At 45.7% G+C, this 71,871-nt stretch overlaps 3 protein-coding genes across 5 annotated transcripts in view; 2 read left to right on the top strand and 1 right to left on the bottom strand.

Moving 5' to 3' along the window:
* Nucleotides 1-1,291: 1,291 nt before the first annotated feature.
* On the top strand, nt 1,292-56,173 carry LOC144124890 (metallo-beta-lactamase domain-containing protein 1-like). 3 transcript variants are annotated; one of them, XM_077657830.1, is made up of 6 exons: nt 1,292-1,311; nt 30,950-31,112; nt 31,618-31,780; nt 40,087-40,250; nt 44,530-44,644; nt 52,262-56,173. In XM_077657830.1, the coding sequence occupies exons 2-6, from the start codon at nt 30,969-30,971 to the stop codon at nt 52,483-52,485; spliced, it is 810 nt and encodes a 269-aa protein (XP_077513956.1). In that variant the 5' UTR covers nt 1,292-1,311; nt 30,950-30,968; the 3' UTR covers nt 52,486-56,173. The 3 variants fall into 3 exon arrangements, with proteins under 3 accessions (XP_077513956.1, XP_077513954.1, XP_077513955.1); XM_077657828.1 differs by lacking the exon at nt 1,292-1,311 and adding an exon at nt 30,289-30,535; XM_077657829.1 differs by lacking the exon at nt 1,292-1,311 and adding an exon at nt 30,360-30,676.
* On the bottom strand, nt 22,497-30,133 carry ND-MWFE (NADH dehydrogenase (ubiquinone) MWFE subunit). Its single transcript, XM_077657827.1, has 3 exons — nt 29,914-30,133; nt 27,440-27,526; nt 22,497-22,622 (listed from the first exon to the last, which is right to left on the bottom strand). Exons 1-3 carry the CDS (start codon nt 30,010-30,012, stop codon nt 22,584-22,586), a joined length of 225 nt encoding a protein of 74 aa, XP_077513953.1. The 5' UTR covers nt 30,013-30,133; the 3' UTR covers nt 22,497-22,583.
* Nucleotides 56,174-70,531: 14,358 nt separating the features above from the next.
* The window catches only part of LOC144124107 (nuclear receptor subfamily 2 group E member 1-like), an 18,465-nt gene continuing 17,125 nt past the window's right edge, over nt 70,532-71,871 (top strand). The window contains exon 1 of the mRNA XM_077656769.1: nt 70,532-70,595. Coding sequence (XP_077512895.1) covers nt 70,532-70,595 — 64 coding nt within the window. The remainder of the gene's footprint in view (nt 70,596-71,871) is intronic.

Here is a 71,871-nt window from a genome sequence, read left to right on the forward strand (position 1 = left end):
GCAGCTGGCAAGGCTGCTGGCCAGATTTTGTTGCCTAACTTCCCACGCTCGAAGTTGAAATGCTGTCAACCGGCAGACGTTACAAAAAGTAAAAACAGGCCTTAAACGTGCTGTGCATTGCCAGTTCTGTCGAAGTAAGCGGCGAGATTACATGAACAGTTTACATGTTTCTTCACTTTTCAACGAGTGGCATATATCTTTGTACCAGGCACGTAGCCCGGATTCTTTTCTTTTGTTTTAGGGAAGGCCCCTATGTATACTATCGCCTACCAGTGGGTATGGAGTTGGGGGTCTTGAATCCGTGCCTGCTTCGTACGCTTTCGCCAATTTGAACGCTGCACTTAGAGTATACGATTCAATGCTGTCACCATCTCATATGTTCTGTTCGCCTGTTTTGTACGTTTCTTTATTTCCTCCCACACTGTATATGAGAGCGAAACGAACTGCTTCGCAGCTGGACTATTCAAAATACATTTATGCTCGTTACAAGTAACATAAAGGAAATTCACCCGCTGTCGCGGAACGCTCCTATAGCAAGGCGAAAGAGAAAAAAAGAACAGCAGCATAATTAATTATGCACAATTACAACAGCGCGGTCTGTGACGCAATTACACCTCCGCGACTCGCCATCCTACCACTGCTTCTAGCCAGCGTGGAATCCCCGCTGATCAGAGCAGTAACGGTCTAACGGACGTGACGACGGTGATTCGAAGCACGAAAGCTAGAAAGGGCTGAAAAAAAAAAAAACTTAATCGCGATGAAGAAAGATAACCACGACCAACGTTCCCAGAACGGAAACCCCCGTGCGGGAAAAAAAAACAAAAAAAAACCCTGCGTACACAGCTTCGACAGAAGTGAGGGGTGGTCGTTGGCATCCCATCCTCGCGTTTTCCATTATTTACGTCGACGACAAAAGCAAGCGTAGCAACGCCGCACGACAGCGGGCAGCTTTCCAAGATGCTCGACGCTTTTACCAACACCCTCTCAAAGAAAGTATTTAGAGGGTGTTGCTTTTACCCAGCGTGCGCATTCCAGCAATAAATATATACCCAGAAACGCGCACCTATAATGAGCGACTGCACCGATTACCCGCTCAGACTTTTTGCCCCCGGGACTCCGTTCACTTCTGTACGCATGCCACCCCACAGCGCCGGCCGCATAATTATACCCCCCCCCCCCCAGCGATGACGTCACGCAAACACCAATGGCGTCAGCCATGACGTCGACGCCGGTGGTGGCCACTCCGAAGAAGACCGGTCGACGACGGCGCTCCAAGGTGCGATCGGGGGTCTTCGCGGACACCGCCGTCCCGTGAGTGGAAGAACGCGTCGTTGGTTCCATGCAGCGAATGTTGCGTCCGAGCGAGTAGGTTACGTAGGCTCCAGACGTTCCACGTCACTATAAGCGACTTTGCAACCTTGAAAAACCAGCGCGCGGATTGCGCATAACGCGTGGAAAATAGAGAAGAAAGAAAAGATATTAAAAAAACCGGCGTGGCGTGAACTGAAAGAAGAAACCGGGCCTCGCCCTCATTAAACTTGGGCGTCTTGGGCGTCTCAGATGCGCAAACGCTTTATCTCCGCACCACAGCAAGCGTTGAAGTGATAAACATGCCTGCTCCCGAAAGCGCTTTAAAGAAATAATTCCCACATAGTATGTCGGGGTCCTTTTATTTGCGCTGTATGACAAGCGGGTGACATCAAACGCCGTCCCCGTGCGGTTGCACTCATAGTGCACTTGCCTATGCCTACTCGCCAGAATTGACACAAAATACCCATCCATGTGATAACAGCCTTTCGTTATCACACTGGCGTGGCTTTGTTATGAGCACTACAGTGGTGGGTGGCCATCGTGGTGATAAGGAGGCCCAGAAATAAAATATCCAAGGAACTGGAGTTCATACATTTGTCTTGAAGCTTTACTAGTTTAATTGACTGTGCAAACGGCTGATCCTCGATGAAGCGCGCAGATGGTGCAGGTCACGCTTTTGACTTGGCTTTTGCAGCTAGAAACTAATGATATGCTAGAGGAGTCAAGCTTACTTACTCCTCAAGCCACATGCTATATTTCTCTTTCTTTCTTTTCCGTGCTGTGCTCCTGTAGTCGTACAGCTTGCAAATCGCAATGCATGTTTCAAAATGTGTAGGCAAATTGTGTCGGTCATGGTTTTTATTTTCTACAAGTCAATAATAATAATAATAATTGGTTTTTGGGGGAAAGGAAATGGCGCAGTATCTGTCTCATATATCGTTGGACACCTGAACCGCGCCGTTAGGGAAGGGATAAGGGAGGGAGTGAAAGAAGAAAGGAAGAAGGAGGTGCCGTAGTGGAGGGCTACGGAATAATTTCGACCACCTGGGGATCTTTAACGTGCACTGACATCGCACAGCACACGGGCGCCTTAGCGTTTTTCCTCCATAAAAACGCCGCCGCCGCGGTCGGGTTCGAACCCGGGAACTCCGGATCAGTAGTCGAGCGCCCTAACCACTGAGCCACCGCGGCGGGTTACAAGTCAATCGAAAATCGAAAAAACGGCATATAGGACGTTCGCTTTTCTCGGCATATAGTCGTTCACGCTTCTGGCGTATATCCAGAATAAACACCCATACAGAGTGTTTCACTGAAGACTGTCAGTAATTGTCAAGAATAGGTTTTCTTGAGTTGTAGAAGACCGCTCTTTTCGGCATAGCATTGCCAGCGGTGCAGTGCATCAGAATGCAGCTGAGACGTGCAACTACCATATTTTCTAACTATTACTGTTCGGTTTCTTATTTATCGACAGTCTTGTAGCCCGCAACAAGTTTCGAAAATGCCATTTTCGTCGCCACTGACAACAGCGCAAGGAATTTCGGGGTCGCACACGGGCGAAAGCGAAACTGTGAGGCTAGAAAGAGCGCGACACTCTGAATAGAAAGGAGTGAAAAGAAAATAGTCCTTTAGAGCATTCCCTTTTATAAAGGGGAATGCGTTAGAGGACAACTCACTTTGACTCCCATGTTCGTGTTTTTTTATTTTGCTCCATTAAGCCTGGACTCCATGTACGCGAAAACTCACGCGAACGCGAAGGCGACGGCGGCGGCGACGGCTGGCGTTCGCTCCGTCGCTTGTGGGCAACCTCCATGCAAGCGAAGGCGGCAGGCGACGCGAACCCGCGACGTGCGCAGCGGACTCCGTGCTTTGCGCACTCAAGCTTAGAAACACGCCCGTAACCTGTTCTCTCTCTTAAAATTTTGTGAGTGTGCCTCATGGTCAGGGCCAAAGGAATATTTCCTCTACGGCAGCGGTGTAGCGGCAGTGGAGATAGCCAAAGGCGTGCTTGCGGAGACGAAGTCACATCACGGGTTCACGGGGGAGGTGTGCTTTCGTTCGGTGCCTGTGCACTCCGGCTTAGTAAAAACACTCCCATAAACTGTCACCGCAACCTGATTGTAAGTGAGCAAACTAGAATATACCAGTGAGAATGCGCGCCGCGAGTGTTTCTGCACAGTTGGAGCGCAGCGGCACGGTGGATCGAGCGCCGGTACCCGCGGCTCGACACGCATCTCTCCCTGCAGTAAGCGCGCTCGCGTAGCCCGCTCCAAATGCTGTTAGCCCTCCGCACCCAACAAGTAGATTGTTTTAATTATTTAAATCGTGCGGGTCTGCCTCTCAGCTACAAAACCAAATATTTTCTCGACGGTGGCGATGACCAAGACGACGGGCTGGTTTCGTGAGATGTGCCCGTGAGAAACCGTGGACAAACCGGAAACGGCTTTGGGGGGCTCTGATTGGCCAGTCGCGTGGGGGACTTCCGGGCGACGAGCGAAATTTTCTGTGGGTGCAGATCCGAGCGACACGGCAAGCGACACATGCATTTTGCTTCGCGCGACGGCGTCGCTCGTCGCTTGCCGCCGTCGCCTTCGCGTTCGCGTGAGTTTTCGCGTACATGGAGTCCAGGCTTGATTTGTGCTGCAGCCACGACTACGAGCGCGCATCACCATTTGAGGAGGTTATGGCATCACACAGCGGTGCAGGTGTCACGTGCTTCTTTCGCGCCGCCAGACTGGGAGCGGAGAGTGGATAGAGTTCACGTGACCCGTGACGTGTGACCCGCGCTCGGAAGCTGGCTAGCGCTCTTGATGGTCGCGCGGTTTAGGCCATGCGCAGCCTTTCAAAAATTGCTCGCGCTGTAGAGCTGACGAGAATGGCAATTCCGAAAGACTAAAAACTGATACTGTACAAGCTTGGGCAAGTTGGTGTAACATGATTTTTCAGCAGCGCAGGGGACAAAGGACGTGACAAGTGCACAGACACGGCGCTGATCTGTTGTAAGTTCAGCGCTGTGTCTGTGCACTTGTCACGTCCTTTGTCCCATGCGCTGCTGAAAAATCAAAAACTAAAAACTGATATGGGTATTACTCATGGTAATCTGTATGCAGACCTCTCAATAAATAGGGAGTTTTCAAAAATAACATTAAAAACTTAACTAGGCGAGATTAGTTAACTAGCCTGCTAGTTAGCATGGCTTCGCTGTATTTTGATGCACTCCACCACTGACAATGCTACATGGGGAAAAAAGCGCTATTCGGGCTAAATAAAATCTTTAAAAATTGCTGACACTCTTAGCAGAAAATCCTGTATATTAATTAAAGAAAGTAAAAAATCGCGTAAATTGAGCAGCAAAAAAAAAAAGTGGGATCTGTCCAAATGACATAACTATGCCCGAAGCCGGTGTGATAAGAGAGCGATGGTTTAGAACAGGGCACCGCTACTGTCCGCATTATTTTTTCTCGGCAGAGAGGCTCACGCATATGGATGAAATACGTGAGCTCACGTATGAGCGTGCGATACAATTTACGCTAAATTTTTCCGTCACAGTTTATCATTACTGCAGCTTGTGCTGTTTACTCGGTGCACACATTTTGCCAATACTTTTTAAAATTCGTCGTTGCTTCCAGAACATAATTTCGTATTTTGGTCGGCGCCACTTTATTTCTTAGTCATGTATTTTCCTCACCTGGCGGGCTTCCGTCAAACTCTTGATTTCAAGCCAAACATAACGCACTGGAAACATGAGTGAACCACAAACAAGCGCCCAACTTGTGCACAGCTGATAAGCAGGACTCCAGAGCAACACGCGGAACTCAAGGAACGGTCAACGAGCTGGAGAAAGCAGCACGCTGTGAGCCCTTTTTTCGCCTCAGACGTGTTCCTATACCATCACTTTTGGCGTATCAACAATGTAACACAGACGACCGGAAGCAGTTGAACATCGTTCGTTCGCTGCGCACATCTTTAACCCTTGGCATGCACTGACCCTGTCAGTCCGATTAATCAGAAGGGGATCGAGTCAGGCGCTTACTTCCACAGGCACCTGCACTGCCGTGACCCTTTCGACGAGGCCGAGGTTGCCCGTGGGGTCGCTGTTATTCTCAGCATTCAATGTCACGGTAATGACAACACGACTAAAAGTGGAATGCACCCTGACACAGCCACCCCTGTTCACCGAACTTAGCACAGATTCTTGTTTTTCAGCGAGGATCTTGAGTAGAGCTATACTAAATTCCGTTTGTGCGGCGCAGTCTACGCCCGTATACTATACATGAGGGAGACGGGATTGCCGAGAGTCCGTGCCTAAAATAAATCACGCTTAAGCGGACATTTAAGTGCTTTGACACTTTCGTCACAGTGAGAGAGCACTTGATGACGGCAGCGGCATGAATTACTATATAATCGGTTTATAATTGGTTTTTGGGGAAAGGAAATGGCGCAGTATCTGTCTCACATACCGGCGGACACCTGAACCGCGCCGTAAGGGAAGGGATAAAGGAGGGAGTGAAAGCAGAAAGGAAGAGAGAGGTGCCGTAGTGGAGTGCTCCGGAATAATTTCGACCACCTGGGGATCTTTAACGTGCACTGACATCGCACAGCACACGGGCGCCTTGGCGTTTCTCCTCCATAAAAACGCAGCCGCCGTGGTCGGGTTCGAGCCCGGGAACTCCGGATCAGTAGTCGAGCGCCCTAACCACTGAGCCACCGCGGCGGGTGCATGAATTACTACCAAGGACAAAAGCCGCCAGAAGGAACAAACATCATCGAGATGCACTGCGTTTTATATAGTTATGCGCCAGCAGCCAGAGAGAAGGTCCTGTCTTTCGCGAACAACCCAGTTCAAGAGCGGTAAGAACAAAACAAAATGCGGAAAGCATCATTTGGGGCAACACTCCACTTTACTGCGACCTCGGGCGGGCCATCTCAGCTTTAAAGAACTTTGTGTGCGCAGTGGCTGTCGAGCCCTCGACCAACCAAACTGGCGAACTCACTCGTGACCACCTCAGTTCCTCAGCCGCGGCGCAGCTTTTGCCCTGAATTGCACGGCAGTGCCAAAGCAAATAGCTGTATCAGTTCCAGGCATGTCAGGCAGATGTCACAAGTGAAATTTCTGGCTATCGTTGGATGCAGACTTTCGATTTAGGTTTGGTTATGGATTTTAACGTTCCAGAGCGACAATCAGGCTATGAGGGACACCGTAGTGGAGGGGCTCTGGATAATTTCGACCACCTGGGGTTCTTTAACGTGCACTGACATTGCACAGCCCGTCTCAATCGAAATGCGACCGCCACGACCGCGATCGAACCTGCGTGTGATCCGACCGTATGTCCACTGATTACCGCGGCGGCCAGTTTCGATTTAGAAGCAATTTTACTTCATTTTATAAATGCACCCAAAAAGGTAGTTTAACAAAAGGTAGTTTAACAAGTGGGGCAAGATGGTGCATAGCTGTTGTAAGTAATAATAGCGCGAAAAAAAATGACTTTCTCGGCCTTTTCATGCGTTTTTTTTGTTTTGCAATTTCTTCCAAAAGAACCCGAAAACGAAGCAGAATTTCGAATTTTCATTTCACGAATGTCGTAGCTGCCCAACGAACGCAGATATAACAATTTTACAAAACTACTCCTGCTTCAGCGTTTAAAACGGATAATCATAATAATAATACTTTATTGCGCCAAATATTAAAGGAAATGTACAAAAATCCGGCCTGCTAAAACCTCATAGGGCTGGAGTGACAGAGCCACATATTATATTCCGTATACGTGTGCAGATCAGTGCGCTACGGCGGTTACGTGACATCTGCAGAAGTCTTACAAACAAAGTAATTAAAAAGCGAAAAACTATTTTTAGAGGATAATTTCGCTCGCTTTAAGCGACCCAATACGCAGCTTCACTTTGGTGGTATCTGAAGCTACAAAACTGCAGACTTGGAACGAAGAGGTTTAGAAATGCTACCACTTCCATCTTCTTTATTTTTTTTTCTCATTCGAACTGGAAGCGTGTTCGAGTTGTTTTGAAAACAATACAAAAATAGGTAGCATGTACCTCCCTCTTCTCACATATTCCGAAGTGGGCAAACAGTGGATCCACAGAACTGGCCAAGTGAGGCATTTAGATTCACTCTCTTCCTGTTATGTTTTTCCAAATTGGATCTTTACAGAAGATGGTCCGATACCGACAATATCACACAAGAAAAACATACAATTACCTCGCGTACAGGAAGAACGAGCAGGGGAGCTGGAAATCAAGAGATCGAATCATATATTGTGACGTACAGAAAGCAGGAAATGCGTCCCGAAAGCGAAGGTAGGGGACGATAGAACAACTTGGCCGCCGCCATCTCCGCAACCCCCCAGCCCCCCCCCCCCCCCCCCCCTCTTTAGATGTCCTAAACATTAGCCCGCTCTCGAAGCAATCGGCCATAAGCGCCCGACACCAACCAACGCTGCATACGATGCCGCCACTGACTCAGGTCGGTAAAACCATAAAGCGGCATATCTTGGACGATCTCAAGCAGGGATGGAATCTCTGGCTCGCCGCCCCAGTCACGGCGTGCATGTGGACTCCGGGGAAACAGTGGCGTGTAGTACGTATGCTGCGCACACGTCCATCTACGTCAGTCGCCGCCACAGCATGGAATGCCCTTCCTTCCTCGTCTGGGCCTTGACTCCGCTACGGTGAGGCGCGGTCAACGCGCCGCCGTATGTTGCAGCCGGTTCTCAACAACACAAACGGACATGCATTTTTTCGCGCGGCAGGAGCTGCGTCTTATTTTTGCCGCTTTGAATTATTCAAGCAGCGGCATCACACAATAAATTGTTTTTTTTTTAATTTCTTACATGCCGTATACTTACATCACTATAGGTATGTCTGCACCCGAATGAGGAGTTCAAGAGGAGTCGACTTCATTCCGAGTCAGCATACATACATGCGGTGAGGAATCCCTTCTCGTTTTTTTTTCTGCTTGTTTGAATTTCCTTCAGAAATCGCGAATGTGGCGAGGTTAGTTTAGGTGCGGGACTACCTCACCACCTTCACCAGCGAGCAGGCTTAAGTCCAACGCCGTACAAAAGCCTCTACCTTGCGATCAGAACGGCGCCCCTTATACCAGCAAGTTTTCCAACCTCAACACACCCCCTGACCACCTGCCGCCTCCGACTAAGTAGGGATGCATCAAGGTTGCGTAAACGCGGCGTGTCAGTCATCAAATGATGATGATGCTTTGCTTTTTAACAGCACAAGAACAGCTTAGCCAGGGAGCGCCCTTAGGCTATACTCTGTTCAGCTTGCACGAGCTGGGTTTAAAGAACCCTTTTCCCAGATATTTCTCCCCTAAGAAGCCGAGCACCAGAAAAGGAAAGCTTGCGCCCAATAACACCCGGCGGCACTGTGAGTGGAAACCCGCAGTTTCCACATTTGAGCAAAGCAGTGCTTTAGCTTTTTGAAGGGGCTGTGAACCGGATTCTTCAGTCGCTGGCATTTATTTCACGGTTACCAGGGCCGGCGTTTGTGAGGTTGCGAGAGTGTTTCTTTCTGGGGGTTGTCGCTTCGCCCTTCGCTCATATCAAGCTGCAAGGCTTCTGCGGATCACTACGTGGCTAGGCAAATTAATTAATGTGTGGTCGGGCACTCACGGGAGCCCAAAACCCGCGGTCTCACTCTCGCACAGGAGTTCTGCCGTTTCGTGCCCATGCTGTTAAGAAAAAACAGCGACACTCCCGCAGCCTCCTCCCTCCGTCTCTTCCCACAACTCACTCGCCGCGAATCGGCTTGCATTAGGCAAGCGCAAAGTAATTCTTTATTAACGCGATAGCGTTAGGGAGCTCGTCTCGCTGAAAATCCGACGTCGTTGGCCGTGAGCGACAAATCCCCGAACAATCCTCAGAGAATCAACCTAGGAGGTAGGTGGGCCAGCTAGGTCACGTGACCTGTGGCATCATCATCATCACAATCTGCCCCTGGACTGTGAGCAAATTGCCCACCTTAGCAGGTGGCAGTTAAATTAAAGATTGTTCCTGAGACGTTGCTGGGATGAGCAACCTGGGCCACACAAGCCCCACCACTGGGAGCACCTGCCATCGCAGGGCAGTGGCACATCGCCTAGCCGCCGCACCACTGCGCCAGGAGTGGTATGAGGACTCCCAGCAATCTATGAATATTAAGTAGAGGACGCCCAATTCCGCATATATGGGCATTAACACATTAGCTGTCGCGCCATACCCTTAAGACGGAGCTTAAATACGACTTCGCCGATCTTTTTCTGAAACCAGCTTGACCTTGAAAACCGAGCCTCGAACCAATGCTGAAATGATAACTCCCCAACCACGCCAAATCGTCCGCCGTTTTCTTGGTTTTTCACTTTCCGGAGCCATGGTATGCGTAAAACGTGATTACCAGTATATTATTTTTAAATAAAACCAACATCGTGTTTTGAGACGTGTTCAATGACCCCTATTGCTTCCTGTCTTGAGGACACAACAAATGCACGCGTGGTTGTTAAGGGTTAGCAATACAGCCTGACCTGAAATATGCCACGGCCCCACTCGTTTCCCTTAGTGTTGTTATAATAAAGTGTAATAGACGCCAAAATTGATTCGTTGCGTCGATTCTCTCTATATCTGCAGATGCCACAAACAGAGAAGGCATTATGTGCTTGCTATATGATTGTCCGGCGACTGAACTAAACCACCAGTTGTTCTCGCTTGCCTTGCATGAAGCAAAAAACGTATTTCATTGCTGAAACATAAAAGATGGCGATAAAAATCTGTTTACTTAGTGTTCGTCATGGCTGAATGCCTAACTGGCGAAGGCTCCGCTCAACACTGATGACAGAAGCATTGATCGAAGTCGCTACGCTAGAGAACTTCCCGTGTTTTTCCTACGCTACAGGAAAGTCACTTTTCGCAACACAGTCGACTAGCGGCACCTAGTGTGCGCCAGGCGCACAAGGCGCCTTATCTTAATTGGCGGTCGTACTTGAAAAGACACTGATTTCCTAACGTCGGGTGCATGACTATGGTTGTGAAACCAGTCATATCTATTTCGCGAACATATATAATTTTTTTTTTTCAGAATACCGCAGGAGACCATGCATTCATCAAGTTCTGCATCGCAGAGACGTGTGGTACCCAAACTGCGAGATCCTGTTTGTCGATCCTTTATTGAGCTCCAATAAGTTTGCTCCCTCTCAGTATCTATCCTAAGTGAAACAGTGGACAAGGGACGACATTCGGCAACTAACTTACAGCGCGTCGGAATTAACTTGTCAGATTCGCACTATCCAACGTCACATAAGCATCGTGCACAGAGCAAACTACAAACAACTAACAGGACTCGTGGTGAACGACGTATAAAGGCACCTTATTATTCGTTGCAGCCTGCGTCGTCATGGCCTTAATGAAGCATCAACCAGCATGCGCAGACCGTTCCAGCGAGAAAGACAGATCGTGCTCCAAGCAACGAACGACGTTCTGAAAAGCTACGTTAGCAAGAACGCGCAGAGCAGCGTCCAGATTTCGGTCTGGCGTACCCATTTCCCACACGACACAGCTGTATTGCAGCGAAGTTAGGTTTCGGTCTGCAGTGCCCATTTTACATATATGAGAGTACTGCGTTGCAGCGAAGGCAACCTAGCTGACGTCTGGTCAGCTGCAGCGCCGTGTCCAAGCCAAGAGAAATCTCACAACACTGCCGAAGCCGTCTCCCCCTGCCCTGCACGGCTGCACGGGTACACCAGACGAACAAATCTTCCTTGCCTCACTGCTCTGCACATTTTTGTAAACGGACATGCGACGTTCAAGGCGGAAGAGATAAGGTACGATGCTGGAAAAGATAGAGCTGAAAAATAAGTGAGTGCTGTTGAGTTCGGGGACTTTTGGCCTACGAAAAATCCCACGCGCCGTTTCGCTGGCGTGAGACGATCGAGTTAACAAAGGCCGGGCGGCGCGGCGCTGACTGTTCATACGCAGCGGCTCCTACAGTGCCGTTTCCCTTTTGTTCATGGGAAGTGGAGCCGCATTACCCACATCGCCGACGGGAAACTACGGCGAGGCGACACAACACGTGACTGGGCCAGGCGGTCGCGCCGGTAGGGGTCAAACAGAGGAGGTATCTGAAATCATTTTGCTAGCGCTTAGTGAACACACACGAGACAAAGAACACAAATACGCAGGACTTCTTTGTATCGTGTGTTCACTAAGCGCTAGCAAAATGATTTCAAACGCTTTCCAATTAGCCCAAGTTTCCACCTTAATAAGAGGAGGCATCCACTCAGTGCCATGGCGTAGCTTGGCGTAGCTCAGGTCACGCAGTCTACAATACTCGGCGGTGTGAAAAAAACTAGTGAGAACCCTATGGCATACACACAAGACACTGCTGTCATGTACTGAAATAGCTAACTTGAACAGGTACTCGCGCCGTAATCATTGGCACGTGCCCTCTTTCACAGCAGCCTGCATCGACCCTTCTCTGTCATCAATGACATTAATCCTCAAAGATACATTTTTAATAGGGTGCACAGGTGGGCGTGTGGAATGCTCCAACACACAACAGCGACATGCTAGAAATGCTAGCTAGGTTGTCCTCTGTCTACACGGTGGGAAGTAAGCCTGTTCGCATGCGACAGTTGTGTTCAAGATCACCTACAGTTGTAACGAAGCAAATGCTATAATGAAGAAATCGCGGATCCCCTCCAACTTCGTTATAGCGAGGTTCTAACTGCAAACGAAAAATATGCCCGCTGCTACTTAACCGCAGGATGCGTATCTTTCGTTATAACGAAAATATGTAAGCTATCACTGCGCAGGGACAATAACTGATAGAGCGTGAGGATACGCGCTCTAATTGAAGAAAAACGGCCTGCCAGTATGCGGGAAGCTCGGATCGATGTGAATTTTTCACTGAGCAGTCCGCAATACATTGCAATGGCACGGTGTATTAGAACGTGGAAATCCAAGCTATAGCCTACCAAATGGATTGTAAGCCGTTGCTTCGCCTCCCCTAGAGGCCACGCGGGCGGGGACGGGTGCCCGTGCCACTGCGTGAACACAGTAGCAGCCCGGCAGGTCAGGGCAAGCACTTCATGCTGCGCATGCCGAGTACAACATAATTAAAAGGACGTATTTCACTCTCTGAATGTCTACGAATGGTGAAGTTGTGCGCATGTACTCAGACGCATAGAATACCCAAGTTCGAAATCCTTCTACCAGGTTGCTATGCATCGTTAGGGTTCGCTCTTGAAGTGCGCTTCCAGCAAGCCTCCTGTTTTGCTGGCAGCTGGAACTTTGACTTCACTCTGATAATAATGCTAACAAATGCTGCTTGTACAATAGCTGCCAGGGATTTATAAACTTCTGCAAGCATAAACGAAAACTATAATCATCTTGCACCACCTGCATGCACTCTTCTAAAATACCTGCAGAACTGCCACGGGTGGAAGGAACTCATTAGACACAGCTATAAATAAGCAACTGAGGGGCGCAAGAAAGACGGGAGATCGTGCGGCCGTGACAGTGCGATACACTAGTAGTTATACAAAACGCTGAAGCAACAGCGCTGGTTGACAAGCACACACACGTCGGCTTGGTTCATCAGATACCAAGTCTTCAGCGTCATGATCGACAGATCGTGCGATCCCTAATAAACGTGCGAACAAGGGAAATATTTTTTACAACAACGCTAGCCTCGTCCGGCATCTCGCAGACAGAAGGGGTTATTGGACAGCATAGTGAGATGTCACACCCGTGGCACTCTACGTTCGAGGTGTAAATACCCCAGTCTGACGTCAGGGGCGTGTCAACCGAAGGAACGTTCAATCGCAACAAGCAGCGCTGTAGCCAGTGCACGTGCGAGACGATCGCACACGCAAACAGAACAAGCTAATTGTACGAGGGTGACCGTGCAGCAAAATGAGCAGATCAATGTATTTTCATTACTGCATCAGCCACAGCTGCGGGTTTGACAGTGCGTTCAGTGGAACCGCAACACCACAGATGTCTCGTCCAGATCTCCGGACATGGCGCACCTCCACAGCACAACATACGGTGGAATTGCGCTGTGGATCGAAGGCATCAGAAAGTGGACAGACAATATAACGGCACAGTAACGTTGTCTGCTTTCTGTTGTCCTTGTCATTTAGCGCAGTTTCACCATAATTGCCACGCACTCGCCCATCCGCATTGTAATTTGTAATTCATTTGTGTCGTGCACTCTGGTGCCCAGCACAACACACGTCACAAGATAATGTGCTGGACAAATTGATCCCGTTTCATGAAAAGTACACAAAACAGAAAGAGCGATTCATAACACAATCATGACTTCACATAGAAAATATTTGCTTCGATCTGCGTTGGCTGTGAAAGTACCCGCGGTTTCCGACGCCTTGGTTGCTTTGAATTCCAGTGAAAAGTGACAGAAATGAGGGTCCAGCTTCTCAACACCATATTTAAGACATACTCATTTACTCATATAAGTTCAAATGCTAAAGCAACATTTCCTGTGATGACATAATAGGAAACCTCATATTCTCAGCTGTTCTTGACTTGGCGTCCTCAGTGCACTAAGGCAACTCGGGAGTAGGAGAGCCGTCTCCACTAGATGGGCAATTCAGCATGGCATATAACGAATGCTCTCAACTATTCAAACACTTCACATGAGAAGTCTCCCGCCATAAGCTATTCAGCAACTAGCATGTTGGCCAGCAAATAGAATATGTGGGAATTGAGACAAACAAACCAGTTTCAGTTCTAATGTGACATCCTGTCAACAGCCACAGCTGGGTTCACCAAGACTGGAAATTATATACCTTGGCTTGCACCGAAGTCAATGAGTAAATTTTTTTGATTAATGCAAGGCGTTTCCAGAGCTGCATACTCGAATGATTCAACCCTACCACCATGCTCACAAAGCAACATTCACACATTACATATTACGTACATTAAGTTAAAAGAAGTCTTGCACCTATCTGTGGTCTCATTGTTCTAATGAGGCAGATCACAAATGTTTTAGATATTTTCCTGCAACTCCCAAGCAGCTCAATAGGCATCATTACTAGGGAAAATGTTTTTACCTTTCAAACTTCCTTCAAGGAAGGTAGGAAAGTCTGAAATCGTAGTAAAAATAATAAGGCAGATGCATGAGGTAACAGCTCCAAGCCAGCTCCACTAACCACTTGCAGGAAAAACATTATATGTAATGATCTGACGCATGTCGTCCCCTCCTAAAGCTTTTCAAGCTACTCACTTGAACATTCAGCCACACGAGCATAAATAACTTCACAGGCATTATGCAGAAGTGCTGGCCTTCCCGGGAGAAAAGATATATGTTCCCATCTTAGCTCCTTTTCATGCAGGCACAGCATTTTCCAGCCAGCTCTTACAGTTGACTGCCAGTCTCGCTAGACATAAATCTCTACAAGTATTTTCTATAATTCGGAAAATAAAAATAGCACTAATGTTTTTCAGTAGAGAGCACCTCCTGTGGAATAAATGTGGCACGCACTTCAGAAGTGGAATTCACTTCCTACCCATTGTGTGACAGTGCAAGCTCGAATCCCCTCATAAAATTATGTTTCTGACAAGCTCATAGAAACTAATGCACTAAGCATCAGTGCGCAGAAATGATGATTCCATCCTCCCTTTATAGTCGTCTTGTGCATGGCACTAATGCGCACTCACAATTTCATACTTGAGCATTGAAAACATATTCTCCTGTTGGTACATACATCTTCAGTTAAGCCATTTGTCCCATCTCTGCTCAAACTCAATTCAATACACAAAACCAAACAATGCAGCATCCAGTTGCATATCTTTGCAAAACTAAATTAACCAATCTGGAACAGCATAATGAACTTTTCCTGTTAGCTACACTGAGATTCTGTACATAACTTTGTTGGCTTAGTAATAGAGCACTTTGTAACCTGCATACACAACACAAAGAAAGCACTCTAGAAATCACAACAGTTTTCAGACACTTCAGAACTCTACCTGAATGCGCACAGTCGCAAGTCCTGCATTTACATGCATTAAGAAGCTTCTCACACAGTGCAAACTAGCCAGAAACTGGCAGCAGGCCAGCCAGTTATGAAACATTACTGACTGCATGAATAAATAGGTTGGCACACTGAATGAAACAGCACACTACTTCGTGCTGCAATCTCTGGAGCTACCTGCGCTGTAAAATAAACCACTCTATGTTTGAGCAAATGAGCCAAGCTAATTTAGCTTCTTCTTACAGCTGGATGCAAAGTTTTGATCTCACTGTCTACCGCCCACATACACTAGATGCCTGGGGCGATTAGTACTTAAGCTTTGCGTCGGAAAATTTTTTCCTTCAGTGAACAAGGCTTCCGTGTAGAAGTCGAAAAGTCTCCATCATCTTGACTACACCTTTTTTCACCGGCACTTCTTCATTTATTTTTCACATGTATTCACCCTACCGGACGAGATCTCGTCAAACCTTTTTTTGATCAGCGCTTCATTTATTTTCCACCTATATTTATCTCACCGTGACCAAGAAGGCTAACATCGTTGAACAGCTTCAGAAATCAGCGGCACAGGGTAGACCAGATACTTTTCACATTTTGAGGCACCTTTAAGACCCATTTTCTCAGAGTATCAGCTGGCTCCTTTGAGTTTGTTTTATTCCCATCCTTTCCTTCTTCGACTGAACTATACTCCGTTTCATACATCAGGTGCAACGCTGTGAAAGGTACGGAAGTAGTCAAGACGAGAAAATAAAGGAAGGCGTGTTACTCCGTGCCTGTTCTGTGCCCGAGTGGTCTATGGCACGAGAAAGCGACAGCATGTTGTCAGTAATAAAAGAGCGTTTAATCAAGCTCATGACAAATGTGTCATGTTGTAAGCCTATAATTTACTGTGTTTCGGTCACCACAAGGAACGCACTACTTTTTGGTCGTGGATGCAGGCAGCGCAAACAAGAGCGCTAGCTTTGACAGCGTTGCACATGATGTTTGAAACGGAGTATAGAATGTTGATTTTGCAGCAAATTACATTTTTCGCTGCCTTCATATGCTAACCTCTCCTAGAAGACCTACTGCATAGATGGCTACCATTCTAGTTCAGTAGTTTTGCATCTGCATGCTGATACAGTTGGAAAAAGTCCCGCCTGCTTTATACCATTTGTTGTTTTTCTAATAATGGGTCAAATGCAACAGAAGCTAACATTTTGGGATGTTCAAGGTCAAAGATCAAAAACACTATTCCTCCAGTTCTTTGGCAGAAACAACATGCACTGAACTCCTGTTTAGTAGCGTAGCTAGTAGAACTGTAGTCACTGGTGAGTACCAGTGTCAGTCTGACACCTATTTGCTTGTCAGTTCAGCTCTATAGCCTCCTTCGTGATCTGTTCTGAAACTCTCTCAGTAAACTACTTTCGATGATGGTTCACTTCACACAACCATATAACAATATAGGACCCAGCTGATAGCCCAAATACCTCGGGTTGTCCTCAAGAATATCACAGGACGTAAATTCGAGTCATGCCGCTACCACTGAATGCGAGCGCTGTGTCTAAGATGGTAATTCAGAGATGTGCACTCTTAGGAAGTTATTCTTTGCCAAAGTGCGCACTCACAGATTCACAGATAATGTGGCTAGATGGCTCGTAAGCATTTTGTGTTTGCCCGTGGGGACACTTCTTGAGAAACCCTGGTGGTGCAGTTGCTGGAATGCAGAGTTTATGGCACGAAGAACTGATATGAGCAAGCATTTATGCATAAAAGGCATATTCATCATCTGGCTCTTGTGAGCATACCAAGTGTTGCGGTTTTTCAAATTCCGCAAGTGACAAGCATTGTGGAATTGAAAAACCTTGTGGCGTTGTGGAAACACTGTGGAAATGCATGGTCCAAACAGCCTTACAAATGATTTCTATGCCTCGAACTTAGAAGTAAAAGACAAATTTAAAACAACCACACAAGAATGAAACAACTGCACCTTACACAAGGTAAGGAAAATTCAGAGCAAAATGCACCAGCATTCGATCAGACATACACTGCACCCTTTTTTTTATTGCTTAGCAGCTGTTAAAGAATCAGCTGGGCTGAAGAAAATTCCCATCTTTGTTTTCCACATTGTTTTATATTTTGTTGACTCAGATTTTGATTTTGCCTCCACTAATGGTTTAAGGCTGGTTCTAGGCGGTGATTTCAACATTAATCTTTCTAGTGAAAGCGTTGCGACCAAAGAACTAATGAACAGAATAACATCATCTGCTTTTCGCAATGTAATCATTACCCCTACTCATGTAACTCCAACGACTTCTACTATTTTAGATCTGTTCATTACCAACACTGTTACTCCCGTGGTGGCGGCTGGTACTATAAGTTCTAGCATTAGTGATCATTGTCCTATATTCACAGCTTATTCGCGCTCCACTCCTAGAGTAAGACCACGACTGCCCAAAATTAAGTATCAAAGCATTACTGATTCTAGCTTAGACTTATTTCGTAACAGGATCCAGAACAACGATTGGACTACGGTTCTCAAGGAAAGCACGGCCGACGGCGCTTACAAAACCTTTATGTCTATGTTTTTGACAATTCACATCTTGTTTCCCTCTAAAAAAAACCTTAAACTCTATAGGCGTGCGCGAAAACCTTGGATTCATCCCGCACACATGCAGTTAATATGTCAAAAGAACAAACACTACGGTGCATTTTTAGAAAACAAAGATCCGTTAACTTTGATAGCATTAAAAAAACTTCGCAATAAGATTACGGCCGAACTGCAAAAAGCAAAAGCACACTATTACCAGCAATTATTCAGTGCCGTGTCTAAGGGTCGACTAGACCGAACCTGGCGAATTATCAGTGACTTGCTTGGAGCGTAAACCGCCCTGATATGCTCGAGATCGTCGTTGGCGGGGAACCAGTTTCTGGATCTGCATTATCTGACCGCTTTAACGCCCACTTTGCCACCAGGCCAAAGAAGGACTTGACACAAAGTAATGTCTCATGCTGCCTACAGAAACGTTCCCCTGAGACCATGTTTTGAAAACCCACAGATGACTCTGAAGTGTTTGACACGTTTCAAAGCCTGAAGAATAGTAAAGCCCTCGACATTGATAGCATTCAGATAAAACCTGTAAAACATGTTCTTGATCTCGTATGTTCATACTTATGCATATATTCAATCTTTTGCCAGCATCTGGCACTTCTCCTAACGGCATGAAACATGCAAAAGTCTGTTATATACAAGGGAGGAAACCGGAACGACGTAAGCAACTACAGACTTATATCGATAATTCTAACCTTCTTAAAGGGCCTCGAGAAGATTGTGCTCATCCGACTAGACGACTTTTTTACTAAGCACAATATTTTAACAGAATGTCAGCATGGTTTCCGTAAGGGTAGGTCAACGGAGTCTGCCCTTCTGTTGCAAAAAAAAAAATCATCATTTCAAACATTGAAGCTAATAGATTTACACTGAAAATCTATATAGACTTCGGTAAAGCATTTGATTCAATATGTCACACAACCCTCCTTAATAAGTTAGATCATTACGGTGTCCATGGGTTTACAAATACTCTTTTGCAATCGTACCTAACCGGCTGACCCCAATGTCTTGACATTGATGGTTACTATTCCACCTTCCAACAGATTTCATCCGGTGTCCTCAAGGGCAGTATTCTTGGGCCGTTTTTATTTAATGTCTATGTAAATGATCTTATCTATGCTGATGACAATGCTGTATTTGTATTATATGCCAATGATTCAAGCTTGTTCTTTAGTTCCACTAATGAAGTTGATTTGTTCAGTATGGCGAAAGTGCTTTGTCAAGACTACTGAAATGGTCCGAAACAAACAGCTTAAAAATGAATGAAAAAAAGACAAAAGCAATTTTATTTGCGCCTAAAAACAAACGTGTGGCCTCTACTCGTGAACTAAAACTAGGACCTTATAAAATAGACATTGTGAAACAGCATAAAATACTAGGTGTCATATTCTCCAGTCACATGACATGGGACAGTCATGTTGGACAGCTAGCTAAAAAACTCTCATCTGCTGTAGGTGCCTTATTTCGGACGCGTTACATATTTCTGATTTCCGTTAGATTACAAGTTTACCACGCCCTCTTCTGTTCACACCTTAACTACTTTGCACTAGTATGGGGGACGACTACTAAAAAAAAAAAGTCAATACACTTCTGCATCTAGAAAAAAAAGCCATATGTTGCTTGAACAATGTATCATATTTACATCCCTCAGCCGAGCTATTTTGTCAGCATCATACAATCATATAACCCTTTATAATTATCGTCTCCTCCACCAGTTTCATTTTGCTAATGAAAAGTATAAAGAATTCTTATTGAACTTTCAGGTGCAATGTTATGCCGCAATATTTCTAAAACACGCGCGCCTGAAAAATGGGTGATTCCACAATACCGAACAAATTACCTTCTAGTCATTAAGCTATACAATGCCATGGTTACTAAATGATCTCAATGTACCCAGTTTTATTAACCCTGTAATAACCCACAAAGTTTTGCGTTCAATATTTCTAGAGTGACCTGTGCTTGCGTGCTATAAAGATAGTAACGTTAGCTTTATGTCTAACTTGAGTGCAATGATTGGCTTTGTTGTAATCTCGTGTGCATGTATACGCTAGTCTTTGTATAACGTCTTGATGTCTTTTTTTTTACTCTTCTGCTCTTATTTTTAAAATTTATGATAAAATGTGTCTTTTTCGAAATAGCAATACATGCATAACTTTTTTTTTGTACTGCTGTCACTGTCGCCTGCCGCCGGCTTTCAGGCCTCGTCAAGCTGTCCCCACAGTTTTTTGGAAGACCGTCAACATTGTGAAAATTTGAAAATAAAGGTGAATAATTTATGGCATAAACAGACTGTGCAAGCTCTGAAGAATTCAGATGTGCCTGCTTGCTATTTAGTTTCAAAAAGTGGGCTGTTCTGGCTCTACTAAAGGGAAGAAAAGAATGCAGGTCACTGAATAATGTTCAGGAAGGTTTCCACAGTCCATGCTGGTAGAAAACAAAGAATCTGAATTTTTTTTCCCATTTCAAACTACACCGTGTCCTTAAATAGGTTAGTTACTGCATATCTGCAGATTGTGCACTAAAGATAGTCTGCACTATCATCACTCAGCATAGTTCTTCAGATATTATGCAGGCTTTAAAACAGACAAAAAATGCAACCAAAACTTTAGCCTCTCCACTCTCCGCATGAAAGCGGCCATTTATAGGTATTCTACTCACGCTAGTTTCATATAGACTGTGCCTAAAACTCAAACTAATTATGGTCACCAAATGTTGCGCTATACTACCAACAATGTTGTGTCACTTGTGACGACACAATGTTGTGCGACTCGCTTTTTTTTGCCATTATAACTTTTAGTGTTCACATGCTGTTTTATGCCATAATCATATACAATTGCTGTTATTGTAACATATATGACTGATTATACATACGTAAGTAATATTATAATGAATTGTTCATGTACACTTTTGTCAACTCTTTGTAGGGTGCATCGACCTCTGTCAAGCCTTTTTTCTAGCTTTTTGTCGGCGCACCCAACATCTCCATGATGTTGAAAAAATCTGAATTGAATATTTTTCGAACCATAGTTTTCTTTCAAGAATAAAAATAATAGTTACCATGCCTTGCACCACAAATTCATGCTATCACCATCATCAGCCAAGTTTAACCCACTGCAGGAGAAATGTCTCCCGCATTTCCTTTGATTTCAAACTATTGCACCTATTTTGATCTAGCCTCCCCGAACATACTCCACTAAATTCCCTAAACATAATCTTCATACAACCTTTGTCCGTAAAGTTTCGAGACTGATTTATTTTCTTCTCTAGAAATGATTCCCCAAAACAAATGTTGGTACGCATGTTTAGCGCCATCTTTTCGGGCTAAGCTGACCTATTTATGTTAATTGTTGTGGCAGCTGCTAGATGGCACTACATGTAGAAAGATACGTTGCTACTAGTCGTTAGCTCGTTCTACTGTGAGTGAATGTGGAGAGATGGACGTCCACCTCGAACAGCGTGTAAACATAAAATTCTGTGTGAAGCTTGGGAAGACAGCCAAACAGACGTATGGGCTACTTCGTGATGCTTACAGCAACGAGACATTATCGCGGGCGCAATTTTTCGAGTGGCACAAGAGGATCGTTTCAGGGAGAACGTTCGTGGAAGATGACACAAGGCAAGGGAGCCCTTCAACCTCCCGGAAAAAAACAACGTGGCTCGTATCAGGGAAATCGTGCAGCAAGACCGCACCATTACAGTCCGCATGCTATCATGCTCTCAACATTAGTAAGACAACATGCCACAGAATTTTGCGTGAGAACTTGGGGAAACGAAACCTGAATGCCAGACTTGTGCCGCACTCCCTCACGCAGGACCAGAAGGACACGCGGGCATCAGTGAGAGCTGATTTGCTCTACGAGGCAGAGAAGGATGCTGCGTTCGTCGACAGCATCATAGCTGAAGACGAAACATGGTGCTTTCAATACGATCCTCAAACAAAGAGGCAGAGCGCCAAATGGCGATCCACAAGCTATCCGGGGTCGGAAAGGTGTGGCGACAGAAGACCAAAACAAAGACGACGCTAATAGTTTTTTTCGATGCCAGAGGTGTCATACACCACGAGTTTGTCCCACAAGGCAGACGGTGAATCAGGAGTATTATATCCGCGTGCTCAAACACACGCATGATGCACTGCGACGCCGTCGCCCTAACTTATAGGCATCTGGACAATGGAGTCTTCTCCATGATAACGCACAGCTGCACACTGCTCTCAGTGTGACAAAATTTCTCGCCAAGCACAGCATTACTGTACTTCCCCATCCGCCATACTTGCCTAACCTCTCCCCATGCGTTTATTTCCTGTTTCCTCGTGTGAAGAGAGCCCTAAAAGGTCGCTGGATGGGGAGCGTGAAGGCCATTCAAGACGCCACGACAAAGGAGCTGACAGCCGTGCCAAAAGAAGCGCTTTCCAACTGTTCCCAAGACCTCAAGGAGCGTGGGAAGCTGAGTATAGACTGTAAAGGAGACTACTTCGAAGGGGTGCTGCAATAATGATTTCAATGTTAAACACATTTTTTTAATAGACTCAGTCTCTGAACTTTACGGACAAAGGTTGTAGAAATACCATCTGCCTCCACAAACAATTAAAAGAGGGAAACAAACCAATAAAAATCCACTGTACACATGATATTTATAGCATTTGCTGAATCCAATGACGTCTAGCTTATAGATGGACTTGAGAAACTTGTCCAGGTAACTTCATGGCTTCTGTGGCTCATCAGGAATTCCTTCCAGGCCCTGAAAGCAAACAATGTTCATACATTTACTAATTCAAGAAAAGACAGAAAAGTTAACGTAAAAAAAAGTAAAAAATTCACAAAGTAGCAATTTTCAAAGGGCTTGTAAGAGAGCTTACGTGCTGAAAACACATTGTAAATGCTTCTCTATCTTCAAACTACAACAAAGCTAGTAGTAACATCTCGCAAACAAATGCCTGAAGAAATGCTTTATTGCATATGAAACTTGGGCAATTATACATGTCAAGACTAATTCCTGAACACAGACCTGTGTCACTGTCATGAAAACTATAATGCTTTTTGCCACCATTTGATCTACTGATGAAGTACACACATTTTATTCTTGTCTTTCTGTAAAACCTAATTTCAATAATTCTAAACTCCTTGAGCATGCTTCCTAAAAGTTGGGAGTAAACCTTGCTTGCACCTGAGAAGATGCCTTCGACATAACATATTTTTAATGTATTGAACACTGAACCAGTGGATATTTAGAATTTATTCCAGAATGAAGTTTCCGGTTAATTGGAAATGGTTTTAATCCATTTTTGATTTTTGATGCCTGTTAACCACCGTGTGGCTTCATCATGGGATCTATTCAAAAAACACCTGTGGAAGAGAGTGGCCAGAAGGCAGGTATTGACCTGCCACAGTAGCATCGCTGTACCAAGCACTGTCCATGCTAACAAGGCTATGTTCCAATATTCTAGTGCATTTTAAACGGCTGCTGTGATGCTCACAGAATCTTTTCCCAATGTACATGTAGAGGCAGACAGGTATAGCACAGATGCATAGCGACAGTAAGGTAATGTACGCAAGGAAATAACTCTACAGTGAACTAGTCAAAACAAATGTCCGATTAAGAAAAGGCTTTCCATATGAAAGCACCCATTTATAGCATGTTTACAGAAACAAATGATCTTATGTCTTGCGTCGCATTAAGCTATGTGCTAATGGTTATTTTTGCTGGCAAAAACAATCCGGAGAAACAAAATAATAGAGTATATTTTCAAAAACCCTATTTGTACCCAATTCCAATCCCCGTAGTACCACCCTCTTTTTACCCCTGAATTCTGAACAAATAATCTGGGTGGAGATTGACGTGTTTGTGAGGTCGAGGGAGTAAGCAAGTGGTCAAGGGAAGGAAGCAGGTGCCATGCAATGAAGCCTTGGAAGTGCATGCAGTGGGGAAAGGCCATGACGTCCGGAATATGCAGGTGCAACCAGTGACACCATACCCACAGGGTACTGTAGAGTTCCCAGCTGGACAGAATGGCTTGAGGATGGTGGGGAAGTTGCATAGTCTCCAGGAAGTTGGCAGCTGCATTAGCAGAACCTAGTGGCGGTTGGTACAGTCAGATGGCCAACATGGATATCCATGGCGCCAATGATGTTCTCGTGAGGGTGCAGACAAACAGTACACTCCATTTGGTGAGGCGTTTGAGAGAAAGGTGTGTTGAGAGTCTCGTAAGAGGATGCGCCAACCATGGAGAGAGAAGGTGGCAACATATGAATGTTGGGGTGTCGCAGGAAGATGACGTCGTGGTAAAGCAGACTATCAGCGCGTCACTCGAGTGCATAATGGCGTCGGCAGAAGCGAGGACCATGATGAGCGCAGAGGTGAGCTCGGCAGGAACCATAGTGTCAGCCTGTTTCTCAGCAGCAGAAGGAACCACAGGCGTGGGACACCAACCAGAACGGTGTAAAGGCTGGTGCTGCAGTACGGACGGTGAGTAGGTGCTGAGATGAGAAGCGAGGTGGGGATGTCAGTTGAAGTGGCGGCTTGAGTCACAGGTGCAATGCACTCCGTTGCAATTGCACAAAATGAAGGCACGCTGAAATGCCCACAAAAGGCGGCTTTTGTCATGTCAAAGATAATTTCATATGGCGACAGCAAGTTGGGCTGATCATAGCTCACTGAGCAGGCTCCACCTGACCAGCAGGAAGCACTAGGCGTGGGAACCAATGCCGTCGACATAAAGCAGACTCGGCCTGCGTAACCCAAGCTGCCGGGGATTGACGGTGGAAAGGCAGGAGGCGCAACTTAATGGGATTGGTGATGATGGGCAGGCGCCACTCGTTCGGTGGTAGGGCCATGGCCCATAGGCGGTGTAGTCGAACAGCTGGGACGGCAGGTGTCGATGCTGGGACTCAGTGGCGGGCAGCGGAAGCTCCGAATGGCTAGCTGCAGGTGCCCAGGGGCTGTCCGTAGTCACCAATAATGTGGTGCCAGTGACCACATTTATGTGCACATTGCGAGGCCCCTCGCTGACACCGGTAGCCTGGAGTGCTCTACCATGTGCACGCTTTCCACTGCCTCTTGCTTCAGTGACAACAAAAGCTTGAAGAACAGATGTCCTTGTCGCTGGGGGACAGTGGATGGCAGCTATGAATGTAGGAAGAGCTTTCTTGCACTGACCTGAGTTGTATCTGACTACAGATCACATGCTGATGAATCCCTGACTAATAGCTAGCTGCTCTAAACAGCCTGCAATCATACTCCAAATTAAAATTAACATTAAAGTCCTTTAACATGTACCAAAATATTAGTGCATGAATATTTTTCCATTCTACCTCCATCAAAATGCAGCTGCTGCAGACAGGATCAAACTCACATTGCAATCAGGATGGTTTGGTTTGGTTTATGGGGGTTTAACGTCCCAAAGCAACTCAGGCTTCCAAAAGCAAAAGACATGCTAGCACACATAATTCGCATTCGGCTAAGTAAGCTACATCGGCTGTCATTTTGTTTTTTCTCTTTTCTAGCTTATAACAGCTCCGTTTTTGGTTAACAGTGGCCTCCTTGTGATTAGAACACGGCACCCTATCCACGCATACCAACCTCTATTTGTCGTCAGTGTCCCTTTAATGTACAGTGACATCACCAGAACTGTGTGAGCGCTGCATCCAAAACCAGTGACAGCACAACAGTCTCCCTTTGCTTCAGAACCGATATATACATTTCAAAATGCATTTTATCAGAATACATAATTTGGATTTTGAGTGTACATGCTTTTAGTTTGAAAAGGTGGTTTACACTGCTGCTGTGACACCCTTGTTTTCAATATCAAGGGTAAATGCGTGCATTGGTGCAAGTGTATTTTTTATACCAATTAAGTGCTAAAATCACTTTTATTTTGTCTAGGTTGTTTCCAATTCTCAAGCAATGGTCTGTTTTCCTTTTGCTGTTGACATTTTTCCACAGTACAAGCAATATCACAAGAGCTTTCTTGACGATCAAAATAACCAGGTGCACATCAGAATTGGAGCCATGCAAGAGGAGGGAAAACAACTATTGCGGTGATGACATTTAGGAGAGCACATTTTTTTGCTCCTTGAGCCATGCAAGCATGTTACACAAAGGTGTAAACTACATGTCATACTTGTCTAATGTAAATATAACAGGATGCATGTAGTGCGTGTGGCTTAAATACACATAAAAGAAACTGGCTACCACTGCAAAGCCTTTGGTACTGTGGCTTGCTGGATAAATGAATAAAGGCTAACTTGATGCTGCCACTACATTCGAACCCAGGTATATCAAATTTGTACAGGATCATGAAATTGTTCGATATAGTGATAACTTGACATATAAGAAAATAGAAATAGAAAAGCTTTTGTGTAACCTAGAAGCAAGAAAACATTGCACCCATGCTTGACGAGTCCTTCCAACGGCGTGCTGCCCGCTAGTGTGCAGGCAGAGCAATGCTCACTAGGGGTTTCTACACCTGACCTGCTTTGCATCGAATCTGCAGCGGAAGATGGTTTGGAACTAGCCACGGCCTATAATATGTTTGATTCTGTTACCAGTAAACTATTAATACAACAATCTCACTGAAAGTAAGGTACGGTTGGTTTCAGCAATGACTTCGGCAGCGAAGTGTGTTAGATGAAGGCTGCCGCAAGGGCTTGGTTAGGTTGGCTTCTCTGCATGACAGCGATGTGGCGTGAAAATTGAGTACAACAGACCACAGGTCACCCTCAAATACTCCTCACGTTCACCTTGTCATGTGGTTTCACAGTGCTAGCACTGCCAGCAGCTGCCCAAGACTGTGCACTCGATTCATCTCCGCATGTGAAAAGGGTTCGAAGAGCGAAGCAGAACTTAAGGGGCACAGTGCACAGTTCGGTATAGTATTAAATGTTCCGCTAACAATATATGTGAACAATAGTGCTACACTTTTGCATGGGATTTTCAAGGGATGTTCTCACTGTTTGATATAAACAACATTTGAATATATCTGGGCTTGAATGTACTGTGGGGGGCAACTTCTTTCCACCCGCCTCTCCTTCTATTGACAAATTTTCATTTCATTCTAGGCTTGCAAAAATGCACATCAATTTTTTTCACAATTACTCCACAGCTGGTGCCTGAACCTTGCTCTATAAGCAACATGGCTGTTTGACGAGTCTCCCCCTTGTTCTCATGTTCCATTCATGGCAAGAAAAGCACACTGCCACCAAGCCTGAAAAGCTGCCTTCTCTGAATCATCACATACATTTTTATAAAAAATGCCAAGGAAAGTAATGGGCACCGAACTTTGAGGTCTGGCGTTTGAGCAGCACATACACAGATATTCTGACAGAGCAACTACTTTCATAAAAAAAAGGAAAAAAATAGTGAACCTACAGCATGGAAAAGGAGAATCTAGGCGCAGAGGCAATTTTTTTCACTGCGGCCTGCAGAAGTCACCTATCCAAGTTCTAGTTGCCATGACGTACTTAATACCTTGGAGTCGTGACACACAAAACAGGACTGATATCCCCCCCCCCCCCCCCCCCGCAAAAAAAAAATGAGAAAAAAAGAAACAAGGAACTTACAATGGTCTTGTAAGGAGTTCCAGTCAGCCTCTCGTCCCGCATTGCATCATTCAAAGTTTCACGCCTGGAAAGGGTTCGCCTGTAAGGCTGCAAATCGACATGAAGTGCAGTTCATCTGATTAGTAAGTGCTGTGGGTAGCTCTCATGAATGCCAAACTATGAACAATCAGAAATGGTCACAAAAAGCTGCAAACAGCCTTTTAGTTCAGTAGCCCCGAGCTCAATTCGCACAAGTGGATTGGCAAGCATGAAAAAGTGGAGAAAGACAATGTCGACAATAAATGCCATGAACCTCTAAGGTCTCTCTCGCCAGCTGCCAAGTTGCAGTATAACAATCCATGCATGCATATTTGTGGCATATTTAACATTACAGCTACAGTTGTGCAGGAGACCATTTTCAGCAATAAGTGCTGTAAAAGGCTATAAAGGGGGCTGCTTTCTGAATTGTTAATGCGAAAGCATTAAATGACTCATTGACATGAAAACCTGGCACCGCCCAAGAAGTGGCGGTGTTACAAAACTTACGACTGCTTGAAGTGATGTGACGTCATCAAAAGCGGGAAAATACGAAATGGGAACCAATAATATTCAGCACTCTCACTTAGCACTGATGTTTGTACTTAGTATCAACTATAAAGGAATAGAATAGAATCAGAATAGAACTGCAATCCTTTCACATCAGTCGCACGAGTTCCTTAAGTGCCTCCCATGTAATTTTTTTATGCTGTAGCACATGAGAGCTGAAAACTCCTGCATCACTTATCTCTTATTCAGCAAACATGCGACTTAATTAAATGCTACATCCCTTCCTTACTGGTTCCAAGTTGTGTCTTCCTTCGTTAGTCTCGCTATTCCTGAAATTGAGCCCGATTGCCTGTCAGCCTGCCTGCTTCCTTCCTCCTTTTGCACAACTGTCACCCGTCAGTGTATTGCGCATTCCCTTCCCTCATGCCTCTATCAACATCTTCACAGAGCATATCAACTATCTTGGCATCCTGGTCAAACATTTGTGCCTTCAATTCGTACTTCTATTAATCTTATTACTATCATTATTAACTTCTTGCTAACACTAAAGAATTAATCAGTCTTCTTTTTCTTCATGGATTAAAAGTTTTTGATGTTTTCTCCTAGTAGATATATCATGGTAGTGCTTCACATGCTTGCTTTGCAGCAGTGTATCAAGCTCATTCTAATCTTGCTAAGCGCTGTAACATACCATTTAGTGCTAGGCACCTCTTCAAGCAATGAACCTCGGCCAGACTCGCCTATGATTCTAGTACAAAACATTGCCAGATTGTTTATAGTGGCGGCTTATTCAGCCCTGGATTCCGAGAACCCTACACTGCGTTACAAGTCCAACTGCTTGCTGCATTGGCCAGTTGCTCCTCAGTCCTGCGGAACTCAGGGTCCAGCTTTAACTGAGATTCACGTGGTAGTGGTTCAGCACTACACCAGGTTGGCCGAAGCCAGCTCTGTTGATGGAGTGCTTTCTGATATTACTTACTGAACCCTTCTTGTGCACACTGCCAAACAAACATTTTACCCTGTACAAATGCAGGGCACGCTGGTAGCAGGCCATACAGTAAAAAGCTGTTCGTAGGAAGACGGGTGGCTGATCTCAACGTGAGCGCGCTCTACTCCTGCTTTTTGCATTTGGCACCCTACGATACGCCCGCCGCGGTGGCTCAGTGGTTAGGGCGCTCGGCTACTGATCCGGAGTTCCCGAATTCGAAGCCGACCGCGGCGGCTGCGTTTCGATGGAGGTGTGCTGTGCGATGTCAGTGCACGTTAAAGATACACAGGTGGTCGAAATTAACCCGGAGCCCTCCACTACGGCATCTCTTTCCTCCTTTCTTCTTTCACTCCCTCCTTTATTCTTTCCCTTACAGCGCGGTTCAGGTGTCCGCCGAGATGTGAGACAGATACTGTGCCATTTCCTTTCCTAAAAAACCAAAAACCTTATGATACCTCACAGTATGCTCTAACGCTAAAAGACACATGGAGTGAACTAACTTTTCCTTTTGTGCTTGGAGCGTGAAAATGTTAAGTCGAAATCTTACCATCTGCGCATTCTTCGAGCAAGTTTATTTCTGAGTGCACAGTGGTGACAAAATAATGCTGCCGACAGGAAGGCTGGTTGGAGACCACAGTCAGTTCGCACGCCTATTACAACAGACTACAACGCACAGAAACCCCGCAACAAGTCATCAACGGGCGGTACACATGACGTAGGACGTCGTCGCGAGCGATCGGCTTTTCTAGCTGACAGTTGCATTCTCAAAGTGTAGTTGGCTCCAGCAAAATTTCTGCTGACTACGCTTGGCGGTGAAAACACTGGTTACTTTAGTTCTTTGCACGAACCCTGGCAGGAATGAACAGTGACAAAATCTGAATCGTTCATGGGGCAGTAGCAACGTATATCCATATCCATGCAGTATATCCATGCAGTTCCCAAAGGTCACCAGTACACTAACCTTGCCGTCGAAAAGCCAACATAAAGGCCTATCAATCAGAGAGGGCACCGTCAAACAGCCAGCAATGATTGCTGCAGTGGGCAGTATTTCGTACCACATATTTACAAAGGAAGCGAAACGAAATTAGCCAACGATGTGCAACGAAAACGCTCAGTAGCCGGCAGGGGACACCTATGTAAAGTTGGGGGAGACGACGTTAGCGATTCAACGACCCCACGCGGTTGCCTCTAGCCCTGCAAAAATTGTTGTCATGCGCTTAAAACTTGTACATACATAAACCACAATTAAAAAAAAAGGTAAGTGTAAGGAAGTACCAATAATTGATAAAGTTGTTTAACGAAATTTCGCAAGAAAATAAATGTGGACATATGCTTCTTTTTAGGCAGTTTCGGTTTCAATCATGCTGCGACGATAGTTACATTTTGAAGATTTGTTCCGTTTTGTTTTTAAAATAGCTCTCATGACGTCCCAATCATAACAGGTCAGAACAACACGCAACTGCTGGCGAGCGCACTGTTATTTCAGGGCAGCGAAGGAAGCAGTGTACAAAGCACTGCAGCCGACACGAGTTCATCGTATCGCTTTTCAAACCCGACTTGGCTGAAAGAATGCAGTGCGGCGGGTGAGTGCGCGAGTTCCATTGAATCGCGTGGTGTCTGCTTCTCAGAATCGTCAAGGGAGTTCGGGTTTCTGGTGCTCGTTTGCGTGCTATCGTTCGGTGTCTGCAGTTCTAGAAGTGACGTGGACTGTTCACATCAATCAGGTAATTCGACGCTACTTGCGAGAACCCAACAGGCCAGAGTGATGGGAAACGGGGAAAACAACAGCTGGCCTGTGTGTGTGCATTGTTCGCTGCGGACATTGTTTGCGCCCGTAGATCCTTTGTGGACCCCTTTTTTGTTTAGTTTGATTATGAATATGCAGGCAGATGTGAAGGCTGCTTGCGGAGAGCTGACCGCGCTTGCGGTCTGTCATCTGACTGCGCTGATAGCGCGTGACGGGGTTTGAAGCGCGCAACTGTTTCATTCAATCGCAGGCCCCTGAACGGAGCAGAGATGCGAAGCGCCTGCCGTAAAGAAGCGGCTAACGCCGCGATTGCTATCAAGGATCCTGTAAAGGAAGCATTGATCAGCGAGTCGAGTAGTTGCGGAAGATCGCCTGTCGTCGATTTCTTTACTTCGGTCTGGGAGCGGCAACCGGTAAGTATGTAGTGCACTCGACGTCACTAGCTGTAAAACATGCCGACGAAATGAAGCGCTGTTCATGCAGCTTTTATACATTTTCTTTGTGGCCTTAGTGTATATATTGGGCTGGTTGGAACCACATTTTTACGAGAGCTGCACTGCCTACAGGAACGGCTTTGCGCTTAATCGTTATTTGTCTTCGATCGTTAAGTGTGTCTGTGTCAATCCAAGCTGCGCAACTCTCATATTTTGTTAGTTTTCTGCATACCATTCGTTCCTTTCAGTTTCTTCACTGAAAAACGCGAATGCGCATGGATGTTAGAGAAAAGTTGACAAATACAGGAGTAGTATGTTTAATTAGATTTGTGAGCAACCAATTAAAGCGTTGTCATCGCTGTTTGTGGTATTGATTTCACTTAACCTTATTATAACCGATTGCTTATGTGTCCTGTTTCGTTTTGACCGGTTGAATATACATGCTGTAACTTATGAGTGATCTTGTTCTCACTTTTCTACTTAGAGAATGGACTATGACATCAATGTCATAAAAGAAGGATACTCGCTTCTTAGTAAGGATGGCCGCACCATGGTTGCAAATGGAACATCTACCCTAGTTCGCGGCCCTGGCTTCAACATTATCGTCGATACCTTGTCTGCCTGGGACAGGGACTTCCTGGTAGAAAGTAAGTTCATTCTTTGGTATAGTAACAGTAGGCATGATTTCAATGCATTAAATAAAAATTTAAAGTTGTTTCTACCTTCAGTTTTATATGCCATGGAGCCAGGTCAAACTAAAGGACTTGTTTCATTATCGTCATAGATGTCATGTTGAACCAGGAACATAGCAAAAGGCTACATGCTTGTCTAATCAGTTTGTTTTACCAGCATGACCATGGTAGATAAAAATACATAACATGCCAGTGAGGTGTCTGTGATGCATGTGCAATGCATCTACTGTGTGCGTATGGAGAAAAATTTTGTCTTTCATTTATCCATAGATGGCAATGTTACTCTTGTATGGTATTGGCTCTCAGAATGGCAATTTTTTTCTTAAATAAATAACATGGTATCAACATTAATGTGGTCTTTAGTAAAAAGCATGCAGTTTCCTGTGTTGTGGCTGCATTAATGTGTTTTTGATGTTTGGAGGGCTCACATGTGTATCGCGAGTTCAAGGATCACAGAAATAGTATTGAATAACACAATTTTATACTGTAAATGATATATGTTCCTCATAACTGGCTCTTTGTGCAGTCACTGCCTGCTTATGACAGTCTCAGCTTACTTTGTCAGCATTTTACATCTTGAAGGTTGCCATTTCATGTGTTCCACAGTGAACACTTGTTGTTTTTCCAAGTTTGCTTTGTCATTGCTGCTGACAGTAACTGAAAACTTGGTGACATCATAAGGTTGCACAACTACCGATCAGCTTGCATGCACATATTGACTGCATAGCATTGCCCAATACTTGTGGACCAATAATGGTAGGTGTGATCTAGCGATTAATGAATATAGAAAGCTAGTGCACATTCATGAAGACAAGTAACACTAGGGAAAGATGAGACACAATCAGAAACACGCAAGATGGGTACAAACTCGCTACCGAATGGCGAGTTAGCACCTGTCATGTGTGCTTTTGTTTGTCTGTCTTTTTCTTGTGCTACTTTGCATCATAAGCTAGCCAGCCATATCACAGTGTATCTGAATGTGCGTGTTCATTTGCATGATGCGCTTGATGCAGCTTGTTGCTGTCACTTTTTTGCAGAGTAGGGCAAAGAGTAGGTGTTCTTGTAACACTATTATATCACATACTTGCTTATTCCATGGTTAAGAGCAGGATTACATATTTGAGAAGCCTGATAAAACATGTAATCTCTGAGCAGTTGCTAAGAAAGCACAAAGAGAATGCAGAGTGTAGCTGGTCCTTTGAGGCCTGTGCTGCATAGGATGCTCATACCACTTGATGCCACACATAGGCCACAGCTTGGATACATGCACATAATGGTTCAGCATGAACAGTGGGGAGCATCCTTACCAGTGCTAGTTCAGTTCAGTTCAGTTCAGTTTTATTCCTTAAAGGCCCCCATTTCAGGGGGTGTTACATAAGGGGTGGGATTACATTTGTAGTGAGGAAAACAAACAGCGATGGTAATTTAACATTGAAGGTGATCTGTTACGCTTTCTTGAAAAGCAGATGTTGAAGCGATGGCGACGATGTCATGGGGTAGGCCGTTCCAGTCCGTGGCTGCTCGAAGAAATAACGAAGCTGAAAATGTAGTAGTGCGTGATAGTGGGCGGGCAACTTGAAGGGGATGACTGGTGCGGTGAGATATGCGTGATGCGGCGGCGATATACGGTGCTTGATTGAGAGAAGAATAAAAGAATTTGTGATAAAGGGTGAGGCTAGCAATGCGACGACGAAAAGAGAGGGGTGGCAGTCCGGATGTAGCTTTCAAGGATGAGACACTGACGTCATATGAGTATGAGGAATGAATGAATACTAGTGCATACTAGCAAGAATAATGTTAATAAAATGTATGTTTTTAAAACTGCTTGGTGATGTAGATTTTACTTTACTTTTGCCATTTTTAATCCACAAATGGTGTACGTAGTAAAACTGAATATCATTTGTTGATCTTTAATGAAGCACTTTTGTTTCTTGTGGAGTATCTTTATTTTGTCTTGGGAACCAGGTGGAAGCAAGTGGCCAGACATAGTTCAGAAATTACAATTTAAAATAATTAAGCAAACAGACAAGCGTGTAGTGTAGCGTCAGCCTCCAAGGTTATTTGCTATATATGTCCTCCTTTGAACTTATAGAAGGAACATGAAGCATTTATAGAACCTGTGTAAACATTAATCCACTCTCACAGCTAGCGATGTGGCAGCCACTTCTGCTGAAGCTAGTACTTTTTGGCGTCCGAATTCTGCAGGCTCTTCTTACAAAGGAGCTTTGCAGTGATAAACTCAGTGGTAAAAAGTTTAAATTGTTTGGAAAGGTTAGTGGTCAGACCTCTGTACATTTTAGATTTGCCTCTATTTGCTTGATAGTATTTAAACAGTATGTAACTAATGTAATAAGGAACGTCTTGCAAAGCACGGCGTCGCAAACAACCAGCGGTACAGTCCAGGCACAGACCAGCGGAAGCGGTCAGTCCAGAGCACGCACTATGGACGGAGTGTTTGGCGCTCGTGGCCAGCATGTCGCTGAGGGTGCGGTTAAAACGCTCAGCCATGCCGTTTGTCTGGGGATGGTAGGCGGAGCTGGTGCGGTGAATGATGTTGCATTCCTGAAGGAGAGCTTCTACAACTTCAGAGAGGAAGGCCGGACCTCTATCACTGAGCAGCTCTTTGAGCGCACCATGGCGAAGAATGATGCGATGGAGAATGAAGGATGCAATGTCGTGGGCTGTAGCGGATGGCAAAGGCGACGTTTCAGTGTAGCGTGTAAGATGGTCGATGGAAACGATGATCCAGCGGTTCCCGGTTGATATGTTGAGAAGAGGGCCGTAGAGGTTGATGCCGACATGCTCGAAGGGCTGCACTGGGCAAGGCAGCGGCTGCATAGGAGCGGCGGGTCGGCGAGGTGGATGTTTTCGTCGCTGGCATGCGGTGCAGGACTGAACGAACTGGCGGACATAGCGGGCCATCCCACGCCAGTAGTACCACTGTCGTAGATGGGTGAAGGTCTTCAAGAATCTGTCATGGGCACACTGGGGATCATCGTGGTAGGAAGAGCAAATGAATGGGTGCAGATGTGTCTGAATGACAAGAAGCCACTTGCGACCATCCGGAAGGTAGTTGAGGCGGCAAAGAAGCTCGTCTCGGATGGCGAAATGGTGGGACTGACGACGGAGAGCACGGGAAGGAGGTCGAGACGATTGGCCAGATAAGAAATCTAAGAGGCGAGTGATCCAGGGGTCTTTGCATTGCTCGGAAGCCATATCAGCAGACTCAAACGTCAAAAGAAGGCAGGGCGGATATACAAGGCACTGCCTCAGATGGTACAGGGGAACGTGAGAGGGCATCAGCATTGGCATGTTTGTGGCCGGAGCGATAGATAACGCAAATGTCGTACCCATGGAGTCGCAGAGCCCAGCGCGCCAGTCGCCCAGAGGGATTTTTCAAAGAGGACAACGAGAAGAGGCCATGGTGATCGCTGACAACGTGAAAAGGGCGCCCGTACAGGTAGGGGCTAAATTTGACGATCGCCCAAAGGATGGCTAAACACTCCTTCTCTGTGACAGAATAGTTGGCTTCAGCTTTTTTGAGTGTCCGGCTAGCGTAGGCGACAATGTATTTGCCAAAGCCTTGCTTGCGCTGAGCAAGTTCTGCACCAAGGCTGACAAAGCTGGCATCGGTGTGGAGTTCCGTCGGAGAAAGAGGGTCGAAGTGACGCAGAATAGATGGAGTGGTCAGGAGGCAACGGAGTGTCGTAAATGCTTCATCATAGGCTGGCGACCAGGCCGAAAGGTCGTGGCTGGAAAGGAGCTTGATCAGGGGGTCGATGATAGTGGCGAAATTGTGCACAAAGCGGCGGAAGTAGGAGCAGAGGCCGACGAAGCAGTGGAGGTCTTTTACAGAAGTGGGCTTCGGGAATTCGGCCACAGCTCGCAACTTGGCCGGGTCCGGGAGAATGTCATCCTTCGACACGACATGTCTGAGAATAGTGAGCTGCCGAGCTCCGAAGCGCCACCTTTTCAAATTGAGTTGGAAGGCAGCGTCAGCCAGGCAGTGAAGAACAGTCTCAAGGCGCTGGAGGTGAGACGAAAAGTCCGGGGAAAAGATCACAGCGTCGTCCAGGTAACAAAGGCTTGTGTGCCATTTGAGCCCTCACAGTATGTTGTCCATCATGCGCTCGAATGTGGCGGGTGCATTGCAGAGGCCGAAGGGCATGACATTAAATTCATAGAGCCCGTCGGGTGTGACGAATGCAGTTTTTGGGCGATTGGCCTCCGCCATCGGCACCTGCCAGTAACCGGAGCGCAAGTCCAATGAAGAAAAGAACTCGGCGCCCTGCAGGCAGTCAAGGGCATCGTCGATACGGAGGAGAGGGTAAACGTCCTTGCGTGTAATCTTGTTCAGACGACGGTAGTCTACGCAAAACCGGATGGAACCGTCTTTTTTCTTGACCAGGACCACTGGCGGTGCCCACGGGCTGTGTGACGGCTGTATCACGTGGTGCTTGAGCATGTTGGTCACCTGCTCGTCAGTGAGGCAGCTCTCAGCGGCTGACACGCGGCATGGACGTTGGCGCAAAGGGGCATTGGTTCCAGTGTCAATACAGTGGGTAACGGTGGTGGTGCGGCCTAAGGAAGGTTGCTGGTAGTCAAACTAAGCTTGAAAATGGTGCAGAACGGCGACAAGCTGGTCTCGTTGGGTAGACGTCAGGGCGGTGTCGACAGAACGGTGAAAAATACCGACAGAAGACTGTTTGGTGGTGGGAACAGGCGTAATGGCGCTGACGTGAAGGCCGGCCGTGCTATCGACGAGGGGGTATGATGAGGCGGGATCGAGAAAGGCAACAATACCAAGCGATTGGCCACGGAGTAAAGTGGTAGGGCAGGAGAACGGGTTGGCCACATAAATAGCGCTGGAGCCACGAACAATTGTCAGCACGGCATGAGGCAGCAAAACAGACTTCTGGTGAGCGCATCGCAAAGAGGGAGTATAAGTGACAGTTGCATCTGAGAGGGCAGCACAAGAAAGAGGCACCACCACTGAAGAGAAAGGTGGAACGTCTGTGTCCTCTGAGATGACCACAGTAGCGGCAGCAGCACCGGGTACGTCCAAGGGAGCGCCACTGTGTGGCAACAGGTCAAACTGAGCACGGGCGCAGTCAATAACGGCGTGACGTGAGGAGAGGAAGTCCCAACCAAGGATAACGTCGTGAGAGGAGCGGGCGAGGACGATGAACTCGACTGTTTAAGGAACGTTCTCGATGATCAGGCGGGCGGTGCAGACAGCTAACAGTCGAATGTCCTGAGGGCTGGCGGTGCGGAGAGGAACGGCAGGAAGGGGCTTCGCCACTTTTTTGAGTCTGCTACAGAGGGTGTGACTCAGAACGGAAACGGCTGCGCCAGTGTCAGCAAGTGCTTCGACGGTGACTCCCTCAATGAACATGGTAATAACATTGGCAGGCCCAGAAGCAGGTCTTGAGTGAGTCGCTGGTGACGCAGTTCTTGCCTCTGGAACTGCGGCTGTTAGTTTTTCATGCGGACGGCGTGTTGGGGGCGGAGCATCGGAGAACGGGAACGGCGGCCAGGAGACGGCGAGTGGTGGGAGCGGGGATGGTAACTAGGAGAAGAAGAATCCGGAGGTGGCTCGTCTGACGCAGGCAAAGACGACGGCGGAAGGTCGTACGTCGGCTCACGCCTATAATCGTAGGGACAGTGGTCACGACTGCGACACAAATGAGCCACGTGACCAGCGACACCACAGGCGTAGCAAATAGGGCGGTTGTCTTGTGTGCGCCAGGGGTTGAGTGGCTGCGGCTGTGATCGGGGGCGAGCAACCGGACGGTAAGGTGGGGTTGCAGGTCGCTGGGGTTCTAACTGCCAGGTAGGTGGCCTGTAGACAGGGGTAGCAGGTGAGGGCCGCGACCGCACTACGGCATCGGCGTACGTCAGAGGTGCCGTGATAAGGGGTGGCTGAGGAGGAGGTGGCAGGACTTCAGCGACCTGCTCCTCTGTAACATGCTGTAAGCTAACACGCTGTAGGTAACTCGCGCAGGCGTAGGCGGGCAGGTAGACAAAGATAGCTGGCGTGCAACTTCCTCACGTACAAACTGCTGGATGCACTGGAGGAGCAACTGTTGGTCCAGAGCGCCGTACCCTGGGAGAGCCAAGCTGGAAAGTGTGGCCTCCTGAAAGCCTGCACGCCAGGTAGAAAGGCGCTGTTTGTGCAGCTCATCGAAGCTTTGGCAGTAGCTGATGACACCGGAGACAGTCTGGGGATTTTTGGCAACGAGCATCTGGAAGGCATCATCCTCAGTGCCTTTCAAAATATGTCTGATCTTGTCGGCCTCGCTCATAGAAGGGTTGACACGCTTGCAGAGATTGACAACATCTTCTATGTAACTGGTGAAGTTTTCACCGATTTGCTGGGCCCAACTTTGCAAGCGTTGCTCGGCGCGAAGCTTTCGCACTGCGGGACGACCAAAGACCTCTGTCAGACTGGTTTTTAGAGCTGCCCAGCTTGAGATGTCAGCCTCATGGTTTCGAAACCAGCGATTGGTTTCATCACAACCTGCTCACTGGATAGTGAGCAAACTGCGCACCGCGGCAGTCGGCAGTTAATTTAATGATTGGTCGCTCGGGAAGAGCAACCTGGGTCGCACAAGGCCCAGCGCTGGAAGCATTCATCATTGCAGGGCAGTGGCGCATCGCTTAAACGCTGCACCACTGCGCCGGGAGGGGTATGAAGACTCCCAGGGATCCATGAATGTAGGGTAGAGAATGACCTTTTGCATGTATGGGAATTAGCCTATTACACTATCGTGTCATATCCTTAGGGCGGAATTTAGGTGTCCCCTCCAATTTTTTTGTTGCACATTTTCTTCTTCCAAATGATGCTTTAGGCATTAGGATACATGGGTCACCACATAGTATTTGTCTACAGCAGTTACATAATTTCTTGATGCTGTTTCGGTTTCATTGATTTAACAGTGATTGTGGTGTGTTGGGAGTTTTTAGGTCATGTGACATACGAAAAATTGCAGTATAAATACTGATACTTAGTTTTAAATCACTACGACACTTAGGCCAACCTGCTTCAAGAGCTGGAATGACAACTAAGTGACATATCAGTGGTTATATTTCAGTTATTTTCATGCCTCACATGTCCTAAACGATAACCATCACTCAGTTGATGAAACGGAAACAACATGGTGAAGAAATTCAATTATACATTATTTAACAGTCATAGGCAAATGCCACATGGTGAACCATGTATGCTAATGTCTAACCCATCATTTGAAAGAAGAAATCGCACAACTAAATTAGGCGTCTGTGGTTCTTAAAGCTATTTCACTTTGGCAAATCCCCCCAAATGCCTGACTAATGTTGTTCCTACCTTGATTTGTTGGTCATTTCTGGCCCTCCTTGTATCACCTAGCTGACCTGATTAGCTTAGTTGCTAGTGCAACTATTCCAAACAGGCTTTGTTTCTAGCCCCGAATTAAGACAAATTTTGATGCAACTGCTAAGATTCTGAGAAACTGGTGTAGCTTTCTTGTGTAGCTCTATGGCTGCAGTCAGATGGATGCTTATGAGTAATTACTACCTTGGCGAAGTTTTTTCGGTGGAGTGCCTAGTTGCAGTTTAACCAACATCTTGTTTGGCCGCAGAATTACAAAATCGGGTTTCTAAACGCTGCAATTTATTCAGTAAGTGTATGGAAATGTTGCCATGACTTGCTGTTGCGTCTTTAAGTGGTGCTAGCATTTTGTAGAAGGCAGAGATTACACCAGGGATGGGCATTTGCTTCAGATCATTCTGCACAATCCGTGACCTGCACAATCCAGTTGCTTCAAGGCCAGCACATTGCTACCTCATGAATAGCCCGTCTTCTGCTCCAATCTTCTGCAAACTGATTTCCATCTCCGATGAGGAGATAAGCTGTCCTAAGTGAACTTTGAATGCATGTGGAAATATTTGGGCACGTCAGCTGCATACTGGGTTTCTGGTTGTAGTGGTATAACAAATTCCTTCATAAACACTACAGCAATTAGTCAGCATTTGTGGATGATGATCCACTTGGTTTTCCTCACTATTACTAGTTATGCAACAAGTGCCTCTGTTGTATGGACAGGCCTTGACCACATAAAAAAAAAAATGTACTTAGTTTTTTAAATGAATCCTGTAATGTAATGCTATTATTCTCTAATTAAGTTGTTAAATCCTATGAAAATTGATGTCATTGTGCCATGGCAGACCCTTCTTTAACCACGTCTCTGATGCAAGTTGGTTGTTGGCTTGCCTATTTGCAGGTCTCACCAAGCTTGGTGTGTCCTGTGATGAAATCAACTACGTGGTGTGCACTCACGGCCACTCAGACCACATTGGCAACCTGAATCTCTTCCAGAGGGCCACCCACATTATTGGAACCACGGTGTCCAGTGGGGATGTGTACCAGCTGTGTACGTTTGAAAATGTAAGATACTAGTTGAAGTCATTGGAATGACGGCTTATGCGAAATCTGCTGCCATCTAGTGGCTACCACATGTACACCTGGCTCCTGCTGTGTTGAAGGGCTGCCCGGGGAGCAGCTGATTGTAGTAGTGCGAGTTGTGCATCTATCCGAAGCTGTGGAAACCGACAGGGGTGTGTTTGTTAGCTCCTAATGTCCCATTTCATATTGTAAAGCAATCGCAATGCAGTAGGAATGGTAAAACAGCTGGTTGCATGGTGTCTTGTCATGCAGTTGTCTTCATTCGTGACGAAATGGTCGATGCATATAGACAAGCATATGATCTAGCATTTCTTTTGTTTTGGCTGCTCTTGGAGTAGCACTGCTTGATAACCTTTTTGTATGAGATGTTAAGGGCATGTATGAGGGTACTAATATTTGTGAGCATTTTCTTGGCTACACTGGCTACAGCTTGCTACTAAAATACTTGACGTTAAGAATATAATGCTTGCATTATTAACTGCCAAATGAACTTATGCCTACTAGGGTAGAGAATATAATTTGTTTTTTTCTGCTTCAGCGATGTGAAGTAACTGCCACACCTAGTCACATTGAATGCCTTGTTTGAAGCCATTTGAGCTTACCTCTATAAATTTGTTTTGGCTGTCCCTGATTATAATTGCAGCATGGGCACATGTGGGAAGGAAGTTTACGATGACACTGGTCATATGTGTTGATGAAGGAATGCTAAGTTGGTTCTTGGATGCATTAATTTGCACATTTCTTTCAATTAACCTGTTTTTGCAGGATGAATGAATATTCAGAATGTCATTGTGCATAGTCATGTAAGTACTTTAGTATCAAGAGTCGCATTGCTATATGCTGCCTGCTGGTTTTCATGTGTTTGCCTGGGCTCAGCGTGCTTAATGTATTAAATGGGGCATAAGACCACTAGATAAGATTACAAAGCTGCAAGCCTGTGCATACTGCTGTGGTGTATCTTGTGTTTCAGCACAAGTTGGAGGGTCTGATGATGAACTTCTGAATTGTTTTTATGTTAATGTATGCAGTGTATACATTGTAATAACCAGAGAAAAGTTTTGATATTATACAGGAAACTAACATTAAGCGGTTTGACCTGACTTAGTTTTGACAGTCCTTCAGTACATTGAATGTCCTGACCTCCTACTTGGAGGACACATATCCACTATTGCTGCATGGTACTAAACACTTCCTGTGCTAACACAAAATGATTAGCATCAAGCAACAACCAACTGCAAAATGATGAAAAAGTTAAAACAGTGGTACATTCAAGCATGTTTCTACTGTTGCGTTCGAAGCGAGCACAGTGTGCCACAAGGAGTACCAGCAGAATTGGCAGGGAGGACGGCCCTATGTGCCGCCCCTTGCAATAATGCTCACATCTGCTCACAATATCTTGCCATGCCCTTGACAGGATTTGGCTGTTCACCAGAGCAGCTCTTTTTTTCTTCCGTTGTGACAGCATGTACAGCGAACTACCATTCACATTTTGCTTTTCATATATATCAGCTCTAGTAGCTCAGTGAATGTGGTGTTTAGCTGCTGGAAGTGTCCAGGGGTTTCACCCTGGCCATAATGGTCGCGTTTTGATTGAGGTGAAATGAAGAACCTCATGTAGTCAGAATTGTAACATACTCGCACACATGCATGTGCACACACTATTGCTATTGCTTGTTGGACAATTAATGCTAATCAGCTAACATTTAAAGCATATTTATTAATCGTGTCGCAGCACCCTAACTTAGTGAGTCTCAAGTCGAGACACGTGCGCAATCTCATGTCACTATCAACTGTAGCAGTGAGCATGACTGGCAGTTTCTGCCAATGTTGATAAACTGGGTGGTAACGCTTTGTAGTGCTGCCACTTTACATTCGTTGAGTGCTTATCCTCTGAAGTGAGCATGGGTTCATCATTACAGCTAAAACTCGACTCCACAGGCACCTCTAAAATCTCTTAATTTATCATCTAGAGGTATAAAATTACTGCTTTAAATCATAAAATAACAATACAGTAGCCGACAGGTAATTTGGACTCCAATAATTCAGACTTGAAGGATATTTCGGACTTCGGTGAGGCACCGTCAGTCACCCCATAGAAGCGCATACATATTCGCGACGGTTATTTCGGACTTATTCCGAAAGTTCTATTTTTCGGACTAATTTCAGTCGTCTGCGGGCCAAAATCGGCCATCTTATTGGCTTTTCGCCGGCGCAAAAAGCACCATCTTGGATTGAGGTGGATTTATTCTGCAGTTGGATTGGCTTGACATACTTTCGGTACATCATTTTTGCCAGTAGAGGTCCCTGCAATCCCTGACACTTCGAGGTGGCAGTCGGATCGTCATCACCGTCAACTTGCTTTTGTCGCTAACGTTGTCGCGGGCAGTTATCGCTTGTCTCATACGTTGAAAATTGGAAAATTGGTTGTTGGGGGAAGGAAATGGCGCAGTAACCGTCTCACACCTCAGCAGACACCTGACACCGCGCATTAAGGGAAGGAATAAAGGAGGGAGTGAAAGAAGAGAGAGGTGCTGTAGTGTAGGTAGTGGAGGTCTCAGGAATAATTTCGACCACCTGGGGATCTTTAATGTCCACTGACATTGCATAGCACACAGGAGCCTTTGCGTTTTGCCTCCATCGAAACGCGGCCACCGCCGTACTGGGTACATGAAACGCGGCCACCTGGGTACTGCGGATCAATAGCCGAGCTCCCTAACCACTGAGCCACCACGGCGGGTCACATACGTTCGTCATTCGTCGTTTCATCACTGATTTCTCCGACCACGTTGACCGAGTGGAGCTCCGTCTTCACGAAGTTACATCCATTTGCCATTTTGTGATTGTGTCCAGCTGTTCCACTGCTTTGAATGAAAATTGCCTTGTCTTTGCGTGTGTTCGACGAGCAGTGTGGTGCACACTCGGGTTGTGGACAACATGGCCCCGCCTGTGCCGCCGGGTCCGTCAAAGAAGCGTGGGAAGTATTCAGCTAAACACCGTGACCTTGTTGTCTAGCGTGTACAGTGAAAACACAACTTTGGCGCAAATACAGGTACATATTGTCGCCAGCAAGAGACATTTGTCGCAAGGTAAAATCAGTGACTTTTTAAGCCGATTTCATCTCAGTAAAGTGATTTTTTTTGTACTTCACGGATTTTTCGGATTGTTCGATTATTCGGACCATTTTTCGGCTCCCTTCGAGTCCGAAATATCGGTCGGCAGCTGTAGATGACTTTCAATGCAGCAGAAATTGGGAAACAAAAAATGAATTACTTCTTGATTTTTATTAAACTGAGGTTCGTTGTATTGAGGTTGCAGTGTGCAAGGCTAGGTAATGTGCATTTGGCAACGATGGCTACTACTATGTTGATCCTTTGTGGAAAAAGCAGTGGTGGCTTCCACTTTATGAGCCTGGAAGTTAACCTACTGAGAAATAAATGGTGGGTTCTTGCATTCATGGCAGCAACTGAACATGATGGATTTTCATCAGCACCTTGCCTTTGAATGGGTTGGTTGTGGGCATCCTGTAAGCATGGTGCAAGTGGGCCTTTACTGCAAACAGCGCAACAACTGCTGTCACCACAGTGTTGTCAGGCCACACAACTTTCAGCCTGTGCCATTTGAGCAAGAATGTATTGCATTTAGATCTTTTCTGCATTGAGTTGACAGTGGAACTTCAAAATAGAGACTCATTTGCAGTTGTCTTAGTGTAAAGTCCTGCTTTTGTGGTGTAGGGTCTGCTAATGATTGAGTCTTGGCACTCTCTCTGTGATTGAAGCATCCAGGCTCATCAATAGCTAAATAGAACACATTGTCAGTGTCTTCCTTTTTACGGCTTTTAATAAAAAATGACATTTAATTCTGTTGCTAGTGCTGAATGCTGGTTTTTGCTACCTCAGTTTCCACATATATGCATAATGCAAGCTTGTGGAAGAGGAATCTGAAAGTTTGTTGTTTTTCTGAACATTTTCATCCTGAATATAACATCTATGCTTGCAGAGCTCAGGATCGCTAGTGGTGAGCCTGAAAGTTATCCAAAATATTTACTGCCAGTCTTCTTGTGATTTGAAGAATATGCATTGTTTCAGTGTAAATACTTGCAAAAGTTTAGTGATTTAAACAACCTTTAGAGATGTTCCCCAAAGGTTCTTGTTCTATTTTGCTTGCCACGTGTTTTGCAGTTCCAGTACAACTTGCGCTCTTAGGTGCAAATGCATTGCGGCTGTAACAGCTGGCTGTATGGGTCTATTTTCTTTTCCTCTAGAATGAGCCCTATCGGATTGCCACTGATGTCCAGATCATCCCAACACCAGGCCACACCTTGACAGATGTGAGTGTTGTAGTGAAGACTGCAAAGCTTGGCACAGTGGCCATAACAGGTATGTACTGGTCTACTCACCCCGTATGCAAAGGTGTTACACATACAGCATAGACCGCTTATAACGCATACCGTGGGAGTCGGGAAAATCCACATTATAAACGGTACTGCACTGTAACCAAAACATAGCTTTTCCATGCATTCGCATTTTCAGAATGGCCGGCTTACCTTTCAAAGTGCACTTGACAACGCATCAGACGCACAACACTGCAATCACAGGCAACAAACAAGTTTATTTGATCTTTTTGTCGAAGCGTTGTAATTAATGAAAGAACGACGTTATTTTAGTCTGGTGCTGCGACTGAACTGCGTTGCTAATGGCTTCATCTTAAAAAATAGTGAGGCACTTGAGCGCTTGCTCGCTGAGGTTTCTCTGAGCGTAGTAGAGGTGCAGTTTGTTGCAAACCGTCGAGCGCATCTTTGCACAAAACTTCTGCTGCACTTTCACTCACTTCGTCAGGCTCATCCTCGGATAGAGGCTCATCACGACCACGCACCGCTGCCATGATGTCTTCATCTGTGGCGGCTACTTCACACACAATGCCGTCAGGGTCGGTGACGAGCTTATCTTGCGCCGGTCCTTGAAATGCTGAATACAACCGTTCAATGGGTTGAAACCATCATGCCTCAAAATGTTTGCAAGGCACCTGGCCTTGGCTTGCAATATCGAGCCACTCACAGGAATGCCCTGGGCCTGGATCTCACGAAACCGTGCAAACAAAGCGGCGACATCTTCGTACTTCAACACACGAATCCGCTTTCTTTCAAGCAGAGTGGAGTCTTCCTGCAACTGTTGTCACAACTTGTCGCTGTTCTTCCAAACAGTGGGCACAGTAGCATTGGTGACACCGTACTTTTTTGCCACCATAGCCTTTTGCAAACTGCTCTCGACGTGCCTCACAATGCACTGCTTGGTTTCAAGAGCTTGCCGTTTCCTGGCTTTTGGAGGTGCAGACGCCATCGGAACTAAAAACAGCCGAGGCTGGTAGACCTGCTCACGTTGTAAGCTGACTTGCCTACGTTGTCAACGTTTCGCTACATGCGACGACGCATATTGTGCTCATGGGCTCAGGAGTGACAAGACACTGCCGCACACGCGCGTGGTACGAACAGCGCTTGCAGCGTCATGCCATGTGACTGCGGCCACCGCTCCAGCATGCTCGTCTGGCCGTGCCATCACGTGCTTCCCAGTTTTGTCCAATCAGTGTGCCCAACGGAGGTGCATCAGAGAGTGAGAGGAAAAACGCCCGCTTTGGGACTTTCTACTATCCTCTCCTGCCTTCAGCCTTGCGTTGAACCACGCTGACAACACTGCCCCGCCCCGCCTGTTCTCTTGTCAATCTGGGAAGCATGCTGCTCGTGCCCGGTTGTACCCACGGGCCCGCGCCGGTACGCGGGCCCCCAGGCTTTCAAGAAATTGCACTATACATGCTCTTTGGCTACGCACTGCCGCATATTAAGCGGTACGCCAATACATTGAACTCCATGGGAAGCAAAGCACTTGTCACAAACAGCTGCATACAATGTGGTCCCGCATTACAGGCGGTTACGTTATAAATGGTCTGAGCTGCACTGTGATTTAAAATGCAATGGAGCTGCACCTCTGTGAGTGCTGCGTGAAAATGGTGCAGTACCTTTGGTGTTTTGTGACTGAACTGACTGTTATTGTGGTTGCAGTCGCTCTGTGACTGAATTTCAGCATGGTGGTCATCCATTTGTTGTGTTACTAAACGAGGTAAAAGAAGAATCACAGCCATTGATGTAGGGCATGTTACTGGCAACGTGTACAATTTCTGCCTATTAAATAATGAAGCTGATAAAATTGCTCAACTTTATTTTTATGTTTATTACAAATGTAGTGCTTTTCTTCTTCAGTGCACTCCTTTTTCGCACTCATGCACCAATGCAGTCTTTTGTTTTCCATTAATTGGAGGCATGGGGCAGATCAGGTTTTGTCAGCTGCTTCAGTACGTTTGCTGTTTTCTTTTTCAGTGCCTCAGGTGACTGAAAATGTGTTTCTTTAAAGCAAGACTAAGGGTATGATAAGGGTATGATGTGATGGCTTTAGTGGGTTAGTGCCCATACATGCAGAATTGGCAATGGCAGTGCCTGCCATTGCAGTGCAACCCAGGTTGCTCTTTGCGGGCAACCTCTCATGACCATTAAGCTAGAAAAGATCAATAAACTAAATACAAGTGTTGCCACCACCAGTCGATTTTGCAAGCAAGATACCTTTGTCAACACCAGTGTTTTGGGTGAATATCTCAGAGGCTACGCTGCGTCACCATTCACTTCAAAACAGTGGTAACCCGTTCTTTCGGCAAGGACGTTGCAAGTTTGAATCAAGTGGTGGGAAAATTTTTAAATCCGATGCTCTTGCCAATAAGTGCATCTTTTGCTGCTGGACAAACATCAACATAGTGAGAAAGAACCTGAGAATCAGTTTTTACTGAGAACAGTAATTTGATGGAGTTGTCCTCAGTGCAGTATTTCACTTTAGAGAAATGAAAAAAAAAGTGTCACATAGCGCCAAATCTGGCGAATATGGAGGATCTTCAAGTGTAGCAATGCGGTTGATGGCCAAAAAGTGCTGAACATAAGTGGCTGTGTGAGCAGGTCTTGACGAAGAATGAAACCTTTTTTGTGTGATGTTTTCTTTCTATTTCTCTCCGCTTGGTCCAAGCTTCCTTATAATTATGCTTGCTGACACTTTTACCTTTTGAAACCCATTCCTCCAATAATACTCCCTAGATGTAAAAAAAGAAACAGAATATAACTGAATTTGGGCTTGCTTTGACATATTTTTCTAATTTTTCCTGATGACAACGTTTTCCGGTGCATGGATTGTCTTTTCCATCTCAGGTTATATCGTAGGATCCAGGTTCCATTATAGGCGATGATTTGTTTAAAAAGGGTTGGGTCCACTTCAAGTTGTTGCAGAATGGCGATGCAAATCTTGCTGCAACACGGCAATCACACTTCAACTTTCTCTTCGCTACACTACCCTCTTTCTGCTGTGGTGCGAGAACCATAGGGGGACCGTCTTGGCACAAACTTTCTTCATGTTGAGATCTTTGCGCAAAATTTTCCATGCCATTGCTTTGTCAATGTTGACAGCTTCACCTACCATTCTGATGCTCACTTGGCAGTCTTTCCAAACAATCTATCCAATTCTTTCCATACTTTCTTTGGTTCCTGAAGTGGAATTTCATCAAGGATGTTCATCTTTTTCATGTTCTCACATCCTTCTCTGAATGTTTTGTGTCACTCAAAAACACACACGCGAGACATACAGGCTTTCCCATAAGCTTTCACTAAAGATTAGCAATTTTGCTGGCACACGACAGATGGCACAACTTCTTCCTACAACTGACAGTCAGCTGAACAGCCGAGGGTACTGCTGTCTGTCGTGCAGGTTCACACATGTTCAAGGTCACTCCTCAAGCATTAAATGTTTTTAGCATACCAGACCCCTCCTGCACATGCACAGTGGCATTGGTGGGGTCAGGGGGAGTCACTGCGCGTGTGCAGGAGGGGTCCGGTAAACCGGTATACGTCTCTGGTATGCTCAAAACGTCTGTTGGCACTTAGTTTTTTTCTGCTCGCTCTTAGAGATAGAAATACAGTCCCATTACTTAGTAGGCAATCCTTGTATGCACGCATCCTAGCATCTGTTTTGTGGACATGCTTTTACTATATTACAAAAAAGCTGTTTTGGCTGGGGAATGTGCTTATAATTCACTTAAAATCAGCTTGTTAAAAGTTTGGTGGAATACTTTGCTTGTTGCAACATTCCTAGTGTACTGACGTAACTTTACAGGCTTCATAATATGTGAACATTGCAGCAGCAGGCACCTGTGACTTTTGTGCTGACTGAAATTGCTTGGTGTCTACTTGTCTTGAAAGAATTCAATGACCTAGCTGGCAGAGCGGCTCAGTGGTTTTGCGCTCGGCTGCTGTCCCAAAAAGACGCGGGTTTGATCCTGGCCACACGGCGGTCGAATTTTGATGAAGGTGAAATTCTTGAGGCCCGTGTACTGTGTGATGTCAGTGCACGCTAAAGAACCCCAGGTGGTCCAAATTTCCTGAGCTCTTTACTTTGTCCCTCACAGTTTGAGTTGCTGTGGGACATTAAACCTCCGTAAAGCATAAACCAATTCAGTGACCTGGATGCAGTTCATGATGTTCAAGTTACTGGTAGAGATACAGCAAAACCTCATTAATTGCAACTCATTGGAACCGCGAAATTCGCAGTAACCAGGTTTTCAGACTAACTGACCACAGAAAAAAAAAAAATGGACCCAGGCAAAAATTTTGTTGCAGGAGCATGCTACCCCTTTACTGTACGAACTTCGCGATTACCGCACATTGCCACATAAAAGTCCACTGTCTAGCTTGTAGCTTGTAAAGTTGACTCATAAGTCGACTGCATACACCCCCCTGCATGCTTCGTCCTGCCGCATTTTATTTTGTAGTTGTAGTTTCCTGAAGGATGGCATCGTGGAATGCACGCCACTCAAAGCAACAAACGTGTAACAGTGTAGCCACAGACAGCAGTCTGAAACCAATGAAGATCAAAAGTGAAAAAATGGCATTCCACCCTGCCTTCACAGTCGCATGCCGCCCGACTGACTTGTGGCAAAGTGAACTGCAGACGGTCGTGTAGTTTCGGATTCCGTCATGACACATGCCCTGGTGATTCTCGGAATCGAAAGTTTGCCCTCGTACTACCTACCCCTCGTCCGAGGAAGCGACCGCCTCCGCTAATGAGCAGGGTAAACGGCGCTCAGTTGGAATGTTCTTCAGCGGTACCAATTTGCATACTAATGAAAACGTTTTTTTGAGGCATGGAGTTCCATGCGTCCTGCCGGAAACAGGTACTGACGTGGGGCGCGTACTACTTGGTGCTCATCCAAAACTACCTTAGACCCCGCAAATAGGTCAGCTCCGCGTATCAGTTGAGTCCAAATTTTAGGATGGTTGTTTTTTAAATTTTTTTAAGCAAGGCCGACCTAACCCTCTAAGAAACAGCGCAGACTGGCATTTTGCACAGTCAACCTGTCTCGGGCACGTAGCAAGAATGGTCACGTCACGAGACATGCACTGACGCTGTTAGAGGTATGAGGTGCTTTGATGCAAGCACCTCCGCTAGACGCTGCCTTGACCACTGCCAGGCTGGAGAGGAGCGACGAGCGCGCACACCGCCATCTCCAGTCTGGCCGCACCTTGATGTAGCGCTGTGAACAAGTTAATTTGAAACTGGTATCCACGCCTGCATTGCAGTGTAGCACATCTCTGCAGGCACGTGCTTCGGCGGCTTGCAAGCTGCACCGATTGGTTTTTGGGCTGAGAGCACTAGGGTTGAGGTGCTTTGCATATTGTGCATCGGCATTACAACTTGGCTTCGCTCTGCAGCGCCACTTCGCAGCTCTGTGGGGCCGGCGCTTCACAAGTTTGTGGTGAAATTGAGATCAGACATCTTCGCACAGCACCTCAGATCTTCGAATTAAACAGGCTGGCGCACGCCGCCGCTTCGAAATATACGGTCAGATTTGCATTATAATTTATGGGCCGCAGAATTTCTTCAAATTATCCAGGATTTAAAATTATGCGAGTTCGAATTATCGAGGTTTTACTGTACGTTCATGCAGTGCATACAAGAATACATGTTGGCACGTTAGAATGCTTGGCAAGTTTAACTTGTGACAAAATGTACAGTTAGCAGACAGAACAGAATGGTGGGGTGGGCTTGTAGTGGACGGTTAACTGGTTAACACGTTCACTGTGGCAGCAATTTTCGGGGCCCTAATCCCTGTGTGTCGTGGCCACCGTTGAACCACCCATAGATATTCTTGGGTGTGGCGTGACCCACCAGTGAGCCTCCGCCAAAATCAGCTTAGTAGAACTGAAAGTAGATAGCGATAGCAACCTGGTATGTGTTTTCTGCAGGTTCTTTGAAAAATCTGAGCGTCCCAACGCCGATATAGCGTCACTCGGTATTTGTGTCACACAGCAAAAATACACGATGTGACCCATCGGTGGCCCACGACGCAGTGAACTTGTTAAAGAGGGGCTTAGGAATGTCACCAAGAAGGCTGCCCAGAATGGAGTCTTTCCAGATGCAATGAAGAAGTTCCTTCTGGAATGTTGGACATTCACTGTGTCCTTACTGGCATTTAAGGAAATAATGAGGCTGTTTTCAGTGCTAGCGCCATTCACCACATTTCAGCATTACCTGTCTGTCTGTCTGTATCTCGTTTTGTGGCAGGCCGCTCACCTGCTCACCGTATCAGGCAGCAGCCCATTTAATCATGAGAGGCTGCTCGGGAAGAGCAACTTGGGTTGCAACCCAACCCAAGCGGCCGAAGTCCCAGCAATGGCAACACCTGCAATAGCACCTGCCTTTTGCCACTGCTCACCTGCCCACCTGGTGGCTTACTTGCCAAGGTGTAGCCAGTAGGCAGGTGAGCAGTGGCACAAGGCAGGTGCTTTGGCAGGTGATGTTGCCATCTCTTTTTTTCACTTTTATTTATTTATTTATTTATTTATTTATTTACATTACCTCTCAGGGCCAGTGGCATTACAGAGGGGGAGTGGTAAATATACAGAAAACAGGGAGAGAATACAGTTGTTCACATGATTGTTTAATAGCATCTGAATATATACAATGTTAGCTAGTGCTACGTGGAACTGCTCATAATTTAGAATGCCAGCAACTTCTGCAGGAAGGTGGTTCCAGTCACATGAGGTTCGCAGCATGAATGACTGCGAGAAGCATTTCATGTTGCATGACATAATTCGGACTGTGATTTTGATCAATGTAGTGGGATACATAAATTGGCTGGGGGATGAGGTGATCACATGAGTGGGATGATGATACAGCTTGTGGAACAAGGTGATGCGAAACACATTTCTATGCAATGTCAGTGTTAGGAGGCAGAGATTAGACTTTATAGTAGTTATACTCACTGTGCGGTTGTAGTTAGCAAGGATGACATGTACAGAGTTATTTTGCGCCATCTCAAGATCATTAATTAAGTTTTCATGAGCAGGGTCTTATGCTGCAGCCGTGGCCTCGTGCTTGAGTGCTCGCCTCAGCTACGGGAGGTCGAGGGTTCGATTCCTGCAGCCGTCGGTCTACCCAGCTGGTCAATCCAATGGGAACATGCGTGGCCCCCGGCCTAGCGCTCAGCCTCCAGGGGTGCACCGCTTGGGAAGGACAGCCTGCGCCTCAAAATTCCTGTCAAATGTGGGCAAAAAAACAACTCCCAGCTTTAAAAACCTGCAGTCAAAACTTGCGCCTTGTGCCCGTTACAAAAAACCTACTGAACACAACGTTCATGAAACGATCAACTTCTCAAGCCTCAAGAGAGATGTGCCGTAGCACTCTCCGCTCACCTACCCCCTTCGAGCATAGCGCAGCGGTATTTGCTCACTATTGTTGTGGCTGGCTCACATGCATCACACCATGAAAGAACACACACCAACAACCACCTTGACCTAGCAGAGCAGCGCAGCACCAAAACACGTCATGCTAGCCCACATATCCACATTTGGCCTAATTACCCAAATTAACTGACATTTATTTTTTTGTATTTCCTAACCCAATCCATTCCAGGCGATCTGTTTGAGAAGGAGGAGGACATTGAAAACCCCAAGCTGTGGAAGGAAACCGGGGGGAGTGAGGACCCACAGCAGCAGTGCAAGAGTCGGCAGATGATCCTGGACGTAGCGGACTACATCATCCCTGGCCATGGGCCCATGTTCAAGGTCACTGACGAGATGCGGGACAAGCATGCAGGTCTCTTCGAATGCCACAGTGCTGCTGAGGATGGCGATTGATGCTTGTTTCATCTAGGACATAGCAGCCAGGCCTGTGTTCCACATTAGTTTACAGATATTATTTACATTACCTCGGTAAACTGTCTGTGATGGTAATGGCTGTAAAGCAGCAGGCATTGATTCAGGCAGGAGTGCGAGCTTATCTTGTGTGCACCTTTACTCACTGAGTGGCTTTTATAACTGTGCTCACTCAACATTGTGCCCTGCCTTCTTTCTCTGGGCAGTATTACTAGAATAGTTCTGCGACTGAGTGACAATTTCTTGACCTGACTTTACACATTAGAAGAGCTAGAATGAAAACATACCGTATTTACTCGAATCTAGGCTGGCCTCGATTCTAAGCCAACACCTCAAAGGTTAAGGCCAAATTAAAACAAAAAAACTTTTTCTCAAATGTAGGCCGTCCGAGAAAACAATTGAGATGACATATATTAGTGTGGGCAGAGGAAAAAAAAAAAGAAAAATAATGTTGCCCAGCCCGCACCACCAATGGCACAATGGGCTAATTGAGAATGACATATATTAGTGTGGGCAGAGAAAAAGAAAGAAAAATAATGTTGCCCAGGCCGCAAAAATGGAGAATGACAGCAGGAACAGCATGAAAACGGCATTTATTTCCACGAACCTACTTCCGCTCACGCGTCCTTGTCATCGCTGACCTGCTTATCACATGCCCACGCCACCGCACGAAGAGGAAATGAGGTAAAAATTGCTGCCAATGCTCGTGTGTGCTTTTATCGGCACAGGCTACGAATAGTAAAGGCTACAGAGCCGTCTCCTGTGGCCTTTACACGGAAGCACCACCTGCGTGCTGCTTTTTTTGTTTTTAAACGTTGTCATCTTGTTTTATTAATATACAACGACAAAATCCTCGAATCTAAGTGAACCTAAGAATTTCATATGCCGTGTTTTTAAAAAAACAATCGGCCAAGATACGAATAAATACGGTAGCGGGGAGTACCTTTTGCCTGCCCGAGAACAAACAGGAAACTGACGTAACCAACAAGTGCAGTTTTTTAACGTATTGAAAGGCCAAACTAGTGTGATTCACTTCCTAAACAAAAAGTGATATTGCCTTGTGGCCTTAGTGTTTCACGTCTGTTCATTTTTGCAGCAAAAAAATGTGTTTACCTACCGACATAGCAATGGCTTGAGAAATCTTGCCAACTAAAGTTATTACTGATTGAATCTTATTCTTGGACATCTTGCTCTCACATGTATATCCTTGGACATCTTGCTCTCACTTGTAAGCAGGTTTCTAAAGTTTGCTCTGAAAATAGGACATGTTCTCTAAAACATGATCTCTAGCAGTTTATGCACTAACATCAGGTACCATGTACTGGTATCTTATTGCCCTGTGCCATGATTTTTTTTTAAAGATTAATCAAGGGTGATGCACTGAAAATATGTTCCATGAACTCTACCTCTTGAGATGTTTTGTTCGTCTAAAATTGCTGGTGCATTTTTTTTTGCACAGTTTATGCAGCCATGTCATTTAGTTCTCTGTGTGTGCCCAATGTTTCCATGTAGGCCTGTCTTGAATTTAAAATGCTAATGGTGAATTCATTGCTATTGCTGCTAAATGCTTTGGTACCCTAATCACTATCGCAGGTGCCTTTAACTTGGCAAATTCTTTGTAGGATTTCCCTAGCTCATTACTGGTGAAGGGAGGACTGCTGCTCAGGAGCAAAGCTAATGCAAGAGCTTATATAGACTCTACTTATATAGATTCTACTCATACAGTGACATATTCTATTTATATTTCACATTTCCTTGCTCTTTAAAAAATTTTATGCTTGGATCGGCCTCATGTTTTTTTTTTTTGATGAACTCATCTTTGATATGCATGAGTGTTTACTCCAGAATCCTTATGTTTAGTGTGCATGTGTTCGTTAAGGTCACTGGTGTTTTGTTGGCTTTCTTTGGCTTGGCAGGGTGGACATTTTACTGTCTGCTCAATACACATTGCTCCTTCCTTTGAGATCTCATCACTAGTCTTTCCAGTTTTCTTTAACATTTATTTGATTATCTTTACATGTGACATCTTTTTTTTTTTACTTTTCCTATGTATGCCAGCATTTTGTTGTCGAGCGCCCTGAAACATGATGTTCGTTTACAGTAGAGAGTCGCAGCTGAATCAAAGTCTTGAGTCAGCTTTAACACTTTTTCTATATTTGTCACCTTTCACTTTTCTTGCCTCCTGCTTTCTCCTGGTCTTCTTGAAACAGTCTGTACCAGATCCCAGCCTCTTTGCTGTTTTCTCTAATGCCTTGTGTTTTTCGAATGCTTGCTGCTCATATTTCATATTATAAGGACGATGGCATTCCATTTTCATAGCAATAATGCAGGGAATACCTGCTAGAAATCTGCTTCTTTTTTTACTTTCTTTGCATTTTTGGACCTTTCACTCTTGTCAGATGAACTAGCATCCATAAGTTACCATGCATCAAACTACTTGCCACTCATATAGGTATTTCGCTTCATGTGTTACTGTGTGCTGATGCTGATTGTATGTTGGTCATATGGTAGAGCACTGAGCTCATTGTGTACCAGCACTACTCAGATCTTCCCAGTTGTTGGGAATTACACGAGGCTCATGTTGGTGCATGAAAAAGTAGAGATTGAAGGCCTTTGTGCTTTGATAGCATTGAATGTTGCAGCAGCGGGAAAGCTAGTCCTTGTTTCATTTGTGAAGATTGTCTGAGTCTTGCAGAAGTAATGGTGTGCATTTGTGTGACCGCAGCCGATGGCTGATGTCAGTGGAAGGTGTAGGTGTGTGTCATATATTTGGAGCGTAAACTGAGTCTCAGTTTTTGTCCAGATAACATATCTCCAGCAGCTATGAGCCTGCAAAAACATAGGAGCTTGGTATGCGGCACATCGAAGTGCCATGAAATAATTCAGTGGCGTCTTAGACATCCTTTTTTTTTTCTTTTAAGTTGGTGCAATATAGTAATGAGGTTCTACCTGCTTAGCAATACAATCGATGCTCTGCCTTATTTGGTGTGGGTAGTGTGCCCTGTTATTCGCAGCAGCAAGGTGTGCACAGTTTGGTTTGCTAAAAAATGAGGCTTCAGTGTGAGCTACTGTGTGCAGCAAAGTGATCTGAAAGTTGTGTGAGTTGAATATCAGCAGGGAGCACTTGAATGCTTATCATACATGCTGTTACCACTCCTGCATTACTCATTAGAGTGATGTCAGAAGTACTTGCTGCATCCTGCTTTTCATTCTGCATTGTAGACTAGTGGAGGATATATTCGTCCAGTGAAGCTCTCTTGCCACGTGTAGGTGTGAGACTTAGTAAAGTGCAGATTTCTTTGCAATGTCTTACTCGTTAACTAGGTTAAGGTACTGCAGTCATTAAACCACTAAATAAGTGCCACTAGTACTTCTCAGTACAAGTACAGCATTGCATTTTACCGTACATTGAGGGAAGTGGTTTGATGAACATCCTTTTCGACACTTGGGAACTCGCTTGTTTACAAAGTGGATTTTATGAAAGGTTTTTTGGAACTGCACAAGAGATTTGCAAGTATTTTTGCATTTTTCTAGAGTTTTGTATCGGCGTTTTGCAAAAGGAATGAATATGCAAGCAACTTGCATGCTTAGGCGACACTTGATGTCATCTTTGAGTCATTGTGCTCTATGATTGTAGCTAGTCTTGTATGCTGAATAAATACTAAGAAAAGTGAAGGCCGTGCTAAACCTTTTTTTCTCTCCTATCAGTGCTGTGCACTTCAGGGTATGGGTATTTGATGGTATGAAGTGTGAAGATGGGCTGCATTTGCTTATTTGTACCAGAAAACTAAGACCCATTTGTTGCAACCCCGCCAGCAACATATCTTAATTTTATTTATTGAGCAAACTATTTTCTGTTTCAACCAAAACAGCCCTGTGCAAGCAGGAGTAATTGAAGTATCTCAAATGTAAGCATTTCATATAACTCTTTGAAACTATTGGTTTTGTTCTTTTCTCTAGTTCTTTTTGCGCTGGTGGCCGAACTTCTTGCAAAGGCCGGAGGAAGGGATGCTTAGCGTGCTGTCGGGCGCAAAAAACAACAGCTGAATGTGGCCACATAAAGCACTGAAAGCAACGACAGGCAACATAGCATGCTGTTTAGCTGGAAGAAAAGGAACTGCTGATGGCAGCGGCTCATAAAGCTAAAAAGCAACTAAGGAGACTCATTTAAAGTGTGTGGCTAGCACCATCTTGTAATAGACATCTTAGAAGAAGACAGAGCATTTGGTTTTAACATCTTTCAGAGTGCTGGGAATTTATTTTTTTTCTGATAGTGCTCTTTGGACGCAAATTTCAGCTTTAGAAGCAGTTGGTTTTGGTGCCCACTTCACTGCGGTTATGGAATAACTTGCACTGTAAACGTTGCAACAGAGCCATTTTAATTGCAGTTTCTTCTCAAGAGAGGTCCAAATCTTGAGCAGCTGAAAATTTTTCTTTATGTGAAAAACTTGGAACATTCAGGCATGTGCAGTGCCTAGTTGCATTTCTGCACTTCAGAAACTTAGGACCTGCGTGATGGGTTTGGTTTAGCAGCATCGGGAAGTCTGTCTCACATTGCAGTACATTGTTTTTCTGTCAGTTTCTGTTCTTTGTATTTTATGCCCCAACCCAGCAATAGCCTCGGCAATGAGGCAGGCTAGCAGTATGCAATAAAAATAAAAATGGCGTCATTCACACTCTTATAGACGCATTGGGGATGGTGCTATGGTTGGTTTTTCCCTCACCCCTATCTGGGCAACACAGCCTGTGCTATGATCTGTTCGATAAACACTTTCCAGTCGGTGTAACATTTGTTTTTACGCTACCTTTCTGGTACAGTACCTGTGGTTTAAGCAGCCGAATCCGTCACATAAAAGATTTCTTGCTACCTTTGGTGTATCTGTGCAACATGGGGAATGATGGCAGCTGCTGACAATTCACAATCTACGCTCTTATTTTTATCATATTCAAGCACAGTCTTAGGTTCTAGGATTGGTTGTTTATTTCCGCACCCCTCATATTTGTAGTATCGCGGGCCATTGATAGCACTGCAATTCTTACGTCCCCATGTCATGTTAGCATTGAAAAGAAGCATCGAGAGAAAAATTCATTCGTCGAAACTACTTGCAATATTAGTGGACGTTATGCAGGAATTGGGGACTGCACCCGGTCAGTGCCACTAAGCCTAGAAGTCTATCACGTTCTGTTCTCTAGACACTCAGTCATTCTCTTTCTTTCTTGCATCACATATGATGTCAGCGTGTCATTTTTGAATGTTCAAAGCCATGCGCCACGTAGTGGCTGCCAAGAGAACTAGAAGTGCTGGTGCCGAATTCGTGGTAATGAAAAGTACCGTCATCTTGCATATAAGCAGGGGTTGGTCTCCTCGGCTTTTATTACTGAAAATTCTTCTGACTTTACGGTGTTTACTTCAGAATGCAGTTTTCGGTCCTGTTTGGAGAATATTTTTTCTACGGACGAATCAGGTTCAGTTTTTTTTTTCCGGTGATATATATATATATATATATATATATATATATATATATATATATATATATATATATATATATATATATGGTGATATATTGTGTGGTCAAATTAAGTCAGCTAGAATTTCTCTTCACCTTTTTGTCAGCCCGATCATTTGATTTGCCAGTAATTAGCACAGAAACGATCTTAGAGCTGTGCTCGTAGGAAAAAGCGCCATCGCCAATAAAAAAGGAAACGAAGGAACCGTAAGACAAATGCAAATGGGAGTTGATTTTTTTGGGTTTCTGCACTGGGTGGAATGAGAGGTCAGGCCGCATGTGGTATGCACGTTGACGACAGCGACGAACTGCCTCTCAAACGTCGAGATAGCTAGACCGTGACACTTCTGGTGCTTGAGCACGGCTTCGCGTCATTGTCCTTACGTGCAGAGGAGGTCAAGGAGCTTAATTGAGTGAGCTAACAAGGACAATGTACAGCACATTTTACTTACAAATCGACCAAGGCGGTCGCTATCATGCAAAGTAATCGGGTATGTTAGGCCAGAGTTCACTCCTTACAAGCCCTGTCAGCCTGACCGACCTAAACTAGCGCAGAGCCAAAAAGCCACCTTACCAATAGCAGGCCGGTCGGTGCCCACGAGGTAGTTTACTCGCGAGCATCGCGTGCATATTATGAAGACATTTACACAGAGTTACAGTAAAAATCACACTTTCAAAACAACAGCGCCAACCCAACAAGAACCAACATGCAGCCGTTAATACGCACACCGCTCTGTACGCGCTCATTTCTTTAGTTTTCAACTAGGGAACACCTGGTCCTCATCACATGGCGTGCTACTGAACTTCCACATTTCACGCCCCTCTCCAAGCACGAGGAGTCCGCGTGTCAGCTAAACGTTTCAGGTAGGTAGTGACCTTCCAAAGCTTTGACGTTTCTCAGTAGCCTAATCGTCATTCTTGCTGTTTAGAGCGTTTGTTTTCAAACAAGCACATTAGAACGGCATTGGGTGGGAGCTAACGATGATTGTGCTGGCTGCTTTATGGCCCTCTGCACAACAACCTGCCGACTCGATTGATGGAGCCGCCCAGTTTGCAGAGGAGTGTAAAGTAGCGGAGTAATACCTCGGAATGCACAAATGTGCGCTGCTTAATGTGGTGATTTTCGCTTTTGTCTGAGTGTAATGCCCATCATCACCCAGCATACTGTCCTTTTTGGTTAAAACCGAATTTAGAAAACTCAATTCGGTGCACGCTTATCGTTTTTTTTTTTTCGGTTTAAACTGAAAAGTCCAACTAACAAAACAAGAGCATTTCAGCATTGCCATCTCTTTTTACTTCTTTAAAGCAAATATTTTTCTGTTGACCGGCGATTCGCCCGCTTTGGAAGTGATTGGGCTAAATTCTCGGCAACCAGCGCAGACATATAAGAGCTATATAAGTAGGTGTTTACTCCGAATGATAGCTGCATATGCAGCGATGTAGCTGGCGCCGGAAGCATGGTTATGGTGGAAGCCATAAAAAAAGAAATTGATAGATGTTACTACTCTAATGCAGATTTCTGCAGCAGCATACACCCCATGATGTGGCTGGAAAGTTTTATCTAAGCGGTGGCGTATTTGTGTGAATGTACACCGGATTACCAGATGCTCTGCATGTGGAATGGCAGGTGTATGCCCAATCTGGCCATGGAGAAAGCACTCTGCTACCCTGTTTATACGTCTACGGGTGGTTATCTCTGCTATGCTAAAGCTCTGTTGGTGTCTAGGCAGCACGCTGTCGCTGGAGTGCAACAGCCGACGGAGTCCTGGACTGAGGACACCGCCCAGGATGGCGGCCAACTACTGGCTGATCTAACAATTACTGAATAAAAGTTTTCTCCACCTCTTCTCGCATAGACATACAATCACGGACAAAAGTTTGCGGGATGCGAATTCATGGAAAAAAAATATCTCTGCTTTGCGTTGCTAGCCAGTCAGATATGGTATTCTTGTAGCAGATGGAGCACGGCTGTCTCATCGCGCTTTATGCATTTCATTCACCTGCTGTGCCTAACCACGCCGCAATCATTTTTTATTTTCCGCGAATCCACATCCCGCAAACCTTTTGGCCATGACTGTACATGGCGGAGTCTATAGTCTGTACATGGCGGAGTTGGCAAAGCTCGCGCCCTGGAAGCGCCGTTGCCACGCGCACCAGTTTTCCCTTCCACATTCCCCTCTCCTGCCCTGTACGCAGCGCAACGGCGGCTTACACGACCTCGACCTTGGGAGTTGAGGCACTAATGGCTGTCGCTGTAAAAATTAGTCTCGAACGGACAATTTTCGCGATTGTTCGCACAGTTGGCGGTGAGAGTTTGCGTGGCTCACGTCGAGGATTGGACACAGTGCAAAAGACGTGAGCAGTAAACGCCCAAGTTTCGAGACCAGGCCTGGACACTCGCGCAAAGCGGTTTGCTAAGCACACTTGTATTGCACTCGGCACCGGACGGTTATCGCACAAGATAACTTCGCTAGGGCCACCAAGGTGGCGCCACTATCGGTCTTTTCGGGCTATTTTGAGCGCTCTTTTTTTTTTTTTAGTGTAAGCCACGGTATCTCTTACAATGCATGAGAAGATTGTTTGTGTCATCGCATGTAACAAGCATTGCCTATTAAACTTACATTCTTTGAGGATCGCGATTTCGTAGAGAAACCGGTGCAGAATCCGCGGTGGAGGGGCGATCGCTGTTCCGACTACCCAGATATATTCGCTTTTATTTCAAAGTGACTCTGGACTGGATTGGATGTGGGGCTTTAAAGTCCTGATGGACGCCGTAGTGGAGGGCTACAGAATAATTTAGACCACCCAGGGTTTCTTAAAGGGCACTGACACCGCACAGCGGATGAACTTTTTAATATTTAGCCTCCGTCGAAATACGGCCACCTCGACCGCGGGATCTAACCGGCCGTGACCTTGGGGTCAGCAGCCGAACGCCAAACACGCTGATCCACCGTGGCGGGTATTCATTGAATTCAGCAGGATATTGCCTCTGTTCAGAATCACTCGCTGGAACAAAAGAGGCGTGCGACCTACCTCCACGCATGGTTTTCACCGCTGTTCTCCAGGCCGTGTCGCCAGCGCACCCCTTCATCAGTGTAAACAAAGTCCGGCTCCCCGCACGGGAGGCACTCTGCGTGCGTTTGATGTCGCTCCGTCGTTCTCAGTTACAGAAAGACGAATAAAACTAAAAAAAAAACGATGCTAGCGTAAACACCATGTCCGCTGGGCTCGACGTGCGCCCTAACGGAAGCCAGCGGCTCGTAGCCGGACGCGCGAGCGTAACCCAATCGTCGTGCAACCCTTCTTTGCCAACACGCGCGGGGTTTATTTGCTCACGCATAACCGGAGCACGCCCGCTCGTGATCCGCGTCGGAAGCGTCCTCCCTTTTGCTTGCTTTTGCACGCCCACGTCAGGTATGCGCCGGGACATACGCCAAACGGATTTGGCGTTATCATACCGGCTTCAGGTCGACAGAGTGTGGCCAGTTTTTCTCCTAGAAAAAAAAAAAAGAGAGAGCTTGTCGCAGAAAAATTGTGGGAACGGCGCTATGCGTTGACGTACGGTCACGGTTCGGCTTTCAAGGTCGCTTCTTTCTTTTGTTGCTTGGTAAATGTTCTATATGCGGCCAATTATTCGCTTTAATTCCACGTTTTAATATAGTATCCAAGTAAGGGCTGCTCTATTCAAACCGCATTTTTTTGTTTGTTTTTTCTGATAGATGTCCGCTGCCCAAGCAACATGCAGTAATCCATTAAGCACGCCGATAACAATGCCATTAAAATTATAGCCGAGGTTACCAGCAGGCAAGCGTTCCGGTACAGAATTCAGACGTTCCATAGGTTCCCAGTGGCAGGTCTCGAGAATAAAAGTTATGAAAAATTGTTTCTTTTTGAAATTTTAACAATGGATGAACAGTTAAGCGGAAGAAAAATGCTTCGCGATAGACTGACAATATACGTAGTTGCAGTCTGTGCACCTAACTGATGACGACGATCTTTGACCGCATGCTGGAATGCGCCAAATCACACAGGCGACGGTAAATTTTTTTTTTTGGTTGTTCGACAACATCTAAGGTATTCCTGAAACAAAACTATACTAGCCATGCTACCAAATTATCTTCATACGTTGACCACTGTTCTCAGTTACGCTGGTTAAAACCGGGGGCGCTCATTCATTCGAGCTGCATGTATATTTTAAGAAAATGTGGCTCCCATATTCGCCGCAAACTCAAGCTAACAACTCTTGAACTTGAGGCCCAACGTTTATGAAGCATTCCAGAGTTTTTATTCACCAGAAAAGGACTTCCACATAAAATAACCTCGAGTGGGGTCTAAGGGAGCGTTATAGAGTAAATTCCTTCGTGCGTACATTCGTCCGGCAAACTTCACCTGCCTACTATACATGAATGCAGCGGGAATATTGGCCTTCTTTTTGATGCAAACGCAGTGCTGGCGACTGATGCGGCATATAGTAAACTGGCCACTTGGGAATTATAGTTGAACCTGCGTATTTCTGCAAGTACGCGCCAGCAGAAAAACTTCCGCCACTTGCACTAGCTGCTGCACTACCAACACCAGGACGGCAGTGTAATTCTATTGTGTACAGCTCGAAATTGGCAATGCATCGTTACAGGCATGAACTGGCGCGACGTCCACCAACAGACGGTATCCTTCCCCGCCCGCTGTTAGAAGCGCAGTCGTTGGAAAACAGCGTCTGCGCTCAAAAATAGCATGGCGTACCTTGTAAACGCAAGGGTTGCGATTAACGGTCCCGCAAAAGCCATGTCTGTCGACTTTTATAAATTATTTAATCCGATGGTCGCCAATCGCTTCTTTCTCTCGATCGCTCAACACGCAGCGACAAGAGTTCTCTCGTTCCTACTATGTAGCCACGCTTGCACACTGTGTAACAGGGAAAAGGCAACATGTATTATGCATGCTTAACAAATCATTAAGACCCATGTTTCTCCTCTGTAGTCTATTGACAGGCGTACAACGAATATATCAGTCACGTAGCTAACTAAAAAGATAAAGTGATTTTTGAGTCGTGTGTTGAGCATTCGAGGCCGGTCGAATGACCTAGGCCGAGGCTAATTGCTTACGAGCTAGCGTCGGCGCACGCCATGCAGGTTACAGACCGTAAGGTTTACGTTTCAATCCCATACATTCTTCCCTTGGTGACTCGAATGATACTCGAACAAGCGTGCAGCTATAAGGGCGGCTTTGCGTGACTGCGGCAATTTGCAATTTCAGGTCGCCCTTTGCTCCACACATTGACTACACAACTGTCGCACTCTGGCGATCGAACTGGTTTCGCGTCGACAACTCTTTCCCGCTGTTTTTTCTTGTTGCCATTAACGTTCCGCTGCTGCTATTGATTCTTTCCTCAGTCCATATATCTGCTTTGCTGTCTCTTGCACTAATGCAATTGGGTAAAACTTCTTTAAGGCGTCGCAACAAACTTTTGATGTCTTTCACCGTTCTGTATATATGCTCAAATTTTCTCAGTACTGTGGCCGTGAATAGTTTATAACTAAAGATTTTATCGTTACTTTTGCGCACTGTTTTGTTTTGAAAGTTCTTGCTTTTTAGCCTGTTGGTTTCACCATCAATCGATTACTCTTGGAGGTTCGTCCGAGTAAAATCACGTTGCTTTTTATTTGTCTCACATTATGGGCTTATGGGCTTAGGGGGGTTTAACGTCCCAAAGCGACTCAGGCTATGAGGGACGCCGTAATGAAGTGCTGCAGAAATTTAGACTACCTGGGGTTCTTCAACGTGCTCTGACACCGCACAGTACACGGTCCTACATTACGATGAAGAATAAAAACGAATCAGAAAGATGTGCACTGTTACCACCGAATAAATTTGATTGAGTAAAATGCTTTCGGACTACTTGTTAATGTGTGAATAATTAGAACAAGGCGCAAGCGAAACAATACATGAGACAAGAAGACGGTCACTTTGTGAATTTGCTAAGTAAAGCCCATTATTGTACTTATTTTTGTTTCTACAAAACGTATAGTTTGTTGAAATGATGCAAAAGCCTTGTCTGATTTTGTCGCATTATGCGATTTCGCTTTTAGCAATGGAACACTAGCTCTGGAATGTGGAAAAAAAAAACGCTAATGGAAGCGCAAGCGGGAGCCCAGCTTGTGCGAGCTTTAAGGGAAGAGAGCGCGGTGTCTTCGACAAAAACAGGGCAACTGAACCGAATAAGCGCTTCTCCCTAACATCGCAGAGCGCGCGGAACAAAAAGCCGCGCGACAAGTGCTCCGAGCTGCCACAGCTAGCGGCAATCGCGCCACCGTGCTGGGAAATTATTCAAGCGGTCCGTTAAAGGGCCAGCAGGGGTTTCTCCCTGACAGCGTTGGCCGAGAGAGAGAGCGAAAAGCGGCGAAGCAGAGAGAAAGCGCAAGCAGAAAAGAGACGACGCTTCGCCGAAGCGGTGCGAATTGATAAAGAACTCGGTGTGGATTGAGCTCGCGTTAAAAGTTGTGCTGCCGGAGCTCGTCGAAAGCGAAGAGCAGATGAAAACGATCGGTCAGGAAAGGAATTAATCCATAGAACGCCTGCTAAACCATTCAACTAAGAAAGAGAAGGGTAAGCGCGAACGGCAGCTCAAATAAGGAAACAATCACGAATCCGAGGAGACAGTTGGGAAACTCCGGGAGCGCGAAATAAGGAAAAAAGAAAAAAAATTAATCCCGAGAAAGAGCCCAAAGACGCAAAGAACACTCGGATCACCGCATGAAAGCGAGGAAAGCGAGACTTGGGAAACGGGGTTGATGGTCGAGAGGCAAGGGGGACAGCCATCCAAGCCTTCTTTCTTCTTACCATGCCGTGCTGGTCTTCTGAGAGAGCTGGAGCAGCATGGGGAAAAAAAGAGGTTTCCAGCGGCAGTTTGAATGGAGGGAAAAGGAGGGGAAAGAGGACTTGATGCCTGATGTGTCCGCTCGGCCATTTCGGTGTCGCGTTGCGCCTCGCCCGCCCTTTCTCGGCCTGAAGCCACTTGCCGGAAAAGCGCGCGCTATCGGCCGGGCGCAGAAATAATGAATGAGGGCGGCCGGCGCGTGTCGATGCGGCGGGTGTCGAGTAAATGGCTTTTCCCTCCTCTTCTATTTTTCGGGGCGCGGTGATGTGCTCTCCGGTGGAGCTCTCCTCGCCTCGGATGCTTTCAGCCGTCCATCGCCTCCGTCGCTGCCGCCGACAGCGCCAAAAAACGAGCCGCATGTCACCTGTTTTCCGCGCCCGCCTCCTCGCACAGCCGTCTATACACTCTCGCTCTCTATAGCCCGCACACCCGACCATGGCTTGCGCGCTACTACTCCCAGCACCTGTGAATTCGTTTCTCTGGTGCACCGCGATTGGTATAAAACAGCGCTTCGTTAGGAGACTCGTGGTAGGCGATGGTTATTGGGTTGTAACCATCTAGGAGCAACACACATTGTTTCGAGCATAGTTATTGTTTTGAATTTTTTTATTTCTTAATGTTGTACGAATAAATTTCGTCAACTAAACCTGCACTTCAGGGGGCGCACAAAGAGATACACAAGTGACAGCGCTTCCATTTATTGGTGCCTTTAAGTAACACTTCTAATACTAGCGTTGTGTCTCCATTATTAGTTTCCCTTTCAGTTTCCCTGTAGAATCGGCCTAATTGAAACAATGTACAGCCGACTAGCCCCAAATGCTCCCTTGCTTTATGACTAACAGCATCTCAAAATACACACAATGTTTCATCGTCTCCGAAAACCTTCGCACTCAAAAACTTTTGTTCGAAGCGATTTCATTCGAGGCTCTAAAGCAGCCGAACAGGTGCGCAGGAAATGTATATAGTGCAGGTAAGTGCGTGCTCTGACATGACTGCTCCAAACAGAGTTTCATTGACATGTAACATAAGATGAACGATCGCAGCTCTAGTTTTTCCCCTGCCTTGTGCGGAACATTAGCGCAGCAATTGTTCATCCACATCTGGAATGCCGAGGAGAAAAAGCTTCCTATTTTTCTTGGCTTGCGTTTGTCCTAAAATGTGGATACAGTTGTGCGTTTCTCGGAAACTTCGGAAGGGAGTATACCACACTCCTCATTTCATTCACCTTCTCCACACCTTCCAATACCCCGGCTGTTGTCCTACATATGAAGCCACCCCATCCTTTACGAACAACTCTGAGAGTGCCCCAAACCTAAAGTGGCAAGCCTCATACCAACCCTTCCCGAGGGTCGTGAAAGTCGGAGCTGACCAGCCTTTTGCAGGTGGACCAGCGAACGCTTTTCAACCGAGCAAGGACCATTTCAACCACAAATGGGATCCTGGACTAATAATTCCAACCATAGAGCAGAAGCATTACCCACTCCAAGAAATAAACGTTTGGCCTCTCTCTCTCTCTCTCTCTCTCTATCTCGAGGCTGACCTCCTAGAAATACCTTGCTAATTTCAATACACGCCTAATAACAAGTATCTACCCAAGCTAAATTTATTAAAGAAGTGAAAAAACGCAGCATTAAATAATTTAATATGCGTACTGTGGAACGCATCATGGTGTAAGCATAACTCCGCACCAGAAATAATGTTTTCTGCCAAGCACTAGCCAAGCCAAATACGAAGTTTTCGCTTTCATATCGAGCTGCCATGGCATATCCCCGCCTTCGCGTAATGGATGAAGCGCTCTTCATGAGACTTGCATAGACGGTGGCACCGCTTTTCCTTCGCGGTGATTCTGAGTAACTCCATGCGTTCATACCAGACACGTGATTATAGCGTCATCCACCAACGGAGCGGTGGAAGTTACGCAGTAGGGGCAAAAACATGTAGGATTTATCTTGTTTCGAGGGAAACAAAATGAGCCGCTCGCTTCTATGCGTTCGCCCGACGTTCAGTGGAACGAAGCAGGAGATATCTCAAGCGCGCGCTTGAGATCCCCGGAATGGGCAAGCAGCAGCCGCTACAGTGAGGTGCCGGCGGCATTCTGGTTGCTGTCTTAGGGCTTGTTATCCAGCTAATGCTGCCACATTAAAAAAAAAACGTCAGACTGGTATCACTGGCTTTTATTTTATTAAGATGCTGGTATGCATATCAGCACAGTTAATTTGAACAGCTCACGCGAAAAAAAGAAGAAAAGATGTGACGACATCAGAATAGAAACACTTCCTGAAGCAGCCACTGCAGATCCACAGTGATGTCGATGACGAAGCTAAAGCAAAGCACTTTATCCAAAGCGATAGACAACGCACATAGAGGAAACAACCTCCTAAGAGCACGTAATGAAAAATGCATTGTTGCCCAGTTTGCAATAGCCCGCCTCTAGTAGAGTTGTTTGAAAACGCCGAGGAGAAAGTGGGATTTCAGAGGCGAAATGTACGTTATGCTCACAAGTAGCAGTTATATTGCATTGGGCCCGGGCCACACCCTATCTTGCCTTATTGCTTTAACTTCTCCTGTAAAGCGTGCACCACCGCAGTATTAAACACTTTGGGGAGAAGCACAAGTAATTCTTGAAGGGTGAAAGTCATAGAGAATGTTGCAACACGCAAATCGGTCTCAATTTGCGGAGCTGTCCATACCTTAAGTATAACATGGTAACTGAATCTGAGAGCGTGAATAGATTTTCAAAGGGTATATGATGGTGCGAAAGATCAAAAGAGAGATGAAGATGCGTGACAGCAACACAATTCACAGCAAGTGAGCAAGGAATGAATAGGACAGCAAATTTCAATACCAAAGAGCTGCACTCTGCAAACCAGAATATACTAACAGTCTGAGACGTCTTATTTATTTCTACAGCCTGTTACATCATTTTTTTCGTGCCAAAGTCTGGATGGACTATGGAACTCAGTGACAAAAATGGGAGACTGTGGGGTCTTCAGAGCAGTTACTCTATTATGTGATAAATTGCCGTAACAAACAGGCAGGGAACCAGAAAGGTCACTTAATGCAATAAGTTTCGAAGCTAATTGGTGATGCATTATTTTTATAAAAGCAATTCAGCGCTGCTTATTTCAGAGGAGCACACAGACAGTCAGGACAGGATAGGCGCTGACACCAATCTTATTGAAACGCACGCTTGTTGCCTTTATTTAGAAAGAAAGCAGTGAGCAAACGCAAAATGCGCATGCGCTCACTACATCCTTATTAAATTAATGTTACGCGTGTACGTACCAATAAGCTTAGTTGGATTGTGCATGCACTCACTGCCTTCTTTCTGAATCAAAGTAACGAATGTGCATTGCAATAAACTTAGTTGAAGTCAGCGCCCGTCCAGTCAGGTCTGCCTGTGTACTCGCCTGAAATAAAGTGCAGAATTACTATTCTAAAAGACACGAGAAAAACTACAATACATTAAAAAAATTGTAGGGGACACCTAAGCTCTGCCTTAAGGGTATGGTGCGATACCGTATAGGGTTAATTCCCATATATGCAGTGGTGCAGTGAGTAAGCGATGCACCACTGCCCTGCGATGGCAGGTGCTGCCACCGGTGGGGCTTGTGCGACCCAGGTTGCTCTTCCCGAGCGAGCTATCATTAATTTAACTGCCACCTGCCATGGTGGGCAGTTTGCGCCATATCCGGTGGGCAGGTTGTGATGACGTTGCAAGGTCACGTGACCACGGTGGCCCACTTGCCTCGTAGGTTGCTCTCTGGGCACCACCTGTCAGACTCATGCTGGTGATTTTTCGCCGACAACACCGACGCTGGATTTTCTGCGTAGAAGAGCCTTTAACACTATCGCGTTAAAAGTGTTATGATTTTAACGTCTTTCAACCGAGTAGACGCGCTAAAGGATGTATGTAGCCTGGTTGGCTCATGGTTCTGCTTCGCTAGATCGTCGGCACGTCTGGCGACGATACTAGTTCGATAGTAGATATTTGTTCGATAGTAGTATTAGTTGATGAAGACGACGATGTGCAGTGCCCAACGGGAGAGTGTATATATTAGTTCGATAGTAGTACTATTTGAAAAGAAGACGATGTACAATGCACAGCGCGAGAGTGTGTTGCAGTTTAAACACGAGTCGTGATAGGCGTCGGCGATAGCCTAGACGTCTCGTGCAGTGGCTGGCGAATCTGATCTCTTCGCTCCGCCCTGGGTTTGAATCCCAGTCGCGGCAACATTTAACTATTTATGTTTTGTCCAAGGTCACCCTAAAGGTCAAGCATCACACAAACTTGGTGAGCCGGTAAGACCACGTGAAGGAGGGCTTTCGCACTGAAACCCAAGAGAAGAACCGTTTAAAAGTTGTGTGGATGTGGCTGTTGAACAGTTCTGCATTCGCAAACCAGTCACTTCCTTCGCTCCCCAATGTCAAAGCTTTTAAACAACAACAAATTTAACAAAGTTCTGTATAAAAATCTTGGGACACTAAAAAGCGTTTGTGTGGCATACTAGGGCTATTTTCTCGCTGCAAATAGTGTACAACAGTTCATTGCTCCGCACCTTCTTCGGACGAGAAAATTGCATTTCACCACGCGTAAACTCCAAGAACTGAAATGTGCCTTTTTATAACATGCTTAGCATTTCGTATACGCTGATAAACACCGTGGAAGGAGTTGCACGGCAAGTTAGCATCAGTCTACAGAACTAAAAAATCACTGCAAGGCTCTTTATCCCTTTTCTTTGGCGCTGTCATCGCGACGCTTCCTAACACAGTCAAATTGGCATTATGGAGAGTAATATCGCTGGTAATTTGTACATTAAAATTTGAAAAGAGCTTTCCAATTGACACTATCATGTCCAACATTCTTGGACAAAAGTTTTGAATATTTAAATATTGTACGGTATTGTTATACAAATATTGAAGCATTATTCCCATGTGTAGCAAAACCTTTCTTTCATCGTGTTTCCATCACTGACATCGAGCAGTTAAGACTGCCATAGAAAATCAGTGGGGAACGTTTTTGACGACGGCATAAATGTTAATAGCGAAAAAATTCAAGCCTGCCGATGGGAGATCTACGGATATATTGATTATAATAGTGAAATATTACAATACATGAAAAATTGCGCTTATAAGCTGGTTCCTGTTCAAAAATGCTTCTGTCGAGAATTGCTGGGTATGAGCACAGTTTGCAGATGCACAGCCATTTTTTTTTCTTGTCCACCAGCTCCGACGCATTTACTTGTTTACATTAAGGCAACGACACCAGCTTGTTTTAAAGTTACGGTGCTAATTTATGCACGCAAAAGAGCACGTCTCTCCTTGCTCGAAAAGGGGACGGAGTAAAGTACTCGGTGGTCTCCCCAGCAAGTGCTTGCACGTTCCCGCCTCCACTCCCTCTTCGCTTACTCACTACCCTCTCCGCCAATATCACATTTTTAATCGAAACCCGCTCCGCTTCGGCCGCCCCGTCGCTGTCCAAGGCGCGCGAGGTCGGAGCGTAATATTAATGAGGATGGGGAGAGTTCCGCGCGCTCCTCCTATCGGCGGCGAGGTGAGCCTGACTTCTGACCAATGGAGAGCCACGACCAGTGACGCAGTCGCCATGGCAACCGCCCGGCGGTTGGCCGGACCGCGACGTCGCGGGATGCCGCCTGATATCTGCTTCTTCCATCTCGGTCAGCTTCGCCCCGTCAACGTGCCAGCCATGGGTGAGTAACGCGCATGTCACTTAGTGCCCGCTCCAGTAGGCGCTAGCGGGTCACGAACAGCCGTCGTCCTGTTTGCGAACAAAGAGAAATTCTCTGTGCTCAAATGACCGTTTTGTTTTTGCTTATGTCTAAACTATAAATACGTCTTCACAAACTCATTTTTAACAGAATGTCACGTCATGCTATAAAACTGCGAATGGCTTCTTCGAGAAGCTGCTGGCGAGCTGAAATGTGGAGCTAGGGACGACAGTAACTTTTAAAAACTTACAAGGTTCGCAACGTTTATACATGCTCATTTTGAAATGTGAATCTGCGCATCGTATTTTGCGTGTTTTGCGCCAGGCATCGAAGCCTGACTTATTTTCCACAGCCGTGAGTCTATGTTTTGCGTCCGAGGTTACTAAGTGCTGGTACTTACTGTCAATTTGCTAAGAGGCTTCGAATACTCGACTAAGTAAAGATATGAGAAAGAAAGAGAAAGATCAGACGCATGCCTGTTCTGAAAACACTTTTCTCTTCATTTTCGTTGGGACCCCGAAAGCTTCTCATGCACCCTCAGCAGCAGCGATAGAGAATTACTTCTGCTTTTTTCAAATTCCTGTTGATCAGATCTCGTCTAAGTAAGCAATATATAAATTCGATGTCTAAATAATGATACATTGTTTTAAAAACAAATTATAATGCCTGCAGTGCGTTTACCTCAATTGCTATCTTTTCTCTGACAGCTTGAGGCGAAATATGACTTTAATAACATGACATGCAGTCTATCACATGATGCGCTCTCCAGCGATAAGATTTAAAAAATTATCTCCCTAAATGCAGTTCACGGTAACGCACTGTTTTTTTCGTCAGGTACGGTAATTGGGTCAGTGTCTAGTTGGGTACCACAGTTTCCTAGTGCTTGTGCAAAACTCCCTTGCGTAGTATTCCCACGCAGTAAAGATATTTTCAGTCTAACATGGGGTTTTAACCGAAGCGACGTTACCTTGAATCTGCCTATGCAACACATAAAACTTCAAAGCTTTTCGAACACGTAAAGTTTTGATCCTTATTTTGCTCTTCGGATTCCATCGAAACTTGCGCACTCGGAAACAATTAAAGCTATTACGATTAGCTCGCCGTCAGAAAGTTATTACAAACGACCGGTAAACGAGGTCAAAACTTAATAGAGGTCAAAACTGAATCGAGGTCAAAACTTTCCTATACAACAGGATCATACCAGCCTGATTTCTTGGCAGCCCGTGGTATGAATAGTAGATTGCCAATTTGGCGATGG

Source organism: Amblyomma americanum, chromosome 3 (genome assembly GCF_052857255.1).
Source record: "Amblyomma americanum isolate KBUSLIRL-KWMA chromosome 3, ASM5285725v1, whole genome shotgun sequence".
NCBI lineage: Eukaryota > Metazoa > Arthropoda > Arachnida > Ixodida > Ixodidae > Amblyomma > Amblyomma americanum.

Excerpts from the sequence above, each read along its gene's own strand:
- ND-MWFE (XM_077657827.1), bottom strand. The coding sequence starts at position 30,012 with ATGTGGTACGAAATACTGCCCACTGCAGCAATCATTGCTGGCTGTTTG. Across the intron at positions 27,527-29,913 it reads GTTGGCTTTTCGACGGCAAG|CCTTACAGGCGAACCCTTTC; the intron begins GTTAGTGTACTG and ends GTCGATTTGCAG. Across the intron at positions 22,623-27,439 it reads GAACTCCTTACAAGACCATT|GGCCTGGAAGGAATTCCTGA; the intron begins GTAAGTTCCTTG and ends GTTTGCTTTCAG.
- LOC144124890 (XM_077657828.1), top strand. Across the intron at positions 40,251-44,529 it reads AGCTGTGTACGTTTGAAAAT|AATGAGCCCTATCGGATTGC; the intron begins GTAAGATACTAG and ends CTTTTCCTCTAG. Across the intron at positions 44,645-52,261 it reads TGGCACAGTGGCCATAACAG|GCGATCTGTTTGAGAAGGAG; the intron begins GTATGTACTGGT and ends AATCCATTCCAG.